The sequence below is a fragment of the Lactuca serriola genome, chromosome 9, assembly GCF_051521515.1.
Source record: "Lactuca serriola cultivar US96UC23 chromosome 9, Lser_US96UC23_V15, whole genome shotgun sequence".
NCBI classification, from domain to species: domain Eukaryota; kingdom Viridiplantae; phylum Streptophyta; class Magnoliopsida; order Asterales; family Asteraceae; genus Lactuca; species Lactuca serriola.
In genome coordinates, this window is record NC_136416.1 from 93,386,776 (window position 1) to 93,458,864 (window position 72,089).

The following is a 72,089-nucleotide window of genomic DNA, read 5'->3' on the forward strand; positions in this document are numbered from 1 at the left end:
TCCTATATTCACAGACACTACTACCACTACTACTACCAAAGGGGCTCATTCTATAGCTCCCACTCCACCGGTTACAACCGAACCACCAGTAACAACCAAACCTCCAACCACTACCAAACCCTTATCTCCTACTCCGTCTACAAACACCACCCTAGTTCTAGGCGGTGAGGACTTGGAATTTGATTCCACTTATTTTAGTCCTTACCGTGTACAGAGTGATGAAGATGATGATGAACCTGTTACCAAGCGTCATCTCAAAGCAGTAAACGACAAACTCGATCAAATGCTTTCATCCTCTTCCTCTGAGGCTTACTCTGAAGCTGCTTTAAAGGCTTTGTTCTCCTCTGGCGTTCAAGAACACAATGCCTCCCTTACTTCTGCAGCTAAGGCTATTGATGCCTCCACTTCCTAATGTCAGAACGCCTCCCTCGCTGTTGAGGCTTCCACCAAGGAGTGCAAGGAAGCGACCGCGAAAGTCGATAAACTAATTTCTGAGGCACTCTTATTTATAGATTCTTTGCAGGCGGCTGCTAAGAAGAATGCTCAAACTGTCAATGCTTCGGTGGATAAACTTCAACGTTATCTTCAATCTGAAAGGTCCAAACTTGAAGCTGCACGCCAAGCGATCGAAGATGCCAACGAAACTCTGCATGCTAATTTTAATGACCGCGTGATCCAACTGGAGGCAGAGTTAGCTGTAGAGAATCGTATCATGGATGAGCTTGACAGGAGGACCTGTCAGCTGAAGATGCAGAATCTCAAGCTTCGTATTGCCATTGTCGAGCTCAATGACTTGAAGTCCGAAAGGGAGGTTATACGAAGCTCTGTTGCTGACGTTCACTCCATCCTACTTCATCTCCTTGAAGCGCATGATCCCATCATCACCATTACTATCAGATGACACTTGGCTGACAAACTCAGGCAAGCATTGGACATCCTTAGTTGTATTGAGGGTGGTCCGGTGACTGGTGTCTAGCCGAAACAAGGGGGAGAGAAGGGAAAAATTCAAACTCCTCCTGCACCGAAACCATCTACTAAACTGAAGGGTAATGAAGCTTCGGTCAGTAATAAAGACAAGAAGAAGAAGAAGAATGGGGAGGATGACACTGATAATGAAGATGATGTTTATGTTGAGCTTGAGCAAAAGCAAAAGGAGAAGGAGCTCCTAGAAAAGAAGAAGTGCATTTTTCTTGACTGGAGTCTAGATTTGCTTCAAAGGTGTGCCATTGATGAGCCAAGCACACTTTGGCTTGAGCCTGTGATGTCATTTGGGCTTGATAACTCCAAGGACGCATAGTTTGACATGCCAATCATGCGAAAGGCATTCATTTTTCACTGCTTTAATCGACTTTTGCCATCCCATCTCCAGACCCGAAGGTGGATATGGATCTGTTGGATTTCTACTTAGAGTTTGCTCAACCCCAGTACTTGACCTGGAGTTCGAAGAAAATTACAACTGTCAAGGTTTTGAAGCCCTACTCAGCAGGGAAGTTCATTAATGTTAAATTCAAAGTGACTCGAGGCTCTGAAGGCTCGTTTCATAGCTTCACTCTTGCTGATCTACCAAACCTTAATCCCCATGAATGGATACTCCTCAACAATATTTTATTGTCAAATCCAGGGGAGTATCAGCCAATCATTGACCATGTCAAGCGAATGCTTGTGTGCTACATTCACGAGGTAACGAAGATGGACCAAGAGATTGCTTCTACCATTCACAAGCAAACCACAATCAAAACTATGGGCAGAGCAGGCAATGTTAATTCAATGGTCAAGGGCAAGATTGATTTGAAGTACCACACTGTAATGTTCGTCAGGGATGAAGGACAGAAGTGCCTATTCGCTCTTGTTGACAAACACCTCTTCTCAACTGCTAGCTTGGAGCATATTTTGGAGATTATTCAGAGGTGTGATCAGAACACTGCAGCTGACAAGAAGTTATTCACTGTTATGCTGAGGTGGTATATCCAGTTTCGGCAGACACTTCTTGCAATAATCCCTCGGCTGTTCAAGGTGATAAAGACTGTGAAGCCAACACAGAAGAAATAATCTCTCGCCTCATTTGACGCAAAGGGGGAGATTGTTGGGATTATTATGTTGCGTCATGGGCTCGGTCCTTAGCCCAGTTTTGGTTGCCGGTATTGGGCCTGTCCAACCATGCATGTTTTGTTCTAGGGTTTAGTATATAAGATGCATACATGCGGTCTTTGTAGTAAACGCTATAATTATTTTTCTATTTGAGTTTTTGTAAACCCTAGCTCGCCTCTACAGTGGAAGTTCTTTATCGAGCTCTACTGAGGCGTGACTTTATTTGAATCAGAAGCACATCTTTGATTTCATTCTGTGTTCATATCATTATTGTGTTCGTCTTGTTTGATATTCATATTCTTACCTGTGAAAGATCTAATCGATCTTAGATTTATTCTCATCAAATTTATATTAATATATTATAATTTTTAATATATTAATATGAAATCATATTATCTAATTAGTATTGATCAAGACTTAATTTAGAATTAATTAAGTGATCAAAATGAACTAATTAAATATGGACGCTTATATATATGGAATGGGCAGAGTTCATTTAGGTTGGGCTAAGCGTTCATGGATAGTCCATGGACTGTTTAACCCATGGATCATATGAAATGAAAGGTCATGGGTTTAAACCCTAGTCTCCACACTATATAAAGATGTGCTTGGTTGGTGAAATTGGCACTAGTGTGGGTACACTAAGAGGGCTAGCTGATATCACTAGAGAGAACCAAAGTCTTCTTATTCTCAAAGTCTTCCAAGGTGTTTTGGTGATTTGTGATTCCACTTGAGGCTTCCACACTATTGGGGCTAAGCTCTTAAAGCTTAGAGACATCAAGCTACACCAAAAGGTATGTCATTTAACTAGTCTTTGTAGTATAGTTGCCTCATAGTATGCTAGTTAGGATTAAAGCCTTGGAAAGTTCTTATTTGCATGTATAATAGAGAAAACATAGATCCAAGGTTTATAGGGTTGCATGTACACCATAGGAGTGTTAGAATTCTCAAAACCCAACATCCTCTACTCAACTCCGCTATCGATCAATCTAATTCCATATACCGGCTCTCCAGCGAATACTCATCGTTATACAACGCACTCATCAGACTGAAATAAGTCCCTAGGCTCTCCTAGGATTCCCTTCACCCCTATTTCCACCGTCGGCTACAAAAGGGAACTCCCTTTAATACCTACTAACTACCTCTCGAATACAATTCCATGCTACCTGCACTAGATAATTTTTCGACTTCAAGATCCCACCCTACAACGGTTAGACTCAAAAGAGAGCTGTACAATAGAGCTAAATCTAACCTTCTAAAATTATCTAATCCATGTAACATGCAACCTAACGTATTCGAATAATAGTTAGTCGATATTAATGGAAGTCTCTAAAAGCACAAAGCAAGCAGCATTCGGGCATCAAGCAACCTCCATCAACACATAACCTAAACAGGCTATCCAAACCAACACATGAAACCACACTAGCATACAACCCTACTACTCTAACCACAACACAAAATGCGTCATCAAACTCAGGCAATCCTACCTCACAACTCCTGGAGATCACTAATCACAAGCATGCAACACTACCAACTCACATAACATGCATAAAGGCATCTGTCATAAGCAGGCATACTGGCATGCAATACTGAGTAGATCCCTAGCCCTAAACTGACATGCAATTCTATCAGCTCATAATAACAACTCATCACAACAGATAATCAAGTAAGGGTGTTTTCGGAAATCACCGCTCAGGCTTTGGCTAATTGTACACCGCTTCTGACCTGCTTTTAAAACTATTTAACTTCCTTGGAAAATCATGTGATGAAAAATCATTTCTTTTGAAAAGTTATCAACTCCTCAGTTTGAGTCCAGACATACCCGAGGGTGTGCCCGAATCCCTCAAACCAAGGCTCTGATACCAAATTGTAACACCTCAAATTTTAAAACAAAATTTTTTCATTTTTAGTTCACCAAACATTATTCATAAATCCAATTCATCAAAGAATTTTAAATCATTATCAAAACTATATCAGAGTATCCAAAAAACCACAAGATATCATAAGCTGACGAATGTGTACAATCATGCCTCCACCTTCCTAGAATCTACAAAAATACCTGAAAAACATTTAAATCAACATTGTAAGCGCGAAGCTTAGTGAGTTCCCCAAAATACCATATACACAATAATTAGACTCTCATGGCTATATCTTAATAAAGACCCTCCGGTCTCACGTCTCAATAGAGACCCTCCGTTCATAACACAATATATATACACAGAATAATATAACAACATAGGTAAGTATAGTGAGAAGACTCACCTTAGTCAATCGATAGCAGATCCTACACTCGTGTCCGCTGCGCAACAGCTCCACTCACAAAGCTAAACAACATCATTCCCAGATAATATTCACGGTTATACCTAAAGCACAAGGCCCAATCTAAACAAGCCTCAAAAGCCAAACCCAAACTAGGCCCACTAAGGCCCAACTCAATAACTCCCTAGGCCCAATAGGGCAACCCAATAAGGCCCAAAACAGCAATGTCCAACCTCAAAAACAAGTCCAAGTCCAAGCCCAAAACTCCATTGATCAGACGAACACACAGTGTTCAAAGGCGGATTGCACGACGTTCGTCGTCGGATCGCATGACGGGGACTCATGTCGGAACGCACCGCGTTCCCATGGATTATGCACGGCGTTCCTGAAAAAATTCCAATTCTTGTTCTAATGACTTTATGTGTTAAGTTCGGCATCCAAAACCTTAGAATAATCCCATAATAATGAATTAATCCATAAAGTCAACGGATTTAAGCCTTAGCATGGCTCAAAGGGGCGCAAACATGATTCCAAGGACTCTAACTCCATAAAGAGGCCAAACATAATAAGTCATAACCCAACTAGATCCACATGAGAGAGCCACCAAGATTCAAACTTTATACTTTCTTGAGCTAGATCAATATGATTAAGGCTTGGATCCATAAGTTCCAAGCCAAGCAATGCTTCCTCAAGTAACTCCTTCTGCCACAATAAGCACCAAAAACCCACAAAATCACCAAAAGGCTCAAGAATCACTCAAATGGAGGCTACGGGTTGATTCTAGGGTTTAGAGGGACGGAGGCTGTAGATATTAAAGTTATGTTATGAGATAAGGAGCTTAAATAGGGCCCAAGACCCTAAAATAGGGTTTGGTTCTAATTAGAGTACGCCCAACGTACATATGGTATGCCCAGCGTACTCCGAAGAGCAATCACAACCATCCTGGTCAGTACGCCCAGCGTACTCAAGGTACGCCCCGTGTATTGCTCTCTTTACTAGTACGACCCGCGTACTCTTTCTCTATGCCCTACGTATAAAACCACCAAACTTCCAAAGGCCATAACTTCTTTGTTATAAGTCCGTTTCCAATATCCTTATATCCACGAATAGATAGTGAGAAGCCCTACACTTCTATCAACTTTTATTTTTCCTAAAACCCACTCGAACTTAGATCCAAAATTCATGGAAGGTTCAAACCAACGCCTTTACCGATACCCTTAGGCTCTAAAGCACAAACTGAACTCTTTTATCACACAACCTACCTTACCCACATCCAAAAGGGTTTGAACATTTCTTCTTTAAAGCCTCAAAACCTTGTCATACCCAAATTACATCCCACAGGCCTTAAATCACAAAACAATCTGAAACAGGATGTTACACAAATGGGAAACGATTCGGGATAAGGTGTTACAATCAACAAGAGATTAAAGTTGTAAGTGGTTGGAGGAAGAGGAAGATCACCATTTCTAGACATCTAAACTAAAAGATAATATTTTAGTTAGTTGATTCAATCCTTCATATTTTAACTCATATTAATATTCAAGGCTATGATCCATTAATACAATTTGAAATTAAGAATAAGGATTTCGTAATCTAGTTGCGAATTTATATTAGGCAGTTAAAGCAGTTTACCAATATCAATCTAATAGGAAATTCATAAACCTTTCTAGATTCATTGAATTACAATGACATGTTTAATCTTAGAATATGCACTTCAATTTGTGATTGGGATGCTGAGAATCACAAACAATATGTGAATAACCATGCAAACTTGTGTGACATCCTCGAGGATGTTTATGATCTAACATTGACGTGTCGGTTAACCACATATGATGCATCAATAACCATAAATTTGAATATGTAAGATCATTACATCTTTATAGTCCCACATTATTGTGTCGGTTAGCCATGTACGCTCTACTAACGACTTGAAAATAAATGATGTGCATTTTCTTAGATTAACATACATTTTCACATTTTCCCTAAAGTAAGTAGAGTCGGATTTTATGGAAGGTTGTAATACATTATATATTATACTTTTAATGTGATTAGTTTCTTGTAAAACCCGTTCGGCTAACGACCCTGACCACACAAAGAAGTTGTATGTGAAAAGGATGCACACTCAACGGTCATTTTATAAGTCATTTTATTATACTTCTCTTATAGTGTGACTTTGTGAATGAGGCTTACTATTGATTTGCTGACTTCTAGTTATACATATGGTATTATACTCTTATACATATGTATAAGGTGTATTTTAAAACATTTTCAAAACACAAGGTTAAAATTTAATTAACTAAATTAACATTTAATTAATTAATCTTTTAAACCAATTTTGAATTTATTACTTATCTTTTAATTATACCATTAATTAAATATACTAAATTCCATTAATGATAATTCAATTCCATTTAATTATATTATAATTAAATTTTGTTTCCTATTATATTTACTTCCTCAAAATTCGAATTAGGGTTTTATAACTATCAAGCATTAATAGTTCGGAGTTTAATAAAATAAAATAACAGATAATGACTAATAATTAACCTGCAATTCGAATTAGGTAAGCAAATCTCTAAATTCCAAATTAATTAGAAGACGCACCGCGCCTAACCTTAGGCATGGCACACCCTACAATTAACATGTTTTTTTTTATCATTTTCTAGTTTCATCTTTACGCACTAATAATTGAACAAGCATGTCTTTGATACCACTATTGAGGTTTTTAGGTTACAAAATCATTGTACTTGCGGAATTTTACTTAACAGATAAGGGTACATGTAACCTAAAATAAGATCTATGTATTTTCACTATTAATATCAACATACTTTGAAGAAACAACATTAGAACCTTATGATTATCGAAATCACAAGTTGAAGACATACATTTGTTTAATTCGAATTAGGCTATCAAACACTTTGAAGATCTCTTTAGAAAACAAGCTCCAATTGTGTGGTAGCCTCTAATGTGTCACAGCCAAGACCCTAGGAAACCCTAGGATTGAATAAAAGAGAGGGGAGAGGGGAGGAAATCAGATTTCTCTTATGGGATGATGTAGTGGTTGGAAATCCAAGGGATATGGACCTTTATATAGATGTTAGATAATCATATAAATCCTAGATTTGAATTCAAAATAATAATATTTTAATCCAACAATTATATAGTTTCTTTATCTAATTTGGAGGCTTTCGAAAACCCTATCTAATGTCCGTAAAACTGTCCCCTCATAGGGACGTTCTAGATCCTATCTTTTTTCAACTATTGAATAATTACAGCTCAGTCCCTATACCTCTAATTAATTATAATTATCAAAAATTTAATCCCAAATTAAATTTTAATTACTTATTACTACTTCAAATTAATATATAAATCAAATAATTTATTAATAAATCATTTATATATATCCTATTATTAATCCAAGCCATTTCATAGTTATGAGGGCAACCCAAAAAAGACTTTACTTTTATTCTTCAAGATTATACCAATTTAGTTAAGACCTTAAACACCTTAATTCAACAATTGGTGGTATAGATGTTGAAGGTAGTGGTGGTGGTGGTACTGGCAGTGGCAGTTATTATGGCAGTGTTGGTGAGTGGCAGAGGTGTTGATGCCAACGAAATTTTTTTCATATCTGAATAAGTATATATACTTATTCATATATGAATAACTATATTCATATATAAATAAGGTATGTGTCCATTAACAAGTTATTATTCAACTATAAATATGGCGGATGGGGTGGTGGTGGCAGTGGCAAGGGTAGCATGGCGGTGACAATGGTGGTATTAGTGGTGGTGGAGGTGGTGGTGTTGGTAGGTGGCAGAGTTGTTGGTGACAATGATGGTGGCGGAGGTGGTGGTAGAGGTAATAGAGGTGGTAGTGGCAGAGGAGAGGGGATGTGTTAGATTTATATGTGAATATACTTACATTTATATTAAAATATGAATATTATCTCCCCCATTGTGCCGGTATGTTGTAGCATTTTGCTAAAAAATGAAATATATGACCAAAATTTATTCTCGCATTCTCAAATTCATAATTGTTCTCATCTGAAACTAAGTCTCTCTCTCTCTCTCTCTCTTTGTGTGTGTGTGTGTGTATATATATATATATATATATATATATATATATATAAGTTCAAATAAAAATAGTAAATAATGTGAAAACGTAAAAATATTATGTTTATGTTATTATTTTGCGATGAATGTTGTATATGTGTATTGTTGAAGTAATTCTAATATGAATATTAACGTCTTATTATTCATATATTGATTATAAAGTTATTATTCTATTATAAATTTATGTATGTGCATATTTGTAATAAATTCTAATTTTAGTTTTAACCTGTGAGTATTCATTTATTCATTACTTAATAATGACATAAAATTTGTGAACTCAAATATATGTGAGACTCGAGAACTTCTAACATTTATCATAACAAAGACCACTATTACTCTTCAATTGGTGCATCTAAGCCATATCTTAGCTCAAAAAAATATTTCATGAATTTTTTTTTGAAATGTGCATATGTACGTATTTTTTATTTTTTATTTCAAATCAACAAAACAATGAAATTCTAATACCAATATTTATAAGATTTGTAAATTGAAAATGTCAAAAAACACAAAAAAAAGTGCATATATGTACACATTTGAACATAAAAAAGTTCAAGTTCATCAGGTTTTTTTTTTAGCTTGGGTATGTCTTAGACGTTGGATTTCAAGTAGATTGTTAGATTTTGAGCATTCAAAAGTTTAAGTAATTACTACAACATTTTCTATGTCTCTAGAATGGAATACTAATCCACCTCTAATCAAATACTTAATTCTTTTAAACATATGCACAAAATATCAATTATTAATGTCACATGCAAAGTAACTAGTTCTATCATATAGATATATGAAGTGTTACTCTTACCAGATTTACTCTACTCAGTGAGATATGAGGAGCAGTTCCTCTTCTGTTTTTTTTTATCTCTCTGTAATATATACAAGACTTATCATTCATGCCATTTCTTGATTTCTTGGGTTTGTTATAATGCCTTTTATTTGTTTCCCTTTTCTGAACTATAAGTCTCTTAAAACACATATTGTGACTCTCTTTAACTTTCCTAACATCCAACGTATAAATCGGTTTTAACCAAGCATCATTGTTCTGTTGCAATATCTGCTTTACACATAAAAAGCCATAGTTTTCAAGGTTAACTTCAAAAAGGCCTTTGAGTCCGTAATTTGGGACTTTTTAGACTTCTTCATGGCTCTAATGGGTTACCTTGATAAATGGAGATAATATATTACCTGTTATCTTTCTTCATCAAGAACCTACATACTCCTAAACATGGCTCCAATAACAGAATTTGATGTTAAAAAAGAAGCTAGGCAAAGAGATCCACTATATGCTTTCCTATTTATTATATCCATGAAGGCCCTCCATGCGATCATGATCAATGCCCAATCATTAGGTGTTTTTGTCACGGTCTCACAACTCCTACCCAAGGTTCTACTATATCACATTTACTCTATATAGATGACGCCATCTTCATAGAGATTGTTGTACTTCTAACTTTCAAAACCTTACTCGAATCCCTCGTTACTTTCAACTAGCCTTCATTCTGAAAAGTAAACTTTTCCAAAGACTGTTGCACTTCTAACTTTCAAAACCTTATTTGAATCCTTCGTTACTTTCAACAAGCCTTTAGTCTCAAAGTGAACTTTTCCAAGAGAAAGTATTTGCTATTTCTTATCCCGACATAAATTGATAACATGGTATTGATACTTTATTTTCAAGAAACTTCCTTCCCATTCATTTATTTGTGGCTACCTGTGGGTGCCAATATGCTTCTTACCAAAATCAAAATCTAGAAGGGGCTGTAGACAAACTCCAAGCAAAATTATTCGATTAGAAATGCAAATCGCTCTAATTTGGTGGAAGGCTAATCTAATTAAATCTATCCTTGGTAGTATCTCAATACCTTATTCCTTATTATTTATGGCTCTGTTACAAATCGTTAATATTGTGAACACAATCCACCTCTCCACTAGTTCCTTCAAATTCATCAACTTAAAATTAAACTTATCATTCCACTGGGAGACTATCGTTGTTGTTGTTCATAATAACTTTTGTGATTTTAATCTCAATATATCTGGGTTTTTTTTGAACGACGGATTTAATGGTTAGAAGTTAGTATCACGAAATTATTCACGTCTGGGTTAGAACTCGAGACCTTCAATCTAACAGGCAAAGCCTCTACCAAGTGGGCTATTCCTACACTTGTTTGATGCAACTTAATTAAAATGAGACATGGAAACAAAACTGAACTATATTCATTGACCTTTTCAGGACGGAAGCCTAAAAAAGAAATAATGTGCTCAAAAGAAGAGGGTTACATGGAGTTTGAGTAGACCTGGCAAACGTGTCGTCTCATGTCGGGTTCGTGGCGTGTCAAAACATTAAACGGGTTGAGAGAGCTTAACCCCTAACCCGACCCATTTAATTAAAGTGTCGTGTCGTGTTAACCTGTTTATTTTCATGTCGAGTTCGTGTCAGGTTTCGGGTTAGGGTATACCTTAAAATGCTTCATGGCATGTGAGGTTCAAACATTAAGGTTGTGTTTGGCGCGCCACAGCTAGCTGATAAGCTAGCTTATTTTTCAAGCTTTTTTATGTTGTTATATTTGGCAAACCAAAAAGTAGCTTATAAGCTAGCTTTTTGAAAAACTACTTAGACTAGCTTTTTAGGAGTTTTTTTAAAATTTTCCAAATATACCCTTAATTAATTATAGAAAAACATACTTTTAAATGTCCTTTTATGTAGTTTATATATATATATTTCATCTGGCTTTTCAGCTAGTTTTATCAAACATTATTTTTTATCAGTTAGCTTTTCAATTAACAACTAGTTTTTTATCTAACAACTAACTTTTTATCTAACAACTAGCTTTCAACTATCAGCTAGCTTTTTAGCTTATAGCTAGTTTTTCAGCTTATACGCCAAACATAGCCTAAACATGTTTAAATAGTATAACTTGGATAGGTGGAAAGGAAATATAATAGTTGGGAGACAGAATGACTAAATTTATAGTAAGTTTAGAGAGCAAAATAAAATGAATATGAGTTGGAAGGAGAAGGATGGGATCACGAGGAGGAAGGAATGATTGAGGGGATTGTGTAATTTGGACGATACTGAAAATGAAAGTCTTGATTAAGACGGCTAAGTGTATCACACGTTACAAAATGAGTCAATCCAAATGTTTTCTTTTACATATTGTTTTGGTTTTTTGTCTTTCTAGTTTATTTAAAATATTCAGAAAACTTACATATAAACGGGTCATTTTCGAGTCATATTCGAATTGAAATTCTCAACCCTAACCTTGTCTATTTATTTTTCGTATCGGGTCGTGTCAAACCGTTTAATTAAATGGGTTGAAATATCTTATCCAAACCTGTTTATTTCTTGTCGATTTCATGTCGGGTTTCGTGTCGTGTCAGTTTTTGCCATCTCTACGTTTGAGGGCCGGAATTGGTGTTGGAACCGTGGAATTCTCAAAGAATCGGATTGGTTGCAACTTCATAGTTGTTGCAATCTTATTAATCAACATAACTTTGATGTTCAAAAGGATTATTAGTCATCGTATGCGACAACTCTGGAAATTTATAATCAATGCATTTAGAAAATTTATTGAACAAAAATATAATACCTTCGACACCAACAGTTTCAACCGGAACAAATGAGCATCCCTAAAAATCTATTAGTTTTGCCGGAGAGCGAGTCTAGGGAGAATCTAGACACTAGATGCATTATTGAGGAGAGGGTTTTCGATACCAAATCAAAATTAGCACTTTTGTTAGGAGTTAATTGAAACTGTGGCACGCCTACTTTACACATACTTCCGCTCAAATAGATTGGAGTATTATTGGTAACTGTTACAACTTAGACAATTTTACCCCTAGCTCAATTAACGACCTCCTTTTATACTCATACTAGTTTATAATCCATGAGAACCACGGTTACAAAATTAATTAAAATTTTATTGTAAAAATTCAAAATTGTTAATCAATTATTTTAAATAAATTATTAATTAAGAGATATTTTTATTAGTTATGTAAAATTATATTCGTTGATTCAAATAAATATGTGAAATTAATTTTTAATTTATATCGGATAACTTTTATTTGGGAACTAATGTAAACAATAATATAAAATTTAAAATGAAAAACGGAAAATAAATAGATTGACAAGAACATCACATTAATTAGGAGATCTAATAAATATGAAATGAAGAATTAATTGATTGACAAGTGGCATCATATTAATTAGGATGTCTAATATGGTGACACATGACAAAACAACTACTTTTTTATTAGTATAGGGATTCACTCTGCATGTCCTTGAAAGGTAAAGAAAGTCCTTCACTCGATTTTACTTCGCTGGAATCTGGATTCTATAGAAACCAAGGAACAACAAAGCATTCAATTGCAAAAGTTTGTCCCGATGGTGATCTATGAAGAAATAAAGGCGAATAGTTTCATGTGGTTTAAAACAAGGGCGCACGCTACAAATCGTGATTGGAATAGGTGGTGTTTATCACCATTTTAGAGTTTCTTCGATATAGTGTAACTTAATAAAATTTCTAATACGTACCTAGCCTTAATAATAATAAGCTTTTTCTCTGTTAAAAAAGAAATAAAAAACTTATATAACAATAAAATAACCTTTTTGACATTATCATCAAATAAAGATAGATTAACTCTTTAGATCTTCAACAAAAACTAAATGGACACTGAAAAATAACATTATCATCAAATAAAGATAGATTAAGACTGATATGTAGAAATTTAAAATAAAATAAAACAATAAAGTAAAATCAATATTATAAACCAAGCATGATATATGATCAATAAAAATAAAAAATTAATTAAATCAACAATACCCGATTACTCATGCATATAGCAACATTTTAACCACTTTTTAGGGTATGAAATAGCAATTTTAGTTTGTTTATATGTATTTGGTAAGATTCTTTCTAATTTTAATATAATCAATCATTGACAAAATGACAATTTCAAATTTTAAATTGGAAAATTTGTGACTGGTTTCCAATTAGTATAATGTAACGAAGTGATTTGGTACATATTTCTTATCTTAAACCTCTCTCTCTCTCTCTCTCTCTCTCTCTATATATATATATATATATATATATATATATATATATATATATATATATAAAAGATTGTGTTCTAACTATCTATTGTGTGCATTTAAGATTGATTATGGACCAATCATTTTAGTTATTTTAAAAAAGTAATTAATGCATATTACATCTTGAAAATAATAAGTATTAATAAAATCATCAGCATTTAATATATATTAATTACTTTATTAAAATAACTAAAATGATTGGTACATAATCAATCATAGATACATATAATAACATAACATAATAGATAGCATAAACAGTTGAAATTAACTTTCACACTCTCTCTTTCTATATATATATATATATATATATATATATATATATATATATATATATATATATATATATATATATATATATATATATATATATATACACACACACAAGACAAGCCGATTTTTTGAGAACGTCAAACAATTTTTTTTTTCTAACGAAGTGTTGTAATATTCTAGTGCTCATACAATAAATTGTTTGCAATCGTATTTTAATATTTTAAAACAATACTGCGAGTATATTCTCCTGTAATATTGTAAAACATATAATGTTAAGACTTAAAATAGCAATTTAGCTTATTGATATGTATTTCATAACATTCTTTGTAGTTTAAATATAATCAATCAATAACAAAATGACAATTTTAAATTTTAAATTGAAAAATTAACTACTAGTTTCCAATTATTAATATATTGTTACCAACTGATTTGGTACAATATTCCTTATTTTAAACTTCATATATATATATATATATATATATATATATATATATATATATATATATATATATATATATATATATATATATATATATATATATATATATATATATATATATAGGCTTAGGGAATATGTGGCTGTCATGTACCTACGCTTATATATAGAACCCTCCAAACATTGTAGTTTTGATCCATTTATATCCAAATTAATCGTGATATCTCTTTTACTATTCTTCTTTAATCACGTGACTTACTAAATCGACCAAATTTATGTTTTTTTCTTCATTGTGTCTAAAAACTTAAAACATTAAAAGTCATGACCATTTAATCAACCTACTAATTTCTAAATGAAAACTAATAGAATAAAATATAAAATAAGAAAATCTTATTACTAAATCAAGCTTTTCAAAAAATCATTGGATATAGTTATTCAATTGAAAGACAAAACGTTTGAGTTACATTTGTTAAAAAATATTGGTTTTTTATTTTCTCTATAAACTTCAATAATTATTTGCAATAAAAATATATATAATTGATCTTTTTTTATTCCATAATTGAACTTAATTCAATGTATTCTATTAAAACAAAACTAAAAGAAAATGAAATTGAATTTGTTTTTTTAAAACACCATTTAAAAGGTTTTATACCTAAGCTTAGGTACACATATTCATTTTTCCTATATATATATATATATATATATATATATATATATATATATATATATATATATATATATATATATATATATATATGATGAGAAAAATACAAAACTAGCCAAATCCCCTAATTATTTTTCTATTTTTAATCCAAATTAGCAATTAGATAAAATTAGCCACAAAAACTGTAGGTTATTAAGTAACCTACGATCAAAATGAAGTTGACTACGGTAAATGAGACGTTGACAATGGTTTGGGATCTTTGGACTACTCTCTTGTTGACCGGCTACAGTTTCAGGTCTCGTTAACCCAGAAAATAGAAACTTTTTTATTGCTTGTGTGTGTATCTTAGAAATCTCTCTCAATGGAGCATCAAAAAAACAACAACCTGCATCTTCCAATCTTGAAGGTTTTTATTATTATTATTATTATTTTGTTTTTCTTGTTTAATAGGATAATTAGTAGATAAGGAAAAATGAATATATATATATATATATATATATATATATATATATATATATATATATATATATATATATATAACCATTAGTTCCTAAAAACCATACGATATACCAACCGTTCAATGCAAAAAAAGTGCATTAAATACTTGCACACTCTAGGTTTCTTAGGAACCTATGGTTTTCGTGTGTATATATATATATATATATATATATATATATATATATATATATATATATATATATATATATATATATATATATTGTAGCTTGTATAAAACATCATAAATAATGCAGTGTTGTTATTTAAAAAAATCAAAAAAATAATAAAATAATAAAAGCAAATAAATAAATTAAACCGTAACTTCTTTGGCCGAAACTGTAGACCATTTTATGGTCTACGGTTTGGGATACCGTAGACTTTTGAGAGCAAACTCTAGAGAATAAAATGACCTATGGTTTTGTTTTGGGAAAATGAATTGTATTTTATACAAAATTGTAACCATGGATGAGTGAGGTGAAATAGTAGACGATAGTATTTGTCTACGGTTTTGATGGCTATTTTTGGCTAATTGGTAAATTTTGGCTAAAAATGGAAAATCCATTAGGGAATCGAGCTAGATTAGTAATTCTCTCTCTTTCTCTCTCTCTCTCTCTCTCTCTCTCTATATATATATATATATATATATATATATATATATATATATATATATATATATAGACAAAATTGCAAAAATTGTCCCTGTGGTATACATTTTTTTTGGGTTTTTAATCCAAACCCTGACTTTTTTGGATTGGTGGTCCTTTTGAGCTAGTTTCGTTGCAGATTTAGTCCCTCGATAAACTTAAATGACTGTAATACCCTTCTGTTTTTTTTTTATGTTTTTTCTATTTAATTTAAATGAAAAGGAAAATAATTAATTAATTTGGGCCCATATCTCTCTCTCTCTCTCTCTCTCTCTCTCTCTCCAGCTAAGAAAAAAACCCACAGATCTTCTACTGTTCACCTCACCTATAACTCAAAGCCATTAAAAATCAAATTATCAAAAAGGATGATACAAAAATAACGAAATTGGTGGTGTGTTGGGTTTATCAAAAGGAAAGAGAAATGTTTTGGGACTCGATTTAGTTTTTTAATTGATAGAGCTAAAGGGGAGATGGAGATCTGTGTGATCTGCTTGTAACGAAAGAAAGTACAGAGGGTTCTTGATGGGTGATTTCATAAGGAGACGGTGAGAGGGGATGTTAGTCCAAGATGAAAACGAAATTACGACATCAGAGAGGGTTGTTGATTTGGACCTAGAAGACGAGAGAGATACGATTGATTCAGTTGCTTCATCTTCATCTAGTGGAAACCTCTCCGGTGAGATCTTAAAAGGTATTCCGGTGCTCTGCTCTGATTGATTCAGGGGTAAAAGGATAAATCAAGATGCACCCGTTATGTGTTCAAGAACTGATCATAACCTAAATCAAAAATCAAAGTTGCAGGTGGCTGAGGAAGATGATGATGGGCCATGAAAAGAACCAAACCCACAAGAGCATTGTGAAATCGGAGTCGGAGCCTTGTGAAGGGTTTCTACAACAGGAGAATTTCTCAACGAAGATAATTGAGAGCATTTCGCCTGAGGATTTACAGCCGACTATTAAGATATATGTGGATAGTCTAAGGTCGAGTTATGGAGGAATTAGAACGACGGGTTTTTTTTTATGAAGGAACAGGCGTTGCTAAAATCAGATTGTTGGAAATACCCTTTAGCTCATATTTAGTTTCTGTTTATGTGTTGAGTTATGATCGATGTTTATTTAGGGATTCAGAAAAGTGGATCTAAATCGATGGGAGGAAGAACAAGTGAAGACGAGTGTGTTTATGATTAGAGAGAGAGCGAGAGAGGCGGGCCCCTCTTTTTTTAAGAATTCAAATAAATATTAAATTTAAAAAATTGAAAAATAAATACCCTAAGGGTATTATAGTCATTTCACTATTTGGAGGGACCAAAAACGCAATGAAACTAGCTTAAAAGGACCACCAATCCAAACAAGTCGTGGTTTGGACTAAAACCCAAAAAAATGCATGCCCCAGGAACCAATTTTTGCAATTTTGTCTGTATATATAGATGTAAGTTATATTGAGAATACGTAAAAGGTTGAGAACGCGAGAACAATCCATTTTTGTTAATTTTCAAAATTATGTCCTTAAAGTGTAAAAGGTTAAAATACGTTTATCTCCTTAATTTATGCAATATTAAATTAGGGTATTTGTTACTTTTAATTAGACTGATAATATATATCCCAATTAATCGTACCTACCTTCTTCATCTCCAAAATATCCGACTTATTTCCTTCATCCGTCTTATTCCCTTCACCTTTCATTAGTTACATTATAGTTCCAATTTTGGGTTTTTTTTTTGATTCTCCGATGATTTGCAAGAATCTTTAAGCTGAAATTGGGGGAACCTTCTACATCAGTTTCTTTCACATTACCTATCAATAATCTCATGGTTTTTGTGATTCGATGATATGCAACCAATATGAAGCTGGAACATTGGGATTCTTCAAGATTACTTGCGTTTTATCGTTAAAGATTGTCGATATAAAAGCTTATGGAGGTCGAATTTGAAGGACGTTATGTAGTCGGGAATTGCACAAGAGGTAAGTTCCTTTTACATTTACTGTTTCCTTTTCTTTTTTTAATCATATAACTCGATATTGTATACTTTCTATATAATGTTTTCCATGAGTTTGCAATTTATACTTTCGATTTTGTCAAACGGTTCATGGAAGATTTATGACCTATTTTCTCATCTATATGTTCACTGTTAGCTTTTTTTTTAAATCATATAAATCGATTTGCAAAAGCTTGAATGATGTTATTGGCATCACTATGTTGTTATATTCAACTACAACACATCGATTGAGATGAGTTTGCCATGTAGATGGTTTGATTAGGTAAATATTGCCACGAGTCTTATTAGCCCTTATCTCACACTTATGTGTTATCTGCTAAAGTGTTCGCATTATATTTATTAAGCATAGATTTCATTTACATATATGTTATTTATGTTTTATTAATATGTTTCAGTTTGCATTATGTTAATTTGTGTAGTTAACAGTAAGATTAGATTTATGTCTATGTTATCATGTATGATCTTATTTGCCCCAATTTCATGCTTATGTGTAACATGTTAAATTGTTTGCCCTACATTTATTCACCATAGATTCCATATAAATGTATGTTATTTCTATTTTATTCATATGTGTCAATTTGCATTATGTTTATGGGGTAGTTAACAGTAAGATTAGACTTATAATTTTGTTATCATGTATGAGCTACAATAGAGCGCATGAAAAGTGAGCGTATCCATAACATATACTCACTAATGAAATACAAGAATGATCCCTCAAACCCAATAATAATAGATATCGATGTAGATGCATCTGATTCTATCAGGATAACCCCCATACCAACCATTGCTAAAGTTGGAGTTCTGACTCAAAGGTCAAAATCAAAACCTGTTTCAACTGTCAAACCAATTCAGAAAGAAGGTAGTTTTTTATTATTTTTTGAATTATTTATCACACTAAAAAGCATATTCTTCATCATTTTTTATTATGCCTCATTATCAATACAAGGTCAACATTCCGGACATAGTGTTTTTGTTGAAGTGCTTCATGAAAATCATTCAAATCAGAAATTTGATACACATTCCAATTCCCATTCACCTGTGCATGGTTATACAAAATCAGGTAGCTCATTAACACTGTCTTTTTCAAATTGCTAGTATAATTCATTCATCTTATTTACTGTTGTTTGACTATTGTATTGTATTTTCCACCAAAAAGTACATAGATATTAGAAAAATGTTGTTTACGTCTAAAGAAAAACAGCAGCCATCACATGATGAATCAGATTTTAAAGACCCAAACCCAGTTATCAGCCAAAACAAAAGGAAATCACCTCCACTTGTAACAGCCAAAGTTGTGCAACATTAGGAAAAGAAAGCTAGAGCAGATGTGGCCAGCCCTCAAGCAATTAAGAAGAAAGTTAAAGTCAAGAAACTGGAGAACAGAAAATCAAAGAAGGGAGTTCATGTGGGTATTCCAACACAACGAAGGTGAATACATATTTGTACGTCACCAAAAATATTATTTTCCACAATGCACTTTCTGACGAATAAACAGAAGGAGTATTTATCATCCATTGGATTTGGTCCCTTTTTAAATATAAAGTAGATGGGTCGGCATCACGAATTGGGTACTATGCGGTCAACGACTTTGACCCTGAATGCATGGTATTGAATGTCGAGCGGGGTGATATACCAATCACTAGGCAATTGATACATGACATGTTGGGTCTCCCTCTGGGAAATATCAATATCAATTCACTAAAGTTCACACCCGTCGAAGACAAAACTGTTGATTTGTGGTCTGCACAGTTCAAGTCAGAAAATGATATTAAGCCCAAAGGCATACAAAGGGCGATTAAGAGATTAAAAGATGTTGGGTTATTGTTTAAAGTCAATTTTTTGGTTCTTATTTGTAACACCCTTGGATAATCAAGAGCATGGGCACATGTGATGTATCAATGCTTTCAAGGGTTTCAGAGGATTTAGATTTAAGCGACATAGATTGGTGTTCATACGTGTTATAGTGTTTGAAAAATACAAAACATTCATGGAATTCTATGAGTGATACATCTTACTATGTTGGCCTTATAGTCCTATTGACGGTACCTATCCTACAATCTAACTTACTACATTAATTTTACTTATTTATTATTGACTTAGTCACTGATGATTACAATACTACATCAGTAATGACTTATTGACTACTCCTTGATCACTAATGATTTAATCATATTTTTTTTAAACATAAAAGCTTATATACCTGGAGCATGTTTCATGTGATGCGGTTACGATCGATCGTGGAAGACCTGCTATATGTTTATGGGATGTGGAAACCATGTGCTTACGTGAGGAGTATGAAATCAGAAATGGTGGAATTGGTTCTGGTGAACTTTAGGATCCTTACATACCACAGGATGACAATGCCGAAAATGTCAACTCGGCGATTGGATCACTTGAGGTTATAAAATTTCCGCATTGGAAGTATGTTCAACAAGCTAATCATTCATAATGTTTTCAGGAATACCTTTCCACCATTGAAAGTATGTTCAACAAGCTAGTTGAGGATGATCATTTGTTGGACTCAAAACTTATAGAAGCAATCGAAAGGCATCCTCTTGTTTGTGATTTCTATGAATGGAAAGCCAAGATCAGAATCTTCCTTAATAAAGCATCCACGAAATATGGAGGTGGCAGTTCTACTGATGCAGGCAGCATTGGACCTTTATCCCAATGGTGGTCAGACAACACATAATAGATTAACAGGTCATGTCAAATGGTTGAGCATTCTGTTAAATCATTCCACAATTCACCCTTTCCAAACCGGAGCATTGGGATGACACAAGAGTTTGTTGATATCATTAGCAATTCACCACTGAAAGATATCATGAAAACTCCAAAAGACCATTGTCTAAGTCCTCTTCCATTATCAATTGTTCCTATTCACAGTGATGATGTTGTTGTTCGCGCAAGAGATTTAAGGCCAAGAAATAACCCTGTACTACGTTCTCCGTTCATTGTACGGGCAGTTGATATAACTAAACGTATATCACGTGCTTAGAAGGACCTATCTGAATGGGTTTTCTCAACACAAGGTCATCCAAGGTATATACAAATTTCTACATAACTGATAAAACAAAGATTATTTATATAAAGATTATTTAAGTTTTAACATGTTATTTTATGTAATGACGAACTTTTCCGGACTTGTGCTGGTGTAGCTGTTGAATGATTTCACATGGAAAGCTTTTTCCCTAAATGTGAACTTTTTGGACACGTACTACATTGTTGGAGTCATCTGTTAAATTTCGATGAAGATTTGCGTTCCAATTTACCTCCTCGCAGACTATTTGCCACTATCATGTTGACAGTACAATCTTAATAAAGATTAGCATTCATTAACTATGTCATAATATAATCTTCTACGGTTGCACATACATGACTTCCACATTTTCACATTACACCTTCAATTTCATCTTCCTATTACACTACTCACAAACATTATTAACAACCTCTGTAATTACATTATATATCTTCTTTACAAAGTTTTTATCTCGAAAATACTGTGTTAACAAAGGAAGATCGCCAGAAAATTTTTTATGAAAATTTGAGCCTATCCATTGATGATTCGATGCAACACTGCGCGATGTGCAATTAGTAGGCTTCCATACCCACTTTTTATAATTACTCATTTTTTTAATAATTTATTAGATATCGATGTAAGCTTTAGTGAGTGCATTGACAATACCAACACTAAATTATTTTAAATCATATACTTAATATTTGTTTCAACAATTCCTGCCAGTCGTCCGTGAATTTCATATTTTCCTTGTCGTACTCGACTTTCAACAACCAGCCTTTTGGATCATTGACAACATCAAAAGAGATGAAGACACCCAACACACATATGGTCTACTACCAGATATCATTGTAAGATACAAATACATATTGAAATTATTTTTATATATAAATCCATTTTTTTAACATATAATCCTATATCATTTCCAACATTCATACATGATTCAATATTTTCGGTCTGTTCACCATCCAAACGCTGAAGCCTTTTCACATGTCCCAAGACAAATCCCCAAACTATCTTGGTTAACAGTAAACAATAGCACTGACTTTGGTATTTTTACTATGTGTCCCATGGAGACGTTCATGGGTGGAAAGATTAGAGATTTCAAAAATGGGTTCAAGCTAGAGTCGCTTGCATAGGACAACCAATTATCTAGACTACAGGTCATATATCTTTGCAAAATAAAAAATTCTGACTACAACCTGCTGAAGGATTCAATCCTTCATCAGGTAGCAAAATTCCAAAAGGATAATGACAGGCTTACTGAATTTGGTTAAAGAATGTTGTGTTTAAAAGTCTTTTTTTTTACCTTCTGGGACGAATAATATGTTATTTACTTTTACTCTATTATGTAGATGGCTCAATGCAGCTAACCTGTCACTATTTTGCTTTTTGATTATTTACCTCCCTTTTGTCTTCATATTATATGAAAATGTCTTTTCTAAATCTTACATGACTGTCTCTTGTGGTTATTGTTAATCGAAACTGATAAGTTATACCATTTATAGCTGGCATTTATATTACATACCCAAGTTGGTTCGACATGTTACTCGAAACTGATATCTTAATGTTTTAGACTTTGACATCACAGGATACACGTGTGGTATGAATTTATATAATTTTATTTAATTACTAATAACCCCACTTAATTTTGTAATAAACCATCATAAATGATGTGCATACCCAACTAATACAACACTACACATGTACCATGCATAGCCTTTTCCTTTTTTATTTTACTCCACTTAATCATACATTGCTCTGACATTCTCTAAAATCACATACCCAAACAAAACAAACCTTACAAGCATCAAACCATATCATCATACATGATAGACGTACATAATCAATACACCCATCACCATCTAAGTAAATACCATGGCTGTATACAATAGACACAAACATCACCAGCATCATACTATCTCTAATAGTGTGCACCAAACAATTATCCGATAAAAAAATAAATCAACAAACATCACCATCTAAGTAAATACCATGGCTGTATACAATAGACACAAACATCACCAGCATCATACTATCTCTAATAGTGTGCACCAAACAATTATCCGATAAAAAAATAAATCAACAAACAAAACAAAATGATATTATTCAATTAAAAAAAACCCAAATGCAGATGTGTAAACATAAGTCAATAAATTATTAATGATAAACAAAAACATCAGTAAACTAACACTTAATCTAACAACAATTGGATTTCTCACGCGCAATTCTTACTTTGCAAGTCCTATAATTATGATTCACATATAAGTTGAATCCTGTCCACTTTTGTGAACCACTTTTTGAAGATGCAGCTGCACTCTCTGCTGCACTAACCATCCATTTCTTAGTCCCACTCCCTTTATTATGTATCACTTGTGGGACATTAACATCAACGTGTTCTGGAATACTAACCCCAAAGAGCCTACACACAGCTTCATCACTTTCATCCAATGCAATAGTGTTAACCGGATCTTGCTCAAACACCCTCCTCATCGTACGTGTTGTCTTCACAAAATCTTCTAATTTTTCCTTATCATTCTGAAGACGCTCCAGACAGTACTCCATGTTACTATATGCTTCGGTTAACAATTTAAAAGTTTCATCTTCCATTTCAGCAAGCCCATTCTTACTGACCAACAAATGGCTAGAAATAATATCCCTTCTCCACCTCCGCAGAATATATTGCTTGGGTATCTCCTCAATGTGATTATTCTTCAGAACTGCAAACGCATGTCGACACAAAATACCTATTCGCTTAAAGAGTTCGCATGTACATTTTACTTCCTTTTCTGGCAACTTCAGTTCCACCTACATCAAAATTTTAATACATACTTTAGACACATTTTTTTACATTCAGTTGAATTTTAGGAACTAACCTTACACTTTGTCTTCACTTGTCTTCTTTTGTCCAAATGTGTAATCATTACTACCTGCCACCCATTAATATTTTCTACACTATCAATTGAACAATTCCATGCTCCTTTGTATATCTCCTTTCGAATTTTTGCAAAAACTGTATTTGTATACACTTTTGCTGCATGTTGCTCTAATCTTGTGCCCATCCCAAATTTATGCCTGGTTCTCTTAGTTTCATTATCAAAACGACGTTGCGTGTTACATTGTTTTCCAATCGTCGTGTCATAGTTCACCATGAAATACAAAAGGAAATTCCCATGATGCGAGTACTTATTAAAAAACGAATTCGCACTTTCAGATCTGGTAGTCGTTTTCATCAGTCTATGCATTGGCATGTCCTTAAAATAAGCAAGTATCCATGAAGTCCGCCTACGATACATGTCTTTAAACCATTGTTTATCTTGCAGATTGTGATCCTTCATCAATGACTTCCATGCTGTTTCAAAGTCAATGGGATCCATATATATATATATATATATATATATATATATATATATATATATATATATATATATATTCCATACTAGTTTGTTGAATCATTTTCTGAAACCTGTTTTTCAAAACATCCACACTAACCTAATACACAACCATTTTAAACTTCAAATTACACATATATTTTTACATATAAATGTACATTCATCAACAAAATTCAAATCTCATTAGATATTCACCATATGTAATTCAATTACCCATACTAATAAATGTACTATGATGAGACCTTCTCACCGGTTGTGAAGATAAAATCTATTAGGGTGATGCTAGCCATTGTTAAATTTCATGACTATGAAATATGGCAGATGGATGTCAAAACCGCTTTCCTTAATGGGAAGTCGGCTGAGGATGTTTACATGAGTCAGCCAGAGGGTTTTGTCGATGCAAAGCATCCTAATAGTGTGTGTAAGCTTGAGAAATCCATTTATGGATTGAAACAAGCATCTCGCAGATGGAATATTTGTTTCGACGAGAAAGCAAAATAGTTTGGCGTCCTGTGAAGCAAGGATGAATCAAGTGTATATGTCAAAGCCAGTGGGAGTATAGTTAGCTTCCTCGTATTGTATGTCGATGTCATACTACTCATAGGAAACGACATCCCGACCCTACAGGAAGTTAAGTCCTGGCTTGGGAAGTGTTTCGATAAGAAGGATCTCAGAGAGGCTGTCTATGTTCTAGGAATAAGTATAGTGAGAAACAGGAGTAAAAGACTAATAGGAATTAGTCAGAATACTTACTTGGAAAAGGTACTTAAACGTTTTAGTATGGAGAATTCCAAGAAAGGGGAGTTACCGATCCAAAGCAATGCCAAGTTAAATAAGACTCAAAGTCAGATTAACGAAGTCAAGATAACAGAGATGAGCCGAGTACCTTACGCTTTCGTAGTTGGCTCTATCATGTATGCTATGACTTGCACTTGCCCTGATGTGGCCTTCGCTTTGAGCATGGTCAGCAGATATCAAGGGAACCCTGGCGGAGCACATTGTACTGCAGTCAAGAATATTCTTAAGTATCTTCGGAGGACCAAGGAATGGTTTTTAGTCCTTGGTGGGAGTAATGACTTAAGGGTGCGAGGGTATAGTGACGACAGTTTTCAAACCGATCGGGACAACTACCGTTCTCAGTCGCGCTGGGTGTTTACCATAAATGGAGGAGCAGTAACTTGGAAAAGTTCCAAGCAGGAGACCATAGCTTATTCAACGTGTGAATCAAAGTATATAGCGTCGAGTGAAGCGTCAAAGGAGGCGATATGTTTGAATAACTTCATCGGAGACCTTGGAGTTGTGCCAGCCATAAAGGAGCCTATGGAGATATTCTACATAATGAAGGAGCAGTTTCCTTGACCAAGGAACCGAGGATCATGGCAGATCCCGACATACCGACAGGAAATATCATTTTATCAGACATCGTGTGGAAGAGGGACTCCTCGTAGTAAAGATGGTATCGTCAGAGGATAACCTAGCAGATCCCCTTACAAAGGGACTGAGTAGGGTTAAGCACTTGCAGCATGCTAGGAGCATTGGGCTGAAGTACGATATTAGTTTAGATTAGATAGTTTCGAAATGTGTAATAGATAAATTGTAATTGAAATTTGATGATTAAATAAAGGAGTATAATTTATAAGTAAAGTTGCTATCTTATGTTAATTACTTAACTATTGTTTCACATTGCATGTTTTGACTTCCAGAATAATAAGATTATTCAAACGATCCACAGTCGCTCATACTTTGGAAGTAGGTAGGAAAGAGGATTGTCATGAATTGGTTTGTAGATTGTCTAAAAGTGTATTAGACATAGCAAAAAATTGCTACAACATTTCATGAGTGCTTATGAATAGATTAAACCCACGCTTGCTGGTATCACTTCATGGAATATATCACGAGTGATGGCAAGACAATAATATAATATAGTCTTTATACCTAGATATATCGTTTATTGTTTGCAAGTTGGTTGTGCATTGATAATGTGTAAATGCATCAGTAACTTGATGTTATAAAATACATTGTTGTGCAAGATTTTATGAGTGAATAGTAAATGCATATAAGTTGAAGTTTATCTGTTCCTTTTATCCTAAGAGGGTAAAAGCGATATCCGAGCCCCTCGATGATTTGGTTTGACTTATGTGTCGGGTTTGGTCAGGAGTGAATTGATGTGTTCAATTAAGTTCTACTCAGACAAAATAAGAGATCGAGAAACAAACTGCAGGACAATAGGTATGACTATGTTCCATGTAATTGTCTGCATGATATCTAAAACGGAGGACTATACGATCCCTTATCTAAAGGACAAGTTATTGATAAGATCAAGAGTTTTGAGAGCTGCGATTGCTAATAGGATCCTGAAGTGATACTTGCATTTGTAGTTATTAGACTTATCCAGGTGGGAGACTGTTGGATTACTGTCTAAGTCCATAACTATATTTGTTATGTACTTCACCCGGTTGGAGCATGGTCCTTTTGGGTTTCCTTCACCAAAGCAACTTGACTGGATGAATAATAGAGAAAGATTTTATTATGGTTTATTAATATATTATAAGAATAATATATTAAAAGAGAAATCATATTTATTTAGTTAACATTGGTCAAAAATTAATTAAGAATTAATTTTGTGGTCAAAAGAAATTAATTGAACTAAGGGGACTGAATTGTAATTACGTGATAGTTGCAAGGTTGGGTAAGAAAACCCTAAAGGATAGGGTGGACGAATTCTAAGGATAAGGCCTTAGGAATTCGTCCAAATGAGGGATTCAAGAATTATCATATGGGCTGCTTGGTAGCTAGGTAAACAGATAAGGATAATGACTGAAACCCTAATTCTCACACCTATATAAAGACCCCTTGGGCATGAGAATTCAGCTACGCCTAACCCTAGAAGTCTTGGAGCCAATTTTTCCCTCTCCCTCTCTCTCTCTCTTGCTTCATCCAATTGCTTTTGGCGTTTGTGATTCATTAGAGGCACAATATTTGGGATGCTAAGGTTCTCAAAGCTTCAAGATCTACAATCAACAATAAATGTATTCATCTAACTTGTTTATTTGATATTCAATTAGTTTTTGTTGTATGCTAGATTAGGGTTTTGCATGTATTGGACAATATGCATGTACAATTAGAAAAACTAGATCCAAGCATTAGGGTTTGCATGAAAACCATAAGAATGTTGTTATGCTCAAAACCCATCACTTCCGAGTTTGTAGACCACACCTCAACTATTCCATCATCATCAGTGCCTTCTTATACGATCAATGCTAACTTCGTATTTGATACATTCTTTTTCCGAAGCTCCTCTATCTTTTGAAAATAATAGGCTTCGTCCTTTTCATTATCACTCTTCTCACCTTGCTTCCTTAACATACACTCCTTCGCAAAGTGATTCTTTCCATGACAATAATTACAATAATAACCTAAATCACCCAACATCTTCTTTTCCTTCTTTTCGTCGTTGTTCCCAGAGTTCTTAAAAAACTCATCCCTAGGCTTTTCTGAACTCGAATTACCTTGCCTGAACTTGTTTTTGTAATGGGAAAAGTTATTCTTATATAACTTCTTGGGATTAGACACCAAAAGCGCCTTGTTTTCTTTTGAGATTTCGCTTTCTGAAAGGTCTAATTCGGAACAAGCTTAAGTTTGTTCTTGAGCATATCTTCTTGGGATTAGACTCTAACACCAAGGGAAAAGTTTTTTTATATAACTTTTTTTTTGTAACGTAAAAGTTCTTCTTATATAACTTCTTGGGATTAGACACCAACACCAAGGATCTCATGCTTGAAACAAGCTTCACTTCTTTTGTTACTTCCTCTTTGTGAGGTCTTAGAATGCCTATAAGTTTGGCCAACAAATAGTTTCTAAATTATCCGTGTGCCTTAACTGTGGAAACAACAGCTTTCCGTTCGGATCTAATCCTGTTCATAAAAGTGACTTTTTGCTCTATTATTTCACGCTTGAGTTTCTTCTTGAGCATCCTGCTTAACAAATGATTGAGGGATTGAACGTCGAATCCAGATTCTGATCAGGCTTTTATACAAACGCTCCAAACTCCGATACGAGCAATGTTTGTACGGAATGTTCCAAATCAGCATCACTAGAATATAACTCCTTTAACCTATCCCAAATACCTTTAGCAGTATCGCATGCTCTCAGAAGACGAAAAGTGTCTGGAGGTAGAGTAAATTTAATTATAGTTAACCAGAGTCTTGATTTCTTTTTTAGTATATATTTGTATGTGCGTACGTCTCTTGCGTAATCGCATGCTATATTATGGAACCATGTTCTTCTATTCCAAGAACATAATCTTCAAAGTGGAGTGCCCAAAATTCATAGTCGTCTGGAAAGAGAATTGGAATTCTTTTCATAGATCCAATATTGCTTGAGAGATTGAACGAAAGAGAGTGAAGGTCTTCATAAGCCATCTTATCAAGAATTCACGAAAACAATAATAGAACCAGATGTGTAACATACGAATCGAGTTCAAGGGTAAATCTTGAGATCTAGATTTAGAACCTACAATCGATTGAGACGACTAAGATAGCAAGAACAGATCTAAGTAAAACGAAAAACCCTAGAAAAACTTGACAGAAGAGTAGCGAATTAATAATACATGTTGGGTTTAATAGTATTGTGTCAAATGTATGCATATTATAATTTATTTTATTTTGGTTTGGGCATGTCCATTCTCGGCTTAGTTATCTAGTCCAGTCTATATATTTAGTGCATGCATGTATCTTTAGGGTTAACGTTTTGGTCGCCCTACCTAGCTCTGACAAAGAAGTTCTTTCCTTAAGAACTCTTCTAGAGCTATTATAATCAAAGCATTCGGCACTCTTTTGCTCTTCATTGTTCTTATCATTTAATTCACGTTCTTTATAATAGAATCTATCGATCATAATTATTGTTCCAACAAGTGGTACCAGAGCCAGTGGCGAGGGTTTGATTCTCTCAGGAGCAAATTCTTAGGGGATTGTTGGGGTCAAAAATGGCGTCGACCAAGTCATCGCACAATGTCCGGGAGCGCCGCAATCGAATGCCTAGTCCTGGAGGGCTGACTGTGCTATATGAGTATGGTTACACCTTGTCTAACACCAATTGGTTTCAGATCAATCGGTAGCGCTGATGCTCAACTCCTATGAGAATCAAAGTTTTCAAAGGTTGTAATCTTTCCCCTTTATGGTTGATTTATTTTTTCCATGTCTTGTAAAATGATCCTTGGTGGGTAGAAATTGGTTTTGTTATTATTCAAATTTTATTGCTTTGGTTGTGAAACTCATAGTCTTTTACAGACTATTTTTCAATAACACTCAACAATTTGTATCAAAGCCATTTTGCAAGCTTGGTTAGATTATTACATTATTTGGTTTAATATTTGTTTTTAGAAAATATGCATGATTTTCTTTTATAAGAAAATATCATACATCTTCAAGTTATAATTGTTATTTTTTATGAATGAAAGTTTAAATGCATCTTCTTAGTCATAGAAATTGTCTTAAAAAACAAAATGTTGTTTTATATTCTTTTATGTATGTATTTATGTATGTATGAATATATATATATATATATATATATATATATATATATATATATATACCGGGTTAGGTTAATGTTTTCTAACTATCTATTGTGTGCATGTATGATTGATTTTGGACCAACCATTTTAGTTATTTTAAGAAAGTAATTAATGAATATTACATGTTGAAGATATAATGAATATTAATTAAATCATTAACATTTAATATGCATTAATTACTTTCATAAAATAACAAAAATGATTGGTCCAGAATCAATCCTTGTGTGTGTGTGTGTGTGTATGTATATGTATATGTATATGATATCCATAAATTAGCCATGGGGAGTTGATTATGATGTTTGTGATGATTTTTAAAATGGTTATAATAATTATTTATTCATATTGTATGTAATAATCAAATATATAGTTTTCATTTTGTTTATCTTGTTAAGTAATATTAGTTATAATAGTTTATTTTTATAAAAATGTAACAAGAATGAAGACGATGACCATTTTGATCAAAAGTCCATGCACTTAATTTTATTAAAGTTTTATAAACATTGTAAAAAAAATTATGAACTTACATCAGGTGGGATCATGAAGACATCATAAGATGTTAGGTTTTCATACCATCTAGACCCATTGATCATTGCAGTAGAAACAAAGCAAAATCCTACGTATTCAAGCATCCTATCGATCTAAGTTTCATGCTATTATTGTTAATCTATGAACTTAAAACAAGGAAGAACTACATACCTCTCTTGCAATTAGTGACCTTTGAGCTTGAGATATTGTGTGTGCCAACTTGTTTGGATGTAAGGATGTAATATCCCAAAAACCAAGTAAAAATTTTCATTTTCAATTAGGAATTACATCCATAATTTGTTTCCAAAACCCATTACAATATAAACATGTCAAATTATCAGAGTAACAACATCAGTAGATGCAGAAAATAGTGGGGAGTGAATGCTACACCATCACGCCGAGCCCTTCCCTTTAGTAGGTGAAACCATAATACATATTCTAAGAAAAAGCTTAATGAGTTTTCCCAAAATACCATATAACATACAAACAATTGACATAGGCTACCCCCGTGGTCTATTTCCCTAAAATGCCATGGACTAGCCCCATAGTCTAATATCCAAGTACCATGGGTTACCCCACATGGTCTTCCATACAAGTGCCATGGGCTATCCCCGAGGTATTTCAGACAAACAACCACATAAACAATTATCAGTTCACATGACAAATAATGGGTCAGCATTGGTGCTTTCAACCCATTGATATAGTGAGGACACTCACCTTAGTCTGCTCGTAATACTAACTGCTGAACTACCGATCTAACAATCTCACACTGAATATACATAAATTACCCTAATCAAATTTAGGTCACATACTCAAAACATGACCAAAACCCAAAGTTCAATTTCCTAATATATGACCTATTCGCTTTTCACATAATGGGCCTAACCATATTCGGCCCAACCACAATAACGAACACCATGGCCCAAAAGGCCCAAACTACGACATGAAAGGTCCACAACAAAAAACTGGGTCCGCCTATTCTAAACAGCCCAAGGCCCAAAAGTCACACAAGTCCAATAAGTGACCAACGGCACACTGGGCGTACGTGCAGCGTAACATTAGTATGCTTAGCGCACTCGATCCTCAAGTATTACGCGCAACGTACATCTTAGTATGCCCAACTTACTAAGCTGTTAAGCACTTTTAGCCATTAAGTGCTTAATCCATGTTGTCACTTCGTTAACTTCCAGATCTTGGTCAATTAAGGGATCCTAGGGCATAAAGTTGGCAACTTTATGCATTTGCATACCTTATGGGAGCCCAACATCCCATTTTGTCCATTAAGGCTTATTTTAAGGACCTATATTTATGCATGGTTCCGTAACAACCATCAAGATAGCATTTTAATGCCTCTAACACACAAAAGGGACTAAGATATAACATTACAAGCTTCTAGAGTTGCCCAAACTCACATAAGAGAATCCACGGACCAAAAATGAGCTTATGAACAAACCCTAACTCTAAGTATAAAAAGGATTAACAAAGTAGAATATTTTTACCTCCAAAAGCCTCCTAAAACGGTGTAGACTCAGGATCTTGAAGCTCAACCATGTCCAAAGCCTTCAAACCAACTTATTCTTCTTTCAAACACACCAAAAAGACCAGCAAAGTCACTTACAAGCTTAAGGATCACTCTAAAAGGGTATTAGTGTTTATAGGGACATTCAAAGGCAGTGGAGGCTAATAACAATGAGGGTCCAAGGTCATAAGTGAGCCTAAATAGGGATCATGCCCTAAAATTAAGATTTTAATGAATGGCTATGTACGCCCCGCATACATAGCCTAAGGTCACGACTCCGCATACAACTGTATGCTAAGCGTACATAGACGTATGCCCAGCATACGAAGGGACTTCAGTTGCAAAAACTCAACAACCCAATGACTAAAAGGAATATACCAGAATCCAAGAATTACAAATCTTTGCCACTTGAATTAGACTTCGTCCTCGAAGTCTGCTACCGCAAACAAATCTGGATAGTGCTATTTCATCTCGTGCTTTGGTTCCCACGTCTACTCGGAGCCCCTTCGGTGCTGCCATTCCACCTTCACCAAATTCACCACCTTATTTTGCAGAGTTTTAGTCTTCCTGTCTAGAATCACAATGGGCTTTTCCACATAATTTAGGCGCTCATCCACCTGAATATCATCTAATTAGATCATTGTAGAATCATTGGCTACACATATCTGTCACACCCCAAAACTGAGAACGGCGGAAACGTTGTGGGGTGGAGGACGTCATGTAAAGTATCACAACACAATATAACAGTAAATAAGCAAAAAACATCATCCATTGCATTAAATATATAATTTTAATACAAGCGTGTTCTGTACAGTTATAGACACCAAAAAGTAAATCAAAATAATAAGATGAGTCTTGAATGCGCTCCATCTTCTCAAAAGCTAGTGAGTTCATAAGTAATTTAGTGTCGGTGTTTGTATCAAAACGTTTGAACGTGGTTTTAAAGTATGAGTTTGTAAACATTGGTGATAAAAGTATGTGAACGTTTGTAAGTGTTTGTAAAAGTTAGAATCTCTCAGAAAAACCTATATTTTCTATTAAAAGTAGCCTTCTACCAAGGCGTAACTGTTTTGTATGTTCGTTTATTGTAAAAGTGTGTAATTTCCCAAGTGTAACTATCATTAACAAAATATAGTTTGTACATTAATGTTTAAGTGAAATAATCACTAAATATATGTAAAGGGTAAATTAATGTAGTACTGTAGTGTTGTATTATAGGAACTACTGCTGTACTAACCACCTTAAACCAGATTTATATTAAGGTATCATGTGATTAATTGTACCATACTATTGACTAGGTAACAACGACAAATGTAGGTCGTAAAAAGATATGACGTTTGGCACCCGCAGAGCTGCAGGTCCGGCTGTAGCTAGCAACAAGGTGTAGGATAGTCAATCCAGTATAGATCTATACGCAAACTCACGCTCTCCCTCCAAGAGACTCTGGCTACAACTCGGCCCATGACATTGAAGGCATGCTCCGATACAGTGGATCACAGTTGTTAACGTATTCATGTATATGTAATGTATTGTTACTCGTTCTAGTATCGTTGTATATGTTCTCTTTATAGTATAGTTGTATATGTTCTTCTTCAAGTATAGTTGTATATGTTCTCCTTCTAGTATAGTTGTATATGTTCTCATAGTAATGTAATGTATATGTTGTCATAGTAATAAGTACTGACTCATGAATGAACTGACTCATTGATCTAGCAATAGTATAAGTATGATCCTGTGCTACCCCGTTGGTAACTTACTAATGATGTAACTAGTACGCATGAATATGGAAGAACTTTTATGACTATATATGTACACATGATATATAATTAATATTGAAACGACCTTCGGACGGCTACTCGATATCCCACCAGACCACATCTCAAGCGCGAAAAGGAAATAGGGTGGACGGCTTTCCTAAGCCTTTTAAACATTGCTTATATAACTATACATATACGGGCATGCAATTTCTAATAAGTATAACAAAGTTTAAGTAAAAATATTTGATAAGTAAAAGAGTTTGTAAAGCAGTTTGAAGTAAAACAGTTTGATAAACAGTTTGAACAGTAATAAAATCATTGGTTTTGTAGTTATTAATTACATGTGATTGATGTAATAACTATAAGTATTCAACTTGTATTCCTCCCCCCATTAAAACATTTAAAACATTTAAAAGTATTTTAAAGGTTAGTTAAAAGGGTATGAACTCACTTGTGGGGAGTGGATTGGATTGAAGTGTCGGATACTGTGCTAAGTGGCAAACGGAGACTTGTACACACGCACAAGCCTAGTTATCATATAATGAACATATATATAACTAATTAGACAACTTATAACTAATAAATTAAGTTGGGACACTGTAGAATATGAAAACACTTTGTATAAGTGTTATAAGTCCTAAGGGTTGCATCTAAGTTGTTGTGGGACAAGGCTAATGGGTTTATAGTTCCAAAAGAATCTATACATGAGTTTACTCTTCAATAAACCTCACACAAGGAGTTTACGGTCATAAACCCTTGAGTTTACGGCCGTAAGCTCCTAAACTTAATGTAATTTTGTGTTTTGAAGTGTTACATGATTCCTAGAAGCAATTCTACTTGGTGGTTTAATCCTTGGAAGAGTTTAGGGCATTAAGACACTCCTTTTAGGAGTTTTCGGCCCTAAGGCCATTTCCTTTTGAGTTTACTGCCGTAAACTCATATGGAAATGGGTATTTTTATGTTTTCAAGTCCCATACTCATCTAGTATAGGTTCTAGACAATTATCTAAGGCTAATGAAGGCCTTAGGCACACTTTGGTACCGTTCTTTGATGTTCATGGCCCAAGAACCATAACAATTGGAGATTAGGGCCGTAATCTCTCTTTGGGAGGGGTTTTTGATGTTTTAAGGTCCCCAAATTAACTAGGAATAAATAGAGGCTATTTTCCAAGGCTTTAGCAGTGATTAAAGCACTCTTTGGCCTTTGAGTTTGGAGTTCACGGTCCAAGAACTTCTTGGGTCGTGAACACCTAAATCTTGGTGTTCTTGGATGATTTCTAGTCTTAAATACAGCCATATACAAGCCTAAGGTAATTACTTAACAAGTGGAAGGGACTAGGCATCATTTAAGCTTTATTTAAAAGTTTACTCCCCAATTGTTCTTGGGCGGTAAACTCTCGAATCTTGATGTTTTGCTATGAAATCTATGTTATTATGCACATTATAAGCCATATAATACAACTAAATAGAGGTACTCACGATTTGGGATAAAAACCCGGAGATCCATGAGAGAGAAAATGGGTTTTCTCTAGTTGGATATGTTACTAATGAAATAATTTGGTTAAGAATTATATATATAGTCCTGAGATTTTTGGCAGAAAATATTATTATTCAAGAATTGAACTCTAATATCATAAAGTTTGGAAATAACCGAGTTGCACGAACCCATGTGCATCCACTCTCCTGATATCTCCTTAAATGTAAACCCTGAAATAATCAAACTTATTCGGAAAAGTCTGAAAATTTACTGCAACTGATCTAACTTCTATTGACTTGATAATGTTCGTACAGAATGGAAATTTCGGGTTGTCACATCATCCCCTCCTTAAAAGGAATTTCGTCCTGAAATTAGAATTTAAGCAAATAAGTAGTTACAAATAACTAAGTAAAAAGACGAGGATATTTCAGTTTCATTTGATCCTCACGCTCCCAAGTGAATTCCGGTCCTTGCTTGGCGTTCCAGCGAACCTTCACTATCGGGATACGGCTTTGTTTCGTCTGCTTGACCTCACGTTCCATGATCTCTACCGGTTCCTCCACGAAGTTGAGGCTCTCATTGATCTCGATCTCGTCGAGTGGGATAACAAGAGTCTCGTCGGACAGACACTTTTTCAAGTTAGAGACGTGGAAAGTAGAATGTACGTTACGAAGTTCGTCGGGTAGATTGAGTTTGTAAGCTACAAGGCCGATTCTTGCGAGAATGTCGAAAGGCCCTATGTACCCCAGATTAAGCTTCCCACGCTTACCGAAGCGTATTAAGCCCTTCCAGCGTGAGACTTTAAGAAGGACTCGGTCTCCCACCTGGAATTCCAAAGGTTTCCTTCGTTTATCAGCGTAGCTCTTCTGTCGGTCTCTAGAGGCTTTCAATCGTTCACGGATCTGAACGATCTTCTCTGTCGTTTCCCGAATGATTTCCGGGCCTGTGAGAGTACTATTAGAAACTTGCCCCCTAGCTAATTGGGTATCACCCACTTCCGCCCAACACAGAGGGGATCTGCACTTTCGGCCATAGAGGGCTTCAAATGAAGCAACCTTGATGCTCGTGTGATAACTGTTACTGTAGGAAAATTCGACAAAGGGTAAATGAGTATCCCATGCCTTTCCAAAGTCAATCACACAGGCTCTCAACATATCTTCCAGTGTTTGGATGGTCCTCTCACTTTGTCCGTCTGTCTGTGGATTGTAGGCTGTGCTCATGTCCAGCCTTGTCCCCAGGGAATGTTGTAGCGATTGCCAGAATCTTGAGGTGAACCTACTATCTCTATCGGAGATAATGGATATAGGTACACCATGTAGCCGTACGATTTCCCTAATGTATGTTCTCGTAAGCTTCTCCATCTTGTCAGTTTCTTTGATAGGCAGGAAGTGTGCGGACTTGGTCAATCTATCGACGATGACCCATATGGTATCAAGTCTCCCCGTTGTCTTGGGCAACTTGGTTATGAAATCCATAGTGATCCGCTCCCACTTCCATTCCGAAATCTCTGGTTGTTGTAGTAAACCGGAGGGCTTCTGGTACTCGACCTTAACCTTTGCGCAAGTAAGGCATTTACTTACGAAGGTAGCAATCTCTGCTTTCATATTAGGCCACCAATATAACTTTTTAAGATCCAGATACATCTTATTTGAACCTGGGTGGACGGAATACCGAGTGTTGTGCGCCTCGGTCATGACCAAGTCTCGGAAACCACCGTGCTTCGGTGTCCAGATCCGGTTCATGAAATATAAGGCTCCGTCACCCTTAGCTTCTAAATTTTTATCCATTCCTCTAAGGGATTCACTCGTCACGTTTTCAGGTTTCATGGCTTCAAGCTGGGCCACCTGAATTTGCTTAGACAAGTGTGAATCGATAGTCATTGTCAACGACTTGACTCTTCGACCAGAATATTCCTTCCGACTTAGGGCATCTGCTACTACGTTGGCCTTACCCGGATGATAACGAATATCGCATTCGTAGTCATTGAGTAGTTCGACCCACCTTCGTTGTCGCATGTTGAGCTCCTTCTAATCGAATATGTGTTGTAAAATATTGTGGTCGGTAAAGATAATGCTTTTTGTTCCGTACAAGCAATGTCTCCAGATCTTCAGGGCAAACACAACTGCCCTTAGCTCAAGATCATGAGTGGTGTAGTTAACTTCGTGTGTCTTCAACTGTCTCGAGGCGTAGGCGATGACCTTACCTCGTTGCATCAGAACACACCCGAGCCCTTGTTTCGATGCATCGCAATAGACTACGAAGTCTTCTATCCCTTCGGGGAGGGATAGTATTGGTGCGGTGCACAAAGCTCGCTTGAGCATCTGGAATGCTCTCTCCTGTTTCTCTTCCCAGTCAAAGGCCATGCCTTTCTGGTTCAGTGTTGTAAGAGGTTTCGCAATTCGGGAGAAGTTCTGTATGAACCTGCGGTAGTAGCCAACGAGACCTAGAAATTGACGAATTTCTGTAGGCGTCTTCGGTGCTGACCAGTTCTCAATGGCCTTAATTTTGGATGGGTCCACATGGATTCCCTCTTCGCTCACCACGTGTCCTAAGAATTCGACTCTTCAGATCCAAAATTCACATTTAGAGAACTTCACATAGAGCTTCTCCGTTTGTAAAGTTCCTAGAACTTGTCGCAGGTGATCGCCATGCTCTTCCTTACTTCGGGAGTAGATCAAGATGTCATGTATGAAGACAATGATGAACTTATCCAAGTAAGATCGGCATACTCTATTCATCAGATCCATGAAAACTGCGGGCACATTGGTCAATCTGAATGGCATCACCACGAACTCGGAGTGTCCGTAACGAGTTTGAAAGGCTGTCTTCGGAACATCCTCCTCAAGCACTCGTAACTGGTGATATCCGGATCTTAGGTCAATTTTGGAGAAGTAGTTCGCCCCTTGCAGTTGGTCAAATAGATCGTCTATGCGAGGCAGAGGGTAACGATTCTTGACCGTCAGTTTGTTGAGTTCTCTGTAGTCGATACACATACAGAATGATTCGTCTTTCTTCTTAACGAACAAGACCGGTGCTCCCCAAGGCAAAAAACTTGGTCATATAAAGCCCTTGCTGAGCAGTTCATTAAGTTGACCAGATAGTTCTTGCATCTCTGCTGGTGCTAATCGGTAGGGCGACTTGGCTACTGGGGTAGCTCCTGGGACTAAGTCGATTCTGAACTCGACCTGTCATTGCAGAGGTAATCCTGGTAGCTCTTCTAGGAAGATGTCGGGAAAGTCGCTCATCACTGGAATGTTCTTTAGTTCTTTCGTTTCGAGGCTCGTATCGACAACGTGAGCAAGGAATGCACGGTATTCTTTACGTAGATACTTCTGTGCTTGAATACTTGATATAATACGAAGACTCGCACCGGGTTTGTCGCCGTAGACGATAAGAGTTTCGTTAGACGGGAGGTTTAGACGGACTGCTTTCTCGAAGCACATGATGTCGGCGCGATGAAGACTTAACCAATCCATGCCGATGATAACATCGAAGCTTTTAATCGAGATCGGCATAAGGTCGATTGGAAATGAATGGTTATCTAGAGTTAGGGTACATCCTAAGTATATGCTATTTGTACTTTCTGTTTTTCCATTATCCATTTCTACTGTGAATAGTTCCTTAAGTGTGTGTGGTTGTGGTTTAAGCATGCGAGCAAATTTATGGTTCACGAAGCTTCGCTCCGCTCCACTATCGAACAAAATGCATGCATAGGAGTTATCGAGGAGGAACGTACCAGTCACCACCGTCGGGTCAGCAACTGCTTTCCCATGGCCTATTGCTAGTACCCTCCCTGCTCCGCCAGCATTCTTTGCTTTGGATCAGTCCCTCTTATAGTGGCCCGCCTCGCCACATCTATAGCAGGTCTGGCTCACACCAGAGCTGGGGACTTGGGTGATCCGCCTCGCCGGAGATTTACAGAAACGGACTGTGTGTCCTTTCCTGTTGTAGTTAGAGCACTGCATTTCACGGCATGGGCCATTGTGGTGGTAGTTGCATTTGTTGCACTTAGGCAAATTTCCAGCATACTGCTCCACCGGAGCAGTAGCAGCAGCAAGGGTTATTGCGGCATACACTACCACAACTTGCTGCTTTTTGGCAGCTCGCTGTTTCTTTTTCTCTTCCCAGAACTTCAGCTTAGTGTCAGCGGGTTTAGAGGGTTCCGAGATGGCTAGGGTTGTTGTTGCTGCAGGGGTTTTGACTCCATGGTCAATGAGTCGCTGTACCAGTCGCTTGGCACTATCTAAGGTAGCAGGGTTTGATGATAGGACATTCCCCTGATACAGAGGCACTAGCCCCCATATGTACCTCTCGATCTTTTTCCCTTAAGTGGGAACCATATTGGGGCAGAGGGCCACCAGTTCACTGAACCTGGCGGTATATGAGACTACGTCGGAGCCCTTCATGGTTAGGCTCCACAGCTCCTGCTCCAATTTCTGGATTTCTCCCCTCGGGAAGTATTCCTCAATCATGAGGTCCTTCGTGGTTTCCCAACCCATGTCATTCGCCACTACAAGAGTTAGCGCTTTAACGTGGCCGTTCCACCACGTCAGGGCTTTTCCTTCAAAGGTGCATGCGGCATATTTGACTTTGCTCGCAGCAGGGCATGAACAAATTTCGAAGACTGATTCAGTCTTCTCGAACCATTGCAAGAGGGCAATGACTCCGCCGGTTCCCTGAAAGGACTTCTGCTTGCAGTTGGTGAAATCCTTGTAGGAGCACTCTCTCGAGTGCACAGGGATTTCAGCAGGAATAAAGTCAACAGGGGTTCCACCTCTGCTGGTATCAGTAGAGTGATACCGAGCCATGGCAATTGCCACTGCTGCAGCTACGGCAGCATTCAGGGATGCAGTATCGATGATCGGAGGAGGAGGAGGTGGTGGAGGTGCAGGGTTATTCCTGGGAGATTTTCGAGGAGGCATCTTTCAGCTATAAGTTTATAAAGATAAACACAATGGTAAGAATCAATTGTAAGTGGGGTGAGAGTGACACATGGACTAAACAACCATATCCCAACAGTTGAATGAGTGTTTTGAGATCACATCATAGAAGAATAGTAGGAAAACACAAGTGTACAGATTTGTCCCACATATTAGATAGATGTCAATAATACTGGTATTACCGATGTAATAAGTTCAGAGAAAATCGACCTAACAGTAGGTCTTACATCATACCATACGGAAAAGTTTGACAGTTCCTAGGTTCCTAGTTAGAGTACTGAAAGTTAGGAATATTTTACAGACAAGTGCTACCTAGAGCACAGATATTAAAGGCTATTCCTTAACCAAAAGACAAAGATGTACTAGACATCTTCTAACGGCGATGGGAATTCCTCGGGCGAACCCTGAGGTCTGCCATTTGACGAACCACCTCTTGAAGGTGTCGCTCATGAGCCCTTTGACGAACTCGAAGTTCTATGACTTCGGCTTGGGAGGCATCCAACTATTGTTGCAGTGTTTCATTGGTTCTCCTGGTCTGTTCCATTTCTTCTTCCAGACGGCGGATGCGGACTGTGTTGACACCAGAGTTGGCATCAGTCTCCATGAGTCGGTTGATAGCTGCTCGACCTTGATCACCATTACGAGCTATCCTGCGGATAATGACGGGCAGAGCTCGATCCGTAGAGCTACCTTCGCTGAGGTTGTAAAAGCTTCGGTCCCCAAAGTAAGGTAAGGGTTGACCCTATTCATCGCTCCAGCGATTCAAGTTGGTTGCCCACAAAGGTGTAGGACCTAGAAATGTTGGTCGGGGGTTGTTGTTTAGGGCTTGACCTACTGGCGGTAGGTTGTTGACATCAGGCTCAGAGTCGGATCCATCAGAAAAGCCTTCTGCGAGGTGATCATCCAAAGGGATTGGATGCTCATCTTCGGGCTCTTCTTCGATCCACCCAACATTGCCTTCATTTGGGAAGTACGGGTCGCCATGATCGAATCCAGCCATTTCAATCTATGCGAGAAGAGAGGTATAAGAATCTAGTGTATAAATAGCTTGTAGTAGCACAAAATACCCCTATAGTATTTTAAGTTTAGGTTCTACTGTTCTCCTTATGGTATTGTTGGTAAGTTTTTAGACTTGTTAACATATCACAACCATTCTAGGGCATATGCTAATCACTCCTCGGACCAGCATAGCTGATCAGGCTATGCCATTCCCAGGACTGACCATACATCCCCGAGGTCACTTGTGATATTTAACAATCGTAATACTTTTGTTCTTGTCATTGTGACACTGATTTTAGTTTGAATGCAAAATTGTATACTTAATTAAATATTTTAGTATTTAAAGTATAGACTCTTGGTCAGAGTGTTTTAACCCCAAATGGGTTTATAGTTAGTATATCTTTTATGGCTTGATATACTCAATTCAATATAAACAATGCTCTGATACCAATCTGTCACACCCCAAAACCGAGAACGGCAGAAACGTTCTGGGGCGGAGGACGTCATGTAAAGTATCACAACACAGTACAACAGTAAATAAGCAAACAACATCATCCATTGCATTAAATATATAATTTTAATACAAGTGTGTTCTGTACAGTTTGAAGTAAAACATGAATGAACTGACTCATTGATCTAGCAATAGTATAAGTATGATCCTGTGCTACCCCGATGGTAACTTACTAATGATGTAACTAGTACGCATGAATATGGAAGAACTTTTATGACTATATATGTACACATGATATATAATTAATATTCAAACGACCTTCGGACGGCTACCCGATATCCCACCAGACCACATCTCAAGCGCGAAAAGGAAATAGGGTGGACGGCTTTCCTAAGCCTTTTAAACATTGCTTATATAACTATACATATACGGACATGCAATTTCTAATAAGTATAACAAAGTTTAAGTAAAAATATTTGATAAGTAAAAGAGTTTGTAAAGCAGTTTGAAGTAAAATAGGTTGATAAACAGTTTGAACAGTAATAAAATCATTTGTTTTGTAGTTATTAATCACATGTGATTGATGTAATAACTATAAGTATTCAACTTGTATCCCCCCCCATTAAAGCATTTAAAAAATTTAAAAGTATTTCAAAGGTTAGTTAAAGGGGTATGAACTCACTTGTGGTGAGTGGATTGGATTGAAGTGTCGGATACTGTGCTAGGTGGCAAACGGAGACTTGTACACACGCACGAGCCTAGTTATCATATAATGAACATATATATATATATATATATATATATATATATATATATATATATATATATATATATATAACTAATTAGCCAAATTATAACTAATAAATTAAGTTGGGACACTCTAGAACATGAAAACACTTTGTATAAGTGTTATAAGTCCTAAGGGTTGCATCTAAGTGGTTGTGGGACAAGGCTAAGTTTACTCTTCAATAAACCTCACACAAGGAGTTTATGGTCGTAAACCCTTGATTTTACGGCCGTAAGCTCCTAAACATAATGTAATTTTGTGTTTTGAAGTGTTACATGATTCCTAGAAGCAATTCTACTTGGTGGTTTAATCCTTGGAAGAGTTTAGGGCATTAAGACACTCCTTTTAGGAGTTTTCGGCCCTAAGGCCATTTGCTTTTGAGTTTACTGCCATAAACTCATATGGAAATGGGTATTTTTATGTTTTCAAGTCCCATACTCATCTAGGATAGGTTCTAGACAATTATCTAAGGCTAATGAAGGCCTTAGGCACAATTTGGTACCCTTCTTTGATGTTCACGTCCCAAGAACCATAACAATTGGATATTAGGGCCGTAATCTCTCTTTGGGAGGGGTTTTTGATGTTTTAAGGTCCCCAAATTAACTAGGAATAAATAGAGGCTATTGTCCAAGGCTTTAGGAGTGATTAAGGCACTCTTTGGCCTTTGAGTTTGGAGTTCACGGTCCAAGAACTTCTTGGGTCGTGAACACCTAAATCTTGGTGTTATTGGATGATTTCTAGTCTTAAATACACCCATATACAAGCATAAGGTAGTTACTTAATAAGTGGAAGGGACTAGGCATCATTTAAGCCTTATTTAAGAGTTTACTCCCCAAGTGTTCTTGGGCGGTAAACTCTCGAATCTTGATGTGTTGCTATGAAATCTATGTTATTATGCACATTATAAGCCATATAATACAACTAGAGAGAGGTACTCACGATTTGGGATGAAAACCCGAGGATCCGTGAGAGAGAAAATGGCTTTTCTCTAGTTGGAAATGTAATTAATGAAATAATTTGGTTAAGAATTATATATATAGTCCTGGGATTTTTGGCAGAAAATATTATTATTCAAGAATTGAACTCTAATATCATAAAGTTTGGAAATAACCGAGTTGCACAAACCCATGTGCATCCACTCTCCTAATATCTCCTTAAATGTAAACCCTGAAATACTCAAACTTATTCGGAAAAGTCTGAAAATTTACTGCAACTGATCTAACTTCTATTGACTTGATAATGTTCATACATAATGGAAATTTCGGGTTGTCACAGTATCCGCAACTGAGATACATGTAAAGTGTTATGGATATGGATGAGCTCATCAGGAAGATCTAGCCGGTATGCAACCCTTCCAACACGGGCATAAATCCTAAATGGACTAATAAATCGGGGACCCAACATGCCCTCTTCTGAAATCGGATGACACATTTCCAAGGTTACACCTTCAGCAACACAAAGTATCCCACTTGAAACTCGAGGCTAGAACATCGGCGGTCCACATAACTCTTCTGGTGACTCTGCACGACCCGCAACTTGTCACGCTTCTGCTGAATCAACTCAGTGGTCTTAAGCACTACCTCAGTGCTTCCCATGACCCGATGCCTGACCTATCCCCAACAAACCGGGGTCCTACACCTTCTTCCATACAACATCTCGAAAGGTGGTCGATCAATACTAGCATGATAACTGTTGTTGTAGGAGAACTCCGCCAGAGAAAGGTAAGTATCCCAACACCCTCTAAAATCCAGCACAAAAGCCCTAAGCATATCCTCGAGCGTTTGGATTGTCCGCTTGCTCTGACAATTGGTCTGGGGATGGTATGTTGTACTGAAATGCAATTGAGTGACTAAATCCTCATGGAACTTCCTCCAAAATCTGGAGGTGAAATGAACATCACGGTCCGAGACCACAGATATCGGCACCCTGTGCCTGACTACCACCTCCCGGACATAGATATCCGCTAACGTTTTGTGGATATACTCTCAGCAATCGGAATAAAATGTGCACTATTGGTCAACCTGTCCATAATGACCCAAATAGAGTCAACACCCCGCACCATATTGGGAAATTTGGAGATGAAGTCCAAAGTGATCTCCTCCCATTTCCATAAAGGGATGGGTAACGGATGCACCTTGTCGTGAGGTCTCTGATGTTCAACTTTGACCTTCCTACAAGTCAAACACCGCTCCACAAACCAAGAAGCTTCCCTTTTCATGCCGGTCCACCAGTAACTCATCCTCAAGTCTCGGTAATCTTTTTGGCCCCCGGCTGGATAGAAAACTTTGACTTATGCGCCTCTCCAAAATCGTTTGTCCCACCTGATGCCGGAACCCAGATCTTACCACACGGGGTCAATAACCCCCTTCTGTCTCTAACAAACAAAGGAATATGTCCTCTAATCCACTCTGTCTTCCAATTTTCCTTTTTCAATCCTTCTACCCGATCCTCCTTGATTAAATCCATCAAGGGTGAAGTAACAGTCATCCTCAAGCAAATATCTCGGATCGATGAGCACACCACCTTATGGCTGAGAGCATCGACCATCACATTGGCCTTCACAGGGTGTTACAAAATCTCACAGTCATAGTCTTTTACCACATTTAACCACCTCCGTTGCCACATTTTCAAATTCGGCTGATCCATCAAATACTTTAAACTCTTATGATCGACATAGATAGTGCATCGGACCCCGTGCAAGTAGTGCCTCTAGATTTTGAGGCCAAAAACCACCGCCCCCAATTCGAAATCATGAGTGGGGTAATTCACCTCATGAGGCTTCAGCTGCATCGAGGCGTGAGCAATCACATGCCCTCCCTACATAAGGATAGCTCCCAACCCCAAAATAGAAGTGTCACAAGAAATCACAAAATATCCAATCCCTTAGGTAATACGAGAATCGGTGCCTCACAAAATCTATGCCTCGGAATCCCGAAGGCTAACTGCAAATCCGGACCCCAACAAAAGGTCACATTCTTCTTGGTCAGGTGGGTCAGAGGCACTGTAATCTTGGAGAAAACCTGAATAAATATCAGATAATACCCCACAAGACCCAAGAAACTCCGAATCTCAGATGCGTTTTTCAAATCTTCCCAACATATCACAGCCTCGATCTTGGTTGGGTCCACCAAGATACCACCCTGGTTGATGATGTGCGCCAAAAACTACACCTCACACAACCAAACCTCATATTTGGAGAACTTAGCATAAAGCCTCTCCCTCCTCAAGGTCTCCAACACCTCTACAAATGCTACTTATGCTGCTCCTTTATCTTAGAGTATACCAAAATATCATCAATGAAAACAATCATAGACCGATCCACCATCGGCCTGCAAACCCAGTTCATGAAATCAATGAACACTGTTGGTGCATTGGTGAGCCCGAAAGGCATCACGACAAACTCGTAATGACCAGAACGAGTTCTAAAGGTCGTCTTATGTACATCCTCATCTCTGATTCTCATCTGATGATATCATGACCAAAGATCAATCTTGGAGAACCCAGATGCACCCTGAAGCTGATCAAATAAGTCCTCGATCCTTGAAAGTGTTGGATTAGTGTCTAATTCCATAACTATAATTGGTATGTACTTGACACGAGAGTTTTGAGAATTATGAGCATTCGTTTGGCTTGCGAAATTAAAGAACACACAATGAACATGGCGATTTTGGTGTTTAAGAGCTGCATTATATTATGTATGGTGTTACATAAAGGGATCTAGATCTAAATCTACATAAATAACACACACTTACACACTTAATTTTACATCTCTTAAGCACACCTCTACAAGTGGTATGAACCCACCTTATATAGAGGTGCTTACATGTCTCTCTCTCACTCTCTATCTCATAAGTCATAAGGCTAATACACAACACGCAAGTGGGTCTACAAAAGTCAACCCATTTACAAAGTCATACATGGATAACTTTGCACCCAATAGAGAGTAGCATGGTCCATTTGGGTTGCATATCATCAGGACAATTTGATAGGATGGACTTTTGAGAAGAAGTTATTTATGGTTTATTAATATATTATAAGTTCTAATATATTAATATGAAATTATATTGTTTAATTACTATTGATCAAGAACTAATTTAGAATTAATTTTGTGATAAAAAAGAGACTAATTAAATATAAGGGGTTGATTTGGTAAATCATTCATTCTTATAAAGTGGGTTTATGATCCATAGTTCTTCATGTTGGGCTAAACCCATGTGGTAACCCATGGATACTCCATGGAGGTTTTAACCCATGGAGCATGAGGGATATGGAAATTCATTAGGGTTTACATGGTGTAACCCTAGTTAGCCACACTATATAAGAATCCCTCTAGCTCATGAAATTGGCACTTAAGTGGAATACTAGAGGGCTAGCCGATTTGTGTGTGCCAGGAATCTCTTCTCAAGTTATCATTTGTTCTAGATGTGTTTTGATTCCATTTGAGCCATTCATATTATTGGTGTTAAGCTCTTAAAGGCTAAAGGTTCAAGGTTTCCAACAAGCTACAAGAAAATGTATGTTATCTAACTTGTTTTATTACCCAAGTATCAAGTTTTGTATGCTAGTTAGGGTAATACTTTGGAAAGTTCAAGTTTGCATGTATAATAGAGAAAACATAGATCCAAGGTATTTAGGGTTGTATGTACACCTTAGGAGTGTTAGAATGCTCACAACCCAACAGTGGTATCACAGCCTAGGCTTGTATTCAATTATATTAGATGGTACTTGTGTTAAACGCTAAAAAATCATTTTTTTTTGCTTTCTGGACAGTGGATTCGCCGAGTCCAAGTAGAATTCTGACCAACTCGCCGAGTTGGTTCATACACTTGACGAGTTGGTGCTCCATAATGCAGCTTTTCGATGTTTTTCGCTGGAATTGCACTAGGATCATTACCCTAAGCTGTTATTGAACTTATAAACTTGTTTTTGATGTGGTAATGATCATGCTTATCCAATTTATAAGATAATTGTCAAAGTTTCATGTTTTGTATAAGTTTATATGGTTAGGCTAATTACATGAAATTTGTTTGATGTGAATTGTCTTGTTCTTAAAAGTTTAATTAGATCATTGACAAAATTGTTTGATCATTGTAAGTTACAATAGTTGATCTAAATGTTTTGATGAATTCCATAACTTGTCCTCAAGTTATGAAAAATGAAAAGTTTCTCTTTTAAATAGATCATTAAAATCATAGGTTATGAACTTGAAGAGTCTTTTTCCCATAAATGGTTTTATGAACTTCATAACTTGTCCTCAAGTTATGGATTTTCAGGAGTCTTTTCATTTAAACCTATATTAAACTAATAAGTTATGGATTCCAAAAGTTTTTGAATAGTTCAAAACTTACCCTCAAGCTTTGGAATTTGTAAATGTAAAAGTCTAACTTTTGAGACATTTAATTCTAAACCCTAGAATTTTAAAGTTTAAAATTCTACCCTTATACTATTATAATATTATAGGTTTAATATATATATATATATATATATATATATATGTGTGTGTGTGTGTGTGTGTATAAGAATAAAGCCAGTCTTACCGTTAGTAGGCCTCATTCACGAAGTCGGTCTATAAGGGGGTATAAAGTTACTGCCTATAAAATGGCAGTTTAATGGGCGTCCACTCTCACCCACCGCTTCCTTGATTGGTGGAGGGTTGTTAGCTGAACAGGTAGGATAGGACTCTAATTCTCCCTTCATTAAAAGTAGAATGATAAATATAAAGTAACTAAACACTTATAAATTCCCAAATCTTAGTTACTTAGGAAAATGTGAAAATGGTGCTAACCTATGAAATTGCACTTTGCACATTGTTTAGTCGTTTGTGGTGCATGTGTGGTTAACCGACACACTAATATGGACTGACAGTGCGTGGCAAAGGGTAGCTTGATGTTAATCATAGATCAATGGAGTGTGTGTGGTTAACCGACACATTGATTAGGTGGTTGTAACATTGGATGTTCTGAGCTAATTTGCATGGTTATTCACATCTTGTTTGTGATCCTCAGCATCCCATTCACAAACTTGAAGGGCACAATCGAGATTTAAACATGCCATTGAAAGTCTCAATGAATCTGTAAGGATCTTGGAGTTTCAATTCACTTTAACATTCTTTTTCGTTTTTTCGTGATGGAAATTGGTAAATCATCATTTACCTACCTTCAAATATTTTGCAGTTTGGATTACGACATCCCTCTTCCAATTTGTAAAATATTGTGTTGGGTCCTAGTCTTAATATTTCATTTGGGTGTTATATTAAGAAATTAAATCAACTAACTTGAATTTCTCCCATTATAGATGTCTAGTTCAGACAACTGTGGTCTTCCCAAATCCTTTGGAACAAGCTTTCCTCTTGAAGATGATGTCCCGTGGTTGGATCGTGGGAGTCATACTTCACTTCCTTCACCTCCTCCAATAATTCTCCTTAACCCACAAGTTCAAAGAATTGAAAAAATCAAGGTCACTCAAGCCCTACTTGCAATGAAACATCAAGATGGAAGGCATGTGTGTACTCACGTCTTGGAGATGAAGCCACATATTGACAGGTTGAGAGTATTGGGTGTCATTGTCTCGAGGAAGTTGGCGGTTGACTGGGTTCTTTAGTAACTTCTTGAGTCATATAGCGAGTTCATTAAGGACTACAATGTGACAGACCACAACATGACCCTTATTGATCTTACCTATTTGCTTGTTGTTGCTGAATCAGCAATGATTTGGCACACTGGAAAAGCAAATTTTATTGGAAGCTCTACTCCCCAAACCTCCATGGACATTGACAATCGAAACATTGAAAGTCCAGAAAAGATTTTTCTTTCCAAGAGAAAGAGAAAGGCTAAGTCTGAGATCGTCCCGTGTACCATTCCTAAAGAGTCTATATGTTTCTATTTCCATGAGAAGGGGCATTGGTTGCGAAGCTGTCCTAACTACCTGAAAGATATGAGAGAAGGTAGAATCGAAAAGTTTGACTCTGCGTCAGATAAGTCTACTGTCTAACTATATTAAGTTCCTAATTGGTTATTCTTAATACATGATGTGACAAAGTTGCATTTTGATGTTTTGTAGGATCATGCAAAGGGAAGGAAGCTTAAAGGAAGAGTATGTTGAATCAAATTGCAAAAATGGATTTCTATCGCATGGTTCGATGATTGGATTTTTGCGCTGCTTCTTAGGAGTTATGATAGATTGGTAGGAAATATGTAATAACATAGTTTTAATTTGTAATTGCATTATAAGGAAAAGTTTTTCCACATTTTCTAAATAAATAAAATTTTGTTTTATTTTTATATCTCCTTGCAATGGCATTTGTGAAAATTGGAGTTTTTATGTTTCTATGTTTAGAAATATGGATTTAATTCTTTCGTTTGTGGTAGTTTCAAATTTACCAAATAAGGAAAGATTCTCATCACGCAAGTTTAAATTTGAAAGAAACTTGGAATCATGCAACTTGTAGTGTGTGATGAATGAGAACCTTCATCTTTGGGAAATTAAGAGTAATTCCTTGTTCACATGTATATGGGATTCAAGTGAAAGACTAGGGGATCGGGTGCACTGGGTGTGCACTAATCAAGATCCACCACAAAGATCGTTAAGACTATTCATCATGATTTACTAAAGTTTAGTAAACGTGGTTATCCTTACAAGTTTAAGTATAATTCTGAAACATTGGAAAATGTTCAATGTATGGCAGAACGAATGAGAAGAATCAAATTAGGCAGAAAGATAAAAGTTTCTCCTATCTAAAAAGATGGGAGAGTACTTTAGTATCGTGTTTTATGATCATCTTAACGTTTATGGAAAAACCATATCACAATTGATCCTGTATAGACATCTTAGTGCATTTGTATGGCTAAGAAAATGAATCGTGAATTGTTGAAAATAGTTTAAATCAAGAAGATGAGTCATACTTCATTCCCAAAACAGGTCTTAGAGTCATTCTCCAAGATTGTAACCTTGAGTGACATAATCTTAAAAAAGGTTTAAAACACTTATCAAATGTAGAGTAAAAGTTTTCTACTCATGTACATTTGAAATTGGTAAGTTGTGATGTTTTTGGATAAAACAAAGACCAACTAAGGTCAATTGTGTGAAGTGTGTGTCTTGATAAGAATCTGCACTAATGCTTGAATATTCGATTTGTCAATGAATGATTCATTACAAGAGAATCTTATATGTCAAGATGGTAGTGGGAGTCTTAATGTTATTGACAAGTTTCAAGAACTAATCAAGAATAAAAGCTATTGTATATTGCTAGCACACAACTTGAGGTTTATAACCTATCATGTTGACATATTCTTATTTCTATGCCCATTTTAGTTAACGTTAACTATGCATGTGATTTCTATGAGTTTTCAATGGTTTGCATAACAACTTGGAAGTAATGGTAGGCCCTTGTGCTGCCAGATGGCAAGAAATTAAGATTGAACAAGTTTAGTCCATATGAGTTTGGATTTGTCACTAACCTTGTTTTCTGATTATGGTTATGACAAATTCACATGGATATGAGCACATACACCATAAAATCTAAGAGTCATAAGGTTTCTCTCCGATTCATGAAAATAATGGTGAGGAAACGCTTTCACTAAGTAGATCTTAAGGAGAAAATTGTGATATTTGTAATCTCAAATTCAATTATGATTAGGACATCCCTTTTCATAATTTGAGTTGTGAGAAATGGCAAAGGGTCTAAACATTTGAGACTTATTGTTGTAAGTTCTAAAATTGTTAAGACACACATGTGAGCTATCTAAGGAAAGGTGTATGAGTTTGAGAAGCTTAGATTGAAGCATCTCATATCAAAAATCAGAACTTTGGTAAGACAGTCAATTAGTATTCATTTCTAGATGTCCAGCTGATTTCTGGGTACATGTCAAAGTTAGTGGGAGCATAAGTGTTATGCTAATAAAGAGAATAATTATTATGCTAGTGGGAGCATAATTATTATGGAAAGTGATGCAAGTTGGCAATGTTAATTATGAAAAACATAAGTTTTAAATTGAAAATTTGCAGGGTTTGAAAATTCGTTTTGCTATAATTAAGGGAGATGAATTTATACTTCATTTCAAATCTAAAAGCTTAGATTGAGATCTTAATCAATTTTAGTCAAATATATATGAATGTTATGTTGGAATGGTTCAACATAAGAAAATTCTATATATGGAAAGGTTAATTGTGTTCTCAAAAATTTGGTTATGATTACGGCCTACCTCTTCATAATCAAAATTATGAGAACATGGCAAATAGAAATATTATAGCAAAAGACTGATTAAGTATTATCTCTTTATGTTAGACATTATGAATCGTATCCCATATGCTTCGGGTATAGGATCGATTGCATATGCTATAATATTCTCGTGTTCTAATTTTCCAAATGCCTAGGGCATTTAGAGGGAAAAAGGAATAGAACCAGATATAACTAAAGTGGTTAAACAAATGTTAAGGACAATCTAAGGTTCTCCAAAGATTGGTCGTTTATTGACAGTTGGAAGTATAGTAATGGAAGGACCATATTGACATTATTATGAATAGACAGGAGTCTATCCATAATGAGTTGTCATATGGCAAATATGGAATGTTTCCATATAGGGAGTTAAAGAATAGATGAGAAAGTTAGAAACTTTTATGCAAGAAGGATGTTCAAAGGAATGTACTTTCAATTTGAGACTTCATTTCCATGGAATTGTCTTGTAACAATCTCCAAAGGAATATTTTGTAATATCATTGGTCAAGTCTCTGTGACTTTTGGAACCTAGACATTACAAAAGAATCATTGCATGATAGTTTAGAATCTAACACTTTCTAGCAGTGACAAGAATTTGAATTCTTACACTTGCGATAAGGATTTGAAATTTGAAATGAGCAGCATTGAAATGTTTTTCCAATTGATCTATTTCACAAAGTAAGGACCATAGACAAACATAGTGTGCATGCTTGGTGTACGGAATAACTATTGTTTAGACAAACATAGTGTACATGCTTGGAGCATGGCATAACTATTGTTCTGATTCAAGTATTAAGTTGATTATTCGAAACATTATACAATGAATGATGAGTAATCAATATGGCTCAAAAGTTTTGGGGCCATATAGGATTAGTATTGTTCTTGTGTTTCACTTTTCATGTTTTGACATCCCGAATAACTTGGTTATTCAAACCATCCACAGTCGATCATACTTTGGAAGTAGGTATTGAGGCAAGACTGTCATGAATGGGTATATAGTTTGTCTAGGACAAGGTGGCTGCAGTGTTCATGATTACTCCTGGAATAACATTCGAGTATTGGATTCAACCCACGCTCATCTAAATCACTTCATGGATTTTATCACGAGTGATTGTGAGATGATAATATCTTATATTCTTGAAACAGAGACATGTGAGTTGTAGTTGCAGGTCGATTGCACATTGACATATGTAAACGCACCAGTAACTTGGATGTTATAAAACATATCGTTGTGTGTAATTTGATGACTAAATACAAGCAAGAATTTGGGTCGAAGTTTATCCATTCCTATTACCCCCTGTGGATAAAAGCGATATTTGTGGGCCCCTCGATGATTTAGTGATGACACTAGGCCTGGACTGATGTGATTTGTTCAATTAGTCTGTCGTCATAAATGGGAAATCGGGAAGCAATAGATGGACGGAGAGAATGATTATAATCCATGTCTCAGTCCATATGATATCTAGAATGGAGGAATATATGATCCCTTATCCAATGGACGTGTCATTGACTAGGTCAGAGTTCGACAACGACTTTTAAGAGCTACGATTCCTAGTCGGGTTGTGGAGTCGTACTTGCAATAATTGTTATTAGACTTATCCAAGTGGGAGACTGTTGGATTGGTGTCTAAGTCCATAACTATAATTGGTATGTACTTGACCCGGAAGTAGCGTGGTCCATTTGGGTTGCATATTATCAAGACAATTTGATAGGATGGACTTTTGAGAAGAAGTTATTTATGGTTTATTAATATATTATAAGTTCTAATATATTAATATTAAATTATATTGTTTAATTAGTATTGATCAAGAATTAATTTGGAATTAATTAAGTGATAAAAAAAAAAGACTAATTAAATATAAGGGGTTGATTTGGTAAATCATTCATTCTTATAAAGTGGGCTTATGATCCATAGTTCTTCATGTTGGGCTAAACCCATGTGGTAACCCATGGATAATCTATGGAGGTATTAACTCATGGAGCATGAGGGATATGGAAAGTCATTAGGGTTTACATTGTGTAACCTTATTTAGCCACACTATATAAGAACCCCTCTAGCTCATGAAATTGCCACTTAAGTGGAATACTAGAGGGCTAGCCGATTTGTGTGTGCAAGGAATCTCTTCTCAAGTTATCCTTTGTTCTAGATGTGTTTTGATTCCATTTGAGGCATTCATACTATTGGTTCTAATCTCTTAAACTCTAAAGGTTCAAGGTTTCCAACAAGCTACAAGAAAAGGTATGTTATCTAACTTTTTTTATTACCCAAGTATCAAGTTGTGTAATACCTTGGAAAGTTCAAGTTTGCATGTATCATAGAGAAAACATAGATCCAAGGTATTTAGGGTTGCATGTACACCTTAGGAGTGTTAGAATTCTCAAAACCCAATAGGAAGAGGGTAATCATTCTTCACCGCTAGCGTGTTTAATTCCCAATAATCGATGCACATCCTATGTGACCCGTCCTTCTTTTTCACGAACAGGATCGGTGCTCACTATGGGGAACTTCTTGGATGGATAAAACCTTTTTCTAGTAGCTCCTACAGTTGCGTAGAAAACTAATGCATCTCAGGCGGTGCTAGGCGATATGGTGCCTTGGCTATCGGAGCTGAACTAGGCATCAAATCAATCTGAAACTCAACATGCCGCTCGAGAGGCACTCCCGACAACTCCTCGGGAAAAATGTCATGAAAATCTTGCATAATGGGTACCCTGCTCAACTCTGACGTTAGCTCAACCCACATATCCAAAATATAAGCCAAAAAACCTGAACAACCAAGTTGAAGAAGCCTCCTAGCCCTCACAGTTGAACATAGAGTTGGCCCATGCGAAGCTCTCTCACCAGTAATGACTAGTTCTCCCCAACTTGGGGCTAGAACTCTCACCAGCTGCTCTCATAGTCAATCATGGCCCCGTTGGGCCCCAACCAGGCTATCCCGATGATCACCTTCAATCCCCTTAAGGGGATCGATACCAATTGATAAGAAACCTCTCACTAAACTTGTTCAGAATACATCCTCGAAATACCCGTGCAACGCTCACAGTACGATCATCCGCGATCTCCACCTCCAGAGGGGAGTCTAAAGTCTCCAAAGCGTCTCAAAACTTCTTGCTGAGCGTAAGAGATACAAAGGATCAGGTAGCCCCCGAATCGAATAAAATATGAGCCGACAACCCATTGACCAAAAAGGTCCCTATACAAGACCATGACAAATATATGCACAATAAGAAAGCAATAAAAGATAGAGTTAAGACACATACCAGTAACTACATCTAGCGCAACTCGGGCCTCATCAATGCTCAACTCAAATGCTCCGCTCTTCACCGTAGGAGTCTCCGCCTTGCCCTGGCGGCCATCGGTAATCCTCAAGGTGGCTTGTGAAGGCACCACCACTGCTCCTCCAGACAACTTCAGACAGTCGGCCTTTTTATGGCCAGTTTGATTGCAGTGAAAACAAATCATGCCCTTCTTGGGGCAGTCCCTGCTCATGTGACCCGACTGACCATAACTTTAACATACCGAGCTTGCTACCCAACAGCCCCACTATGCAGCTTACTGCACTTGGCACAATGGCCTCGGCCTATTGGCCTTTGCTAGAAGTATCAGAGGTCTTGGACTTCTTGGTGTGGACCACTGCTATCTGCACCTACTCTGGCTTTCGTTTCATCCGGAGCTCTAACTCGATTTTCTGCTCACGGGCCTTCTTAATCATATCTTTCAGGGTCTTGCACCTTGAGAAACTCACGAACTCCCTGATATCATCCCTCAGCATGGCATGATATCTCATCTTCCTCATCTCCTTATCTGCATTATATTGCGAAACTAGCAATGCCCTTTCCCTGAATTTGGCGGTGGTGTACGCCATAGTCTTTGTAATATGGTGAAAGTCCTGGAACTCCCTCACTAGCTGTTGCACCTCAATGGTCGGTGCAAACTCCTGATAGAACCTCTGCATAAAGTCCTCCCAAGACATTGCAGTAACAACCATTGTACCAACCACTCGGGTAACCTCCTCCTACCAATCTCACGCTCGGTCCGTCAACAAGCAGGACACAAATCCCACTTTTTCCACCTCAGGGAAAAAGTTCGTGTGCTGAGCATTCTCCATGTCAGCGATCCACCGGTGGCTAGCAATGGGGTCCATATCCCAAAAGAACTCAGGTGCTCCGCATTCCTTGAACTCCTTAAATAAGAGAGTTCGAGTCCCAATCTGACCCGCAACAATCTCGATTAGAAATGATATAAGTCAGTCCTCCATGATCTCCATAATGCCTTCCTTGATTGTATCGGAATCATCGGGGTAGCGTCAATAATGTCGCGAGTAACCTCGACTGTGATAAATTCGCACAACCTCTCATTAATCGGTTCCGCACCAGAACCTGAACCCGAACTAGAACCCGATCCCGAACTTGATCCTCCTCATGTAGCCATCGCCTTCATCAGTTAAAAATACAACATAAAAACAATCAATAAAGAAGTTCAAAAGGATTCCTTCTCATCGGACTCCGTAGAGTTTCCAGGTCTGCGCTTGTCTTGGGTAGAGGTCCTGTGCTTTCAGTAGTATGGGCCCAATACTACCTTCTACATTGATATGGGCATATTTAGTTATAAAATTCATGCATTATCTTAATACTTTATGTTGTTTTTGTCTCATTTAATGAACAAAAGGTGCTTAATTAGCTTAAATATTTCATTTTCAGCACCAAAGACATGCTCGGATGGAAAAGGAAGCGGAATTGGCGATTGGACGCTTGGATCTTGGATTTTGAAGAAAGAAGGATGTTGCTGGACAGCTTGACCCCTTGTCAGGGTTTTGGCCATATCTCATGAACCGTAACTCCGATTTACGAGATTCAAAATGTTCTGAAAAGTAGACACAATTTCGGACGACTTTCGTGTTTTGAGAAAATGCTGATTCCAAGCGTACTCGGCGAGTAGGGTCAATTACTCGGCGAGTTGTATCGAACTTTCGCGATTCTGGACGCGCTGACTTGCCGTACACGGGTTTTAAGTGATGTACTCCGCGAGTAGGTCACTAGATTTGCCGAGTAGCCTCTGTTTTGTGAAAATCTATATAAAGGGACTTTCAGATCGATATCATAGCATGGAGAGAAACCCTAGGAGGCTGAGAAACGATTGGAAGTGCTGCTAGGTCGTGAGGAACTAAAGAATCAACCCTACATTCAATTGTGAAGAGAATCAAGACAATTTTGGTTTATTCTTAGTAACTTTTTGATTTGAATCATGTTTACATACTTTGATTTCGTTTTTGAGTTTATGTTTACTGCAATCATGAGGTAAAAACTTATTCTTCTGTTAGGGTAGACAATTTTGTGAACATGGATTGATTATTTGAGTAGGATTAATTTTAATTGGTAATTATGTTTTGTTAAGCTTGTTAAAGAACCTTATGTGTTGACAATAACTATTCTTCTGTTAATAAATCAGTAATTAAGTTGTATGAACATCTCTTAGTTATTAATTTCATATGATTTATTGTGACCACATAGTTGTATATATCTAGGAATAACGAACGTGAAACTAGAATTAACTAGAAGATAGGTAAGTTAATGTGTAAGCTTGTTGGATAAACATCGATAAGAGGTTAATTGAATGGCCAATTTAGTTAACCACTACAAGTCTTACTTAACCCGAATCAATAATCTAGGAAACCCGTTAATTTAGACAACTGGCCATTGCTTGAGTTAATTTGTTTTCTAAGAATTAGGAATAGCGAACGTGAACCTAATTATCTTAATCGGTAGCCAATGAAGAATTAATCCGATACGTTAAAATCATCCATGGGAAAAAATGAGTCGTACCTAAACATAAGTCCTCTTTATTATTGAATTTAGTTAAATCTTTGCTTTTCTAGTTCTTAGTCTAAGTAATAGTTAGTAAGTTTCTAGTCTTGTAAAACTAGAGAAAACCCATTTTCTATTACTTGTTTTATTTAGATAATATTAGCATTTATTTTAATTGTTTACCGTTCCCTGTGTTCGATACCCTACTTATTTAACTATACCACAATTGATAGGTCCACTGCCTTTGTGTGTTTATTTTATAATTAAAAGTAGGTTTAAAACTAGTTGAGTTTACACACATTATACACCTACATGTACCTTCCTCAAGGTCATACCTGATACCTCTAATTAACCCAATTATACCCAGAAACATAACTCATTCAACATAGCACATACATATCCTATACTCTTCTAGGATTTCTCAATCCTCACAGAACCAGAAACCTCAATCAACACTACAGGTTGCCTTATGCATGCAAGTTATACACAAATAGAATCACATAAACTATCAAATAAAGTTTCTACCCTAAGTCCACAACCAAACAAGGAATAATAAATAAGGCAAAATCCAACATTCTAAATCTATGCAATCCTAATAGTATATAGCTTTCAAGGCATACACTTAGCAAATACAAAGTTAATATCGATCCTAAGAAATGTATAGCATCCAATTTTTCCTAGGCTATAAGGTATCACACAAATCAGACAATTCTATCACATAATCTCCAAAGGTATCCTTAGCCCTACTCTAGCATGCACTTCACATATAAATTATAGTAATCATAATACATAAGCATGGTTAATTTTGGGAAACACTTGAGTTTGGTCGATTGCATCTATTACACTCCCCTTTTTACTTAAGAAAACCCCTTTTTTCAGAAAATTTCAATTCTTTTATTTTGAAAAGATTATGATTTCCTCAGTTTGATTTTTGACACCTGCAAGTGTGCCAGAATCCCACAAACCAAGGCTCTAATACCAACTTGAAACATCCCAAAAACCAACTAAAAATTTTCATTTTCAATTAACAATTACAGTCATAATTTTTTTTTCCAGAACCCATTACAAAATAAACATATTAAATTATCAGAGTAACAACATCAGTAAGTGCGGAAAATAGTGGAGAGTGAATGTTGCGCCATCAAGTCGGGTCGTTCCCTTTAATACCGGAAGTACCTGAAACCACAATACAAATTGTAAGAAAAAGCTTAATGAGTTTTGTAACACCCATAATCAGAAAGACCAGGAAAGGAAAGGAAAAACCCTAAGTAAAAGGGGTGGAACTCCGCGAGTCCGAGCGAGATCCGGGTCGAGGAGTAAGTGACAACTCGGCGAGTCAGCTAGTGGACTCGACGAGTCTGGTCTGGTTGAGGAATACCCTAATCCTGGGGGTTGTGCCCTATTTAAAGAACATCACATCCCTACCCCAACCTCTATACTCCCCTTTTTAGATCTAAAAACCCTAAATCGTGAGTGAGAGTCCTTGGGAGCAAATTGGAGCTTAGATAAGGGATTTTGTGAAGGGAGATTGAAGATCAAGAAGCTTGGAGCAAGAGGCTTTGTAGAGAGTTGGATTATTCTTCAGTGGGAGGTCATCCTTGAGGTATTAAGCTGTTGTTTTGGCTTTATTACAATTAGATCTATTCTTGGATGAAATTTTGAGGCTATTTTGGTAAGATTGAGATCTATTCTAGGTTTGGGACTTAGATCTGAGGTTGCTACTTCAGATCTATGGTTGTGATGGTCCAGAATGTCTTAAAGCTGAAGTCAATAAGTGGTTGATGAAGCCCCTTTGTCACAAACCCTAGCCCTAGAGTGTTTTAAGGCCATAACTCTTTGGTTTCACATAAAGTTTGCAACTTTATGTGAGGAATAGACTTGGGAAGAGTGGATTTATGAGTTGGAGCCCCTGCATGGCTCGAAAAGCCATTGTATGGATTAAGAACTGGAGCGACTCGGCGAGTTGGATGAAGATGGGCATGGACTCGACGAGTTGGAAGAACAACTCGGCGAGTCTGTTGAAGATTGTCTTGGACTCGGCGAGTCTGTTCTTGGACTCGGCGAGTCAGGTCGCGAAGCATCAACCCATTATGGTTAAGACTTAGATCGGTGAGTTGAATGGTGACTCAGTGGGTTGGGCAGGATGGGACTCAGAGATCGTGGAACTCGACAAGTCTTGGGGTGGCTCGGCGAGTTGAGTCGTTTTATGGGAGTTTTTGAATGCATGGACTCGACGAGTCTTGGGGTGACTCGGCGAGTAGAGTCAATCAAGAAGGTTGACTTTGACCAAGAATTTGACTTTGGCAAGAGTGGACTTAGACGTCTTCTAAGAGTTCAGTTTGGGACTAAGTGTTATATGTTATTGATATTGATAGCATGGGGAACTAGTGGAGCAGCGGCTCAGAGAGTTGTCGGTCAGCAGCCAGAGGATCATCAGCAAAGTTCAGTAGTGCGGGGTGAGTATCCTCACTATTTGTATGGGTCTAAGGCACCAATGTCGGCCCATTTAGTTTATGTATGATAAGAAGACCCGGGGGTTAGCCCTAGGCATTATGCATGAAAGACCAGGAGGCGGCTCCTGGCACACGATATGTTATTATGTGTGGTTGGAAGACCCTGGGGTTATCCCTAGGCAATATGTATGAAAGACCAGGAGGTGGCTCCTACGCACTGTATGCTATTATACATGAAATACCAGGAGGTGGCTCCTGGCACACTATATGTTGATTAGCCTAATAGAGTAGTATGTATAGTTGTCTTCGTGATACTTGAATGAAAGACTAGGGGTGACCCTTGGAACATGTCTGTAAGAGCCAGGGAGTGGCCCCAGGCTTGACCAGGAAGACCACGTGCAGCCCATGGCATAATGGCAAGACTATGTTTGGCACATAACACCTTGGCAAGACTATGTTTGGCACATAGCACCTTACTTGATTATGGATATGTTGGTTATGTATGGTTCTTGGCAACATATGGCATGTATGGATCAGTTGGTTTGTATGGTATGTGGTATCTGGGGAACTCACTAAGCTGCATGCTTACAGTTTTAAGTTTTGGTTTCAGATATTTTGCTTTCAAGGAAAGGAGTCGGCTCGATCGCAGCGCATCACACTATGTTTTCCGCACATGAGATCTTTGGGATTACACTCTGATATGGTTTATGATAATATGTTTTGATTACTGACACCTTGGTTTGTCATGAGATATTATAATGAATGTTTTTGTACTGATGGTTTTATGTAATATCTTATTTAAAAATGAAATTTTTATCCCTAAATTTTGGGATGTTACAAGTTTCCCCAAAATACCACATAATATACAAACAATTTCCATGGGCTGCCCCCATGGTTTTTTCCTCTAAAATGCCATGGACTACTGCCAAGGTCTGATATCCAAGTGTCATGGGCTATCCCCATCGTTTTCGATGCCATGGGTTACCCCCATGGTCTTCGATAAAAGTGCCACGGGCTACCCTCATGGTCTTTCAGATAAGCAACCACATAAACAATTATCAATCCACATGACAATTAATGGGTCGGCATTGGTGCCTTCTACCCATTAATATAGTGAGGAGACTTACCTCGTTGTAGTGGTAAATCTAACTACTCCACTACCGATATGACAATCCCACACTAAATATACACAATTAGCCTAATCAAAATTATGTCACAGACTCAAAACATGGGCCGAAACACTAAGTCCAATTTCTTAATATATAACCCATTCGCGTTTCACATAATGGGCCTAACCATATTCGGCCCAACCACAATAACAGACACCATGACACATAATGCCCACAACAGAAAACTATGCCCACCTATTCTAAATAGGCCAAGGCCTAAAACTAGTTAAGGCCTAATCGTCGCACAAGTACAATAAGTGACCAACGGCCCACTGGGCGTATGCGTAATGTAACATCAGTATGCTTAGCGTACTCGATCCTCAAGCATTACGTGCAGCGTACATCTTAGTACGCCTAACATACTAAGCTATGAAAGCACTTTTAGCCATTAAGTGCTTAATCCATGCAGTCACTTCGTCAACTTCCAGATCTCGGTCATTTAAGGGATCCTAGGGCATAAAGTTGGCAAATTTATGCCTTTTCATGCCTTATGAGAGCCAACATCCCATTTTTTTCCATTAAGACTTACTTTAGGGGCCTATATTCATGCATGGTGCCATAACAACCATCAAGATAGAGTGTTTATGCCTCTAATACACTAAAGGGACTAAGATCTAGAATTACAAGTTTTTGGAGTTACCTAAACTCACAAAAGAGAATCTATGGACCAAAAATGAGCTTATGAACAAACCCTAACTCTAAGTATCAAAAGGATTAACAATGTATCATCTTTTTACCTCCAAAAGCCTCGTAAGAAGGTGTAGATTCAGGATTTTGATGGTTAAGCACGTCCAAGGCTTCCTGAGCAACTTCTTTTTCTTGCAAACACACCAAAAATACTAAAAACGTCACTTTCAATCTCAAGCATCACTACTAAAGAGTATTAGGGTTTGTAGGGACGTTCAAAGGTAATCGAAACTAATAAGAGTGAGGTTCCAAGTTCATAAGTGAGCTTAAATAGGGCTCATGCCCTAAAATTTGGGTTTTAATGAATGGCTACACACGCCCCACGTACGCCTCATACACCCCACGTACTTTGCCTAAGGTCCTGATTCCGCATGCACTTGAACGCTAAGTGCACATAGACATACGCCTAGCGTACGAGGGGACTTCGTTTGCGAAAACTCAACAACTAAAGGACTAAAAGGAACATATCGGAATCCGAGCATTACAAAGGATCAAAACAAAAACCCATCTCTTGGTTCACGCCTAATGAACTCAAAAGAGCAGAATAATTTTAACTAGAAGGAGGGTCAAACTCACAAGGAATTTGTCCACTATAGAGGGAGGAAGAAGGATAGATAATTTGTCAAGACAAGGTGTAAGGAGTGTTGAGATACCTCGGGCCCTATTTATAGTCTTGGATACCTTCCTTGTATTTGCCTTCTATCCCATGTACGATAGGAGTGTTAGCGTAATATCTATATTATGTCCAATCACTATGCAAAATCCACCAAATCTCATGACAACCATAAATCACTTACTTACATACAAGAGTGTGACCAAATGTGGAGGATTGAGTAAATTAATACTCATGAAGTTGCTTCTAAACATGCAGAAGCAAAACACATTAGTAAATTTAACAGAAATTATAGAATCACTAGCAAATTATTAAGTCTCTAGAAAATAAACACCAAATTGGTTACAACTCATACCTGTAAAATGTTTCAAAACTTTATCAAACTAGCAACTAAAAAATTACACCATATCCTCAAGAAATATAATTCCTATAGATCTAGTATTACTATCATGCTTAATCCTTGATAATGGTTTTATGAATGGATCAATCGGACTCTCCTTTGATGACACTCTATTTACGACAATGTCTCCATCATTGACTACTAAAATGTGATTTTAATAAAAGTGTACCATGGTTTATTGGATGAATTCAATAACCATGATATCATATATTTTTTAAACTAGAAGTATAAAAATATTAAAGAACCCTTATTAAATGCAAATCTATGCCATCCACTTTGAAAGCACTCACACGTCACTTGTATAAGCTAGTGGGGTAAAGGTCACCTAACCTCTAGTGTTATCTTTTGATGTACAAGTTGTATCTATGATTTCTATAACCAAGTTATAGACTAATTACACATCTTCCTCAAACTGGATGATTTGATCAAAAAAAAATTGTGATGAAGGTCACTTAAGCAAGAGAGGTCCGAGGTGTAGATTAGATTGAACATGTTTATCAACATAAGTTGTTAGCGATCCCATAAAGTTGGGAGTTATCTAGTAGAATATAATTTATAATCGATATCTACCTTGTTTAATTCAATAAATGGGATAAAAGATACCTAACCATTTTTTTCAACTTGGATCCTAGACTTTGATAAATAATATTTTAGAAACTTAAAGGGTATTATTATTTAAAATTTAAATATGAAAAATACTAAAAGAATTCTGGTAAATTTTTTTAGATGAAAACAAAATTCAATCTAATTACTATGCATCATCTTTCTCTTGCTAATCAACAAGATATAATAACATTCGCCATATAAAAAATTTACAAATGGCTTCGTGCCTTAAGATTCAATCTCAAAAGAGACCAGAAATATTATATTCTTGAAGGCCTTATCTGAACAACTTTCTCTGAGCAGTATACATGAACATGATACCTAGTGGAAACATCATTGTGATGTTAAAGATATTTCTAACATAATACTCTAAATAGTTATTCTTGACCTTCAGAAGGAATTGAAAAACTTAGAAGCATATCAATTGTTTCATAAGGTGAAGCAGATATTCCTAAAATACAATAATTTTTTGTTTGAGCCAATTCAAACACAAGAAGAATGCAAGGCTGAAAAGAGTCACCCTATATGCTCTAAGAGGCTAATAGTTCATGGAAAGGATATCAATAAGCCCAAGAAATCAAGAAGACTATAGGAATTGATATTTTTTCTATTGTAGAGAAACAATACATTGTAAGAGGAAATGTCCCTCTTATATGAGAAATACTTATCAAACTAATAATTTAGGTATCTATGAGACAGGACTTATAATTTTCATTTAACACTTAAGTACTTGATACTTAATGTTAATCTAATATTTGGAAATGTCTACATATATTCAAGAAGAGTAAGCAACTAAGAGAAAACAAGTTGGAACTTCACTCTTGGAGTTTAATTTCATGTTTTGATCAGAAAATACTTGTATTGTATAACAATATTTTTTTCAGAAAAATCTTTGTTTAAGTTTAGCTTGGATAAATATGTCTTTGTTAATTGATTAGATGATTGATTATTTACTTAATCATTTTTCATAATGATCCCCTTCATGTTATGAAATTATTAAACTTTGTTTGAGAGAACTAGATCTCTTTGTAGAATTATAAAGTAAATATCAATATTTTCTAAACACATGTTCTATAAGCAAACACATTTGACTCAAACATGAATTTAATCAAACTTATCTTTGGTGTATTTGAATCTTATAAACGTATAAAAGATTATGAATTATATTTTTTCTAAATGGTAGAGAAAATAATTATCAAGGAACAATACATAGTGATGTATGACTTCCGTTCTAATAAATGCCTACATTTAGTACAATATATCCAATCAACTTTGTTAACAACTATAGTGGTTGTAATTATATTTTATATGATAAAATATAAGTATAAAACCATTAGAAGTTTTCATACATGGAGTTTAGAAACAAATCAATATAACCATCTAAATCCTTAGAGATAATAAAGGATGAATTAAACCTTACTAGATATGGTGTACTTTTGGGAATATACTATAGTCACTATAACTAGTATTTCAAATAGAAACACCAACTAAGAAGAATAAAAAACACTTTATAAGATTTAGTATGGAAATGCTCCATCCTTATCTTCTTTAATGTTTAAAGGATTTAAAGCCTATGTAAGACTAAAGCTTCTAAACCCAAGATCTATTAAATACATATTTGTAGAATATTATAAAAGGGTTATTTAGATTATTTTGTAGAAACCCACCAAGAATAAGTTCTCTTATTTCTATGAAAGTTGACTTATCAGAAAGCAAGTTTCTAATGACAAACCAAGTGCTATGCATATAGAACTTGAATTAGCTTAAGAACCATAGCCTAATGTCGCAAATGTTGGCATAAGTTGTAACAAGAAATTGTTGAACATGAATACTAGCTATTCAGAAACACAAATTGTTCCCATATATGGTACAAATCATCTATAGCATGAGATATATGGAATCTCTCATTGATGAGTTTCCTTGATAGTTTCTAGTAAACCTATCAACTATGAAAGTGCTATATATATATATATATATATCATATTTTGAGCCTGATAAATGACTTAGAGCCGTGAACATTGAAATGTTATCCATGTACAATAATCAAGTATGGGTTTGATTAATCTTCCTCCATATAGTATGACTATAGGGAGTAAGTGGTTCTGTCAGAAAGAAAACAAACATGGAGATGTATTCATATATAGCAAGACTTGTTGTAAAGGGATTTTCTCATCCTCATGCATTGACTATGACCAAACCTTTTCTCAACTAGCTATGACTTGATCAACAAGGATATTATTTACCATAGCTACATATTTTGATTATGAGATATGACAAATAAATTTCAAGAAAATGGCTTTCCTTTATGGGAACCTACTTCAAGCAAATAGCTTGGAGGTTTTGTTAACTCAAGATATCCTAACAAAATGTATAAGCTTTAGAGATCCATATATATATATATATATATATATATATATATATATATATATATATATATAGAGAGAGAGAGAGAGAGAGAGAAAACATCTCAAGGATGGAATCATCATTTCAATAAGAAAACATAAATTATGCTTTTTACATCAAAATGAAGATAATCTATGTGTTTAATAAGAAGTAGTGGGAGTATAATGATATTCATAATCTTGTATGAATAATACATACTTAATCATAATAAATTACATCCCGACTATGAAAGGCTGTTTCGTCTTTACTTGGAAAGTATTTCTAAAATGAAAAACATGGGAATGAGAAAATACATTCATGAAATCTAAAACATTTGGAGATAGATAAAGATCAATGCTAATGGTTTAAATCTTTATGCATATGTTGAAAACTTCTTGAAAGAGATCAATTTACAAGATTCTTTTGGAGGACTCTTGGCATTGTCACATGACACCATTTTGAGCATATCTCAAAAGTACCTTGCATATAGGTTTGGGCTATATAAAATGATTAATAGTTTATTTTCTTTGACAAATGAATCTATCATTTATGCCATGTTAGGCATAAGACCTTGTATATGATTATGCTATAAATATATCATAAGATAACAATAATTTACATGGGAAAGTCATTAGATGACTATAAGAACATTCTAAAGTACTTACAAACAACTGGAGAATATCCATGAGTAAATATGTCTAAAAGAAGATCTTTATGTAAAGAACTACACAAGACGCCGACTTCAAAACATATAGAGATAATTATGAATTAATTGGATTATGACTTTACTATAAATGATGATAAGTTTTGTTGGATTGAGCTCCAACTAAAAAATAATTGCACAATCTACTACATAAACAAAATACATTCCTTCAAAAGATAAAATCAAATATGATTGGATGAATGAGTTCATTGAAAAACTAAGTTGTGTCCTTCCATTCAAGGATAACCTATAAATCTTTTGTGACTTGAAGAATGTACTTAATCAAGCAATGAACTCTCAGTCACATTAGAACACCAATCATGTTCTCCAATATATTTAACTATGCTTTGAGTAAAGTTAAATATGGAGATGATCATATTCGCAAAATTTACACAAATTAAGTTTAGTAAGACCCATTAAAAAAGTACTTCCTTTAAGCTAAGCATGAAAGGTAACACTTGAGCTATAGGACTTCGTTATTCTAAAAATGGGATTTGATTTGGATTACTATTTGGATATTGGAACATTGTAACAAAAACTATTATACTATTTTGATATAATGGTGTAACGTCCCATTTTCACAAACAAAAATTTTCATTTTTAATTAAGGTAAACTGCTCATTTTTAGAATACAAGTTCAGAAAAAACACTTGAACCAGAGTAGATTGTTGAAAATCAAAGTATTATAGTAAATGTGGAATCTTCTTTGTTGTTGATGAATGCGTACAGTCACGCCTTCACCTTTCCACATTCACTGAGGATACCTAAAAACATTAACAGTTGAGTAAGCACGAAGCTTAGTGAGTTTCCCCAAAATACCCTACACAGTAAATACCTATATAAAGCATGCACATTGGGTGTGTTGGCATGATTCCTCGACCCTAACCGCTCTACGAGTTTGTTGGCCTGCTACCTCAACCCAACTGCTCCCTAGGTTTATTGGCCTATTGCCACAAACCAACGGCTATAACATGTTGACATATAAACAACCAACAAGTAGGCACATAAATACAGGAAACTACCAATCATACAGCTCAATACCGCCTATTAGGCCCCTCACACCACACTACTCTACTACCAGTGATATCTATGAAAAGCATACCCATAAGTAACAAGCCTACTAGTACTCTACCCAGCATACTACTACTATTGCATCCTAACACATAAGGATGTAAATATATCTAATAGTTCACTCAACCACAGTAACATCCTAAATAAAAGGATACATTACCAAATCTAGTGGGCCGGCATTAGTGCCTTTGACCCACGGGTACAGTGAGGAAACCTGACCAGAATCGAAGAACCTAGAAACACTACAACACACCCCCTTTTCTGCACTGCTTGCTTCCACGAACCTTCTACAACCAAAACATGGAAGAATCTTAGACAAAATCCCGAATCTTTCAAGTTTGACTCAAATTCTAACTGGTCAAAAAGTTAATGGTCAACAGTCAAGAAAAGTCAATAGTCAACAAAAGTTAATATTCAACTACCCCCCCCCCCTCACGACGTCACAAGCGTATTCCCATGTCATGAGACACTAAAAGGAAAAATAGTTGTGACCTTCGATTCTCACGATGTGACAGGCATAGTGTCAGGTTGTGAGAACTGTCTCAATGACATTTTAATGAATAGAACCCCTTAGACCATTAAGCTACTAATCCACCTCTTCCAGAAGGCTTCTTAACACCCCAAAGACCATGAAAATCAATGATTTAAGGTCTTGCATGTCAATTGTAATACTTGAGCTCAAATTATCTCACTATACGAAGAAAAGGAGGTCAAAACTTCAAGATGAGCTCAACACCAGCCAAACTTCAGATCTACTACATAAAATCACCAATGGACTCTGAGGACCCATAAAGTTGCTAATTTTATGGAGTCCTAACACTCTAACTTACTTAACCTTGGACAATCATGAATAAAAACCTAGATCTAACAAAAAGGAATCATAAAGCTTGCATCTTGGTTACTCATAATGGTCCAGAGATGTTGCTAGATGATGCAAATGAAACAATAAAGTTGGATTCTTTCTCCAAAAGTGATCCCTTCTACTTCAAGCCACCAAAAGCTCAAGACTTACAACGAGAGGCTAGGGTTAGGGTTTTTCTATGTTTGAGAACATACGAGGGTGTTAATGAACGCTAAAATGAAGTTTATGGGGTTTAAATACGAAGGAAGCCCTAAAAGATCATGGCCTTGGGCTACAACCCATCTCACGTCGTGAGCACTTGAGTCTCACGTTGTGCGCTCAGTTAAATTCGTATTTTCATTTATTCACTTGTCATGTCATAACCTCTCTATAGTCATATCATGACACCTAGTTTTACCCAAAAACCATGCATTTGACTCATTGGTGCCCCAAGCTGATCCATTCTGGAAACCGGGTGTTACAGTTCTCCCCAACTTAAATTAGATTTAGTCTTAGAAAATATTTCTCACTTCCACTCTAGAAGTAACCCCCTGGTCGAAAAAACATGCATCAAGCCATGACGATAGTCAAACGGAACAACAACAGTTCAGCTCATTCCAATCCAGATTAAGATATTATGATTGAGGTCCTTAACTGTAACCCGACTAATTGAGAAGTCACAACTAACCAATTACTCCCACGATCGCCATCATAGCATTATCAAAACTCATTTGACACTCCGGCTCCTAAAACAGTGTCAGGCGTATAGTTATCTGCCAAAATTCTCAATGGTCTCAAAACCACCTGCACCGCCCACCTCCTGGTATTCCCAATCAGTATACTGATATATATATATATATATATATATATATATATATATATATATGTCAATCTAAATGGTTATGGGTTATCAACAACCCTAGGACAATCAGTAGTCCTGAGGACTATCAGCAGTCCTAGAGTTATCAGCTACTCTAAGAATACTCATAAAACCACCAGTTATTAAGACTCAATTAGTCTAGTATGCATACCACTATGACATAGGCAATACAGTGAGAAGACTCGCACGAAACCTCATCATAAGATAAACACAGTCCACTAATAAGACTCCTAATAATAAGCTGGTAATATACCACCATGATTTCTTTTGCAAGCCAACACCCTACAACTGCTCGACATTAACTACTGGTCACTGAGCCACGAGCGAGAACACTATAATGCACAACACCTATATATACCACACGACTAACAAACCAACACATGGGTCTCTGCTACACAACCGTCATCCAACTCACACTAGTGAAATCCGAGATGGCTCATGACACGTCGTGACGTAATCCAGTCATTAGGATGAGAAGTTCACGGCTCCTCATCATCCAGACATCACCCAACCACAACCAAGAGGAATCCTGACCACTGTCGTCATTATACTGACCCATAAGGACCCAGTCAACATCCCGCTTAGCACAAACAAAATTCAGGAGCTATACCATTCTGACACACACTCTCCTCCACAATCGAACTACCTCGTATCCTATGTTAAATGAAACCTAACCGCACACGATCATGAAACAAAATAGATGGCTGAATGCTTGCTCCATCTTGTAAAAACAACGAGACACACTCCCCAAAGGAAATCACAACTCCCCTCTGGCCAACTGTGTTACATCTTAAACGTGACCTTACCCCCAAGGTGACGTACCAACAAATCGAAAGAAATGACGAACCCCCAACCACTATTAAAAATGTCCTTCAATTGACTACATTCGAGATCCCATACCTTAACGAACTGAACATATCCCATCCATGCCCAAAAGATCAATAAAACCTTCAATTTTGGGAAGGATTCCAAAATTGATCAAAAGTGTTGCCTAAATCATGCTCGAAACAATTCCAAAATTTTTGGAAGGATTCCATCCGATGCGATCTGTCGAAAATAAATCTTGCGCAACTATGCTCATTTCTAAAAAACTAAATATCATTGATTTGATATCCGATATTCCAATAACTAAGACCTGCTGTCATTTAAAATCACAAGAATCAACAGTTTCACAACTAAGAAAATTGAGGGTCACCCACACCAAGACCAAAACACAACATTACTAGACTTGACTAAGGGTTGGCTGATCAGTCACACCCTTAGTTGATTTAGCTTGAATCGTTCAAATAATCACGTCTACTACTGTTATCCGAACAAATAAAGTTTGAAAATGGATCAGGAAGCTACACCAACCGAACAAGAACCCCATGAGAATACTCTTGGCAAACTCAGAACATCCCGACACATTAATGATTGTCCATTCTTAGCCAGGAATAACCGAACCAAACTGCGAGCTAACCTTATTTCCTATAATTGATACACAATCAAGTAGTTCAATGCCCTTCCATCCAGATCTGTGGTGCTACCCAAAAAGGAGTTGTTGGTCACAAAAAAGATCCTTACCTATCGGCTTGCTTTTGTGAGAACAACTCATGCGTTTTCAAATATGAGAACCTAACGAAAGCTTACTCTGCACCCATGATCTATCTAAATATTAAATTATCCATATCGATAGAGGCTTCTAACAGATCCTCACAATGAGAAACTTCTAAGTGATGAGCACTTTTATGGGAACCCAATTTCTTACCCCCCCCCCCCCCCATGCGACCATAAACCCGAACCAAAATCTAGTTCACATGAACTGTAGATTCCTCTGACCTCTCGCGATAAAATGATGAAATTGAACCAACCAATGATCCTCCAAGAAGAATACCTAGTTCTCCCCCACTTAGGGTTTGAACCATAATCGAATGACGTCTAAAACACCAAAACCTCAGACTGGATTAACCATGATCATACTCGACTTGTCTCTCAGAATGCATAAACAACACAACATGATCCTTCGAATAAGAAGACTCTGAATCTCATATGGAGACTTCAGAGACCTTTCTGTTGGGTTTTGAGCATTCTAACACTCCTATGGTGTACATGCAACCCTATAAACCTTGGATCTATGTTTTCTCTATTATGCATGCAAATAAGAAATTTCCAAGGCTTTAATCCTAACTGGCATACTATGAGGAAACTATACTACAAAGACTAGTTAGATGACATACCTTTTGGTGTAGCTTGATGTCTTCAAGATTTAAGAGCTTAGCCCTAATAGTGTGGAAGCCTCAAGTGGAATCACAAATCACCAAAACACCTTGGAAGACTTTGAGAATAAGAATACTTTGGTTCTCTCTAGTGAAATCGGCTAGCCCTCTTAGTGTACCCACACTAGTGCCAATTTCACTAACCAAGGACATCTTTATATAGTTTGGAGACTAGGGTTAAACCCATGACCTTTCATTTCATATGATCCATGGGTTAAACACTCCATGGACTATCCATGAAAGCTTAGCCCAACCTAAATGAACTTGGCCCATCACACACATATATCTAGGAGTACATATTTAATTAGTTCATTTTGATCACTTAATTAACTATAAATTAATTCTTGATCAATACTAATTAAATAATATGATTATGTATTAATATATTAGAACTTATAATATATTAATATAAATCATAAATATACTATTCTCAAAAGACTATCCATATAAATTGTGTCGGTCAAGTGCAACCTAAATGGACCATGTCGGGTCGGGTCAAGTACATACCAAATATAGTTATGGACT

General features: G+C 36.3%; 1 protein-coding gene across 1 annotated transcript; it reads right to left on the reverse strand.

Annotated features, from left to right (window-relative positions):
- Positions 1–23,269: 23,269 nt before the first annotated feature.
- On the reverse strand, positions 23,270–24,447 carry LOC145075936 (protein FAR-RED ELONGATED HYPOCOTYL 3-like). The gene is made up of 2 exons (XM_079021996.1): positions 23,947–24,447; positions 23,270–23,878 (listed from the first exon to the last, which is right to left on the reverse strand). Exons 1-2 carry the CDS (start codon positions 24,445–24,447, stop codon positions 23,270–23,272), a joined length of 1,110 nt encoding a protein of 369 aa, XP_078878122.1.
- Positions 24,448–72,089: the final 47,642 nt, after the last annotated feature.

Bases quoted from the DNA above. Each gene is read 5' to 3' on its own strand.
- LOC145075936 (XM_079021996.1), bottom strand. From the start codon at position 24,447: ATGGATCCCATTGACTTTGAAACAGCATGGAAGTCATTGATGAAGGAT. The intron at 23,879-23,946 runs GTTAGTTCCTAA...ATTTTGATGTAG, and splicing joins AAGTGAAGACAAAGTGTAAG to GTGGAACTGAAGTTGCCAGA.